Raw genomic sequence first — 72,089 nt, 5'->3', positions numbered from 1 at the left:
TACAAATGGCAGCTTCCTAATTCACCAGCAGAAATGGCTCTGACTCTTTTGGGAGGTCTGGCTATGGAGCATTTAAATGGGGTCAGTGAGCATCATGTTACAAATTGCTTAATGGTGACACAGACCCACTGCAACCCTGCATCCAGGGTGGAGAGAATGTCTCTCAGAGGCAACAAACATGCCTCTGCCATGTTGGACTGAGTGAAGCAAGCAAGACCGTGGAGTTGGTCCTAGTCTTGCTCACTTAGCATTAAAAAAAAAATTCCTGCTCAAAAAATAATTGCAGATACATAAGCAATAAAGACAAATCCAGATGGAAAAGACCTCTAAATAGGTCACAGTGTTAGCTAAATGCACACAGGCTTGGGAAAGAGAAGAAAAAGAATATAGAGTGTTATAAAAGGAAATAAATGGTTATTAAAAAAACAAAGTCTTTAAAGAGTATATAAAGAAAATCATAGATTAAAGGAGTACAGAAAAATAAGCCGCATAAAGATGGAAAATACACAGAGTGTCTGAATTATGTATATTATTGTGTTTTCTTTCAATTTTTTGACTGTGAATGAGCTAAGTACAGAGAGATATTTCATTGTATGGACTGCTAAGCTAAACCAACATATATATTAAAGGTATCTTCAAATTTGGGCCTAAGGATATGTTGCTTTCAAGAAGAGGTTTTTCTTTTGTTTCCACAGATGATGAGAACCTGTGGATTCCTTCCAGACTAATGTGATTTTAGAGAACCAGATCCCCTTAAAATTGCCTGATAGGAACAGATGGCCCAGATGATCCAACATTTCAGAGGACCTCTGTTGGTATTTTCTCGGACTTCTACATGCAGAACAGCCTCAAGACTGCTGGTTGAGATGATCAAGTCTCACAGAATATTCCATTCAGGACTTGACCATAATCCTAAATTTTCCTTAGGTTCCCATAAGATTATCAACTCCCACAATCATCAGAAAGTAGCCCAGAAAACTACATTCCCAAAAGATGGATTGTGGCTGTTTGTCTTTGTTTAGAGTGTTGGTTAAAAGTTGTTATGGATAACAATAAGGAAAAAAGCTAATCTCTAAAAGAGATTTAATTCAGACTTCTAGTTTTGAAGAGAAAGAAAGGGGGATAGTGCTGTGGGACAATGGTCTTCTATCCTGTAAAGATTTGTCACTTGTACTGGTTTAATAGAATGCTGATTGGCTGATAGCCAGGCAGGAAGTATAGGCAGGGTGACCAGACTAGGAGAATTCTGGGAAGAGAAAAGACTCACTCTGCAGCTGACACCCAGATGCAGAAGATGCAAGATGAGAATGCCTCACTGATAAAAGAAACCAAGCCACATGGTTAACACAGACAAGAATTGTGGATTAATGTAAGATGTAAGAGCTAATTAATAAGATACCTGAGCTAATAGGCCAACCAGTTTATAATTAATGTAGGGCTCTATGTGCTTCTTTGGAACTGAACAGCTGTGGAACCAGGCAGGACAGAAAACTCTGTCAACACCACAGGCCATTCAGATGCCTGTGGTCTGTGCTGCAGCCTGAAGCTGTGCTCAGGCTGTGCTGCTGTGGGTGGCCTGTGCTGTCAAGTGAGACCATGATGATGTCTGTAGTCCAGGCAGACTCCAAGTCCTTGTCTGGGTCTGCAAGCTTTCTTCAGTAGAGTCTCATGTTCGTGGTCTGTGCTATCGCCAGAAACCAAGTGGAGACCCATGATCAGAGCTCCCACTGACTGCAAAAGGCAAGGAGACTACTTTTGCCATGATGATGCCAATGACTGCAGACACACAGTTGAGGAAAGACATGGAAGGCCCATGAGACAATTCCTAACTCCACCCCAACCCAGTCCCCTAAAAAAAAAAAAAAAGTATCAGCCTACACAGGAACCACCAAAGAAAACCCTTAAAAAATGTGGCCAGGATGCTGAGGAGCAGCTCTCTATGACAGAGGCTTCTGTTGGAGGTGTGGGAGAGGAACTACTGAGTTCTTCCTCAAGGGGCAGACCACTTAGAATTTGACCATGCTCCAGAAAGTATATAGATGACACAAAGTAGACTCTATTTTATGTTTTACTTCTTTTAGTGCAGCGGTCACAAGAAGGGGCAGACATGAAAGGAATGGATAGGAATTGTGATCAGGGTACATAATATGAAACTCCCAGAAAATCAGTAAAAATATTATGTTTGGGGGAAGAAAGGAAGGAAGGAAGGAAGGAAGGAAGGAAGGAAGGAAGGAAGGAAGGAAGGAAGGAAGGAAGGAAGGAAGGAAGGAGGAGAAAAGAAGAAATTAGGTTGAGCAAGCCATGGAGAGCAACCCCATGAGCATCACTCTTCATAGCCTCTGCATTAGCTCCTGCCTCCAGGCTCCTGTCCTTTTCGAGTTCCTATCCTGACTGGTTTTGATAATGAATAGTGATGTGGAAGTATAAGCCATAGAAATCATTTTCTCCCCAAACTGATTTGGTGTTGTATCATAGCAATAGTGAACCTAACTAATACATATTGATGTGGGATTCCCCTGTGCATGCTATGAATATGTTTTATTACCATTAGTTAATAAAGAAGCCGATTTGGTTTATGGCAAGGTAGAATATTGCTATGCAGGAAAACTAAACTGTATGCATGGAGAAAGAAGGCAGAGTCAGGAAGACATGATGTAGTCACCAAGAAGTGAGAGGTGCGATAACAAACCACAAGTTATAGAATGAGTTAGCCATTCTAACTAGAATAGAATAAATTAGTTTAAGATGTAAGAGCTAACTAGGAATACACCTAGCTAGGAATATGCCAGTGATGTAATTAATATAGCTTTGTGTAATTATTCATGTCTGGGTGGCCAGCAAATGAAATCACAGTCTCCATTTACAGACATATGATATAAAATTGGCATTCTAGTTATTGAAAATAAAACACACTAAATTATATATTTTAAAAAAAAATTATTGAAATTTCTATGAAAATATATCAAAATTATAAGCATTTATTTATATATTCAATAAAAAGAACCTCACATATCTTGTTTAGATAATTTATATTTTGTTGTAGAGTGAATGGAAATCTCAGTAAGGAGTTTTGTTCTACTGCCTACACAGAAGTTAATTCTGCAGATGTGATCTTCTGCCTATACAGAAGTTAATTCTGCATATGTGTTCAAAAAATATTTTCACTTTTAAATCATTTGTTGCAGCACAAAGACAACTAAAGAGTTTTTAACTTATTATTTTTAGACTGTATAATGAGATCATTATTTCCAGAGAATAATTCCTCTTTCCAATTGCCTGAAAACACTACCATAACAATTTGATTTAGATTGGGGGGTAAAAACAATCATGGTCTCTTTTCAATTAAAAAACATATTTCATTTCCAACACCTTCATTCTTTTCATTGTTTTCTCAAACTCATTACAAACTGAACAATATCAGTTAGCACAAGCAACTTTTATAAAAAAAAAAAAAGCCATTAGGAGTTACCCTGTCATTGTGATGCACTAATGTTTTCTAAGTTTGGGGAAATGTTTTTATGAGCAGATACATACTCAGCTTTTCTAAATATTTTCTTAGAGAATATCTTCATTCACATGATATAGCATGCCAAAATATTTTTATAAGACTCAAATATATAAATAAATGCTGTGGTTTTTGTTATATGTCTGATTCTTAGTCAGCGTTATATTGCTGTGAAGAGACACTATGACCACAGCAACTCTTATAAAGCAAAACGTTTAACTGGGTATGGCTTACAATTCAGAAGTCCATGATTGTCATGTCAGGAAACATGGCAGCAGCAGGTAGACCTGGTGCTGGTGAAGGAGCTAAGACTTCTGCATCTTGATACACAGGTAGCAGAATGAGACTGTGTGCCACACTGGGCGTAGCTTGAATATAGGATACCTCAACACCTGCCTCCAACAAGGCCATGCCTATTCTAACAGGATTCCTAACAATGCTGCTCCCTATGGGCCAAGCATTCAAATACATTAGTCTATGGGAGCCATTCCTATTCAAACCACCACAGTTGAATAAAGAAGGCAAATGACACTTAAATGACTACTTGCCAATAAATAGCTTGTAACGGCAGCAAAATCAAAGCTCATCCTTCCAAGTGTATTTTCCAATTGAAACTATAATTTCAGAAGAAATCTGAAATGTTTTTCTTTTGAAATTTACTAGTCAAGAATTTTGTAGTAAAGTTTATATTCTAAAATAATTTGTTGAAATACAGATTTGATGAAGAAAACAAAAGTTAATTCAATGATAATTTTCAATTCTATGAATTTCATCTAACTATATATATATATATATATATATATATATATATATATAGTTACTTCTTTTACTCTTTAAACTTTTCAACAATCCAGAAAAGTTACCATTGCCTGTGTTCTATAGATGAAGGCTCAGAGGCAGAAAAGGACAAGTATTTGCCCAAGATTACACCACAGGTCATGGGAAGCATAAGAATGCTAAACCAGATGTCAATCAACAAACCTTCTTTCCTTGAAATGGAAATTCTTTACCTCCTTTGTTACAATTTCCTCTGCTCAATCACATTAATGTCAGCTTTTGCAAGGATGTAGGAAAAAGACTCAAATATATCAATAAATGCTATAATATTATAGACTTAAATGTTTTAGAGAGCCTATCAACCGAAACCTATCTTAGCTAAAAATTATCACTCCCTTTTAGGAATGCTATAAAAAAGATTGCTTAATTGTTTTAGGTAAACATCCAAGGTAATGGGTTTTACCAGTACATCTTTAAACACCTGCGTTATTGTACTTATTCTGACTTTTTCCCTCTCTCACAGCTCTCCCTTCAGCTCCTTCCTAACTCCAGCTCCTTCTCTTGTCTCCGACAATCAGCCCTATCTTCTGTGTTCTCATTACACAATTTTCATTACCTGATTTTCTACTCTCTTAAGATCTCTTCTTACCTTGTAGTAAGCCTCTTCCTGGTTGTATAACACACAGACACACACACAGACACACACTTACACACTTTTAAAAATCAAGTTTCTGTATATAACAGAAAATGCATGGTCTTTCTGAGTCCAACATTACTGAACATAATTTCTATTTACACCCACTTTCCTGAATATGTCATGATTTCATTTTTCTTTGTCCCTGTATAAAATCTCATTATACTCTGCTCTCTATCCATTTATCTGTGGTAGATATCTAGACTAGTTTTTGTTCCTGATTGTTGTGATCAGTACAGCAGCAAACACAGATGTGCAAGTACCTCCATTCCCTGTGTGTATAGCAAGATTGGTATGAAAGAGTCATTTCAGTCACTCTGTCTTCATGTTTCTGAGAGACATCCATAGTTGTTTCTGTAGTAGTTAGACTATTTTGCAAGCCTACCAGCAATGAATAAGGTTTTCTTTTTCTCTACATCCTTGTCAGCTTTTGTCGTCTTTTGTTTTCTTTTATTGCTTTGAGAATTTCATTCATGCATATGTGTGTTGATCAAATAGCCCCTTTGCCTCCTACCAAACTCTCTCCTGTCCTTGTCCACCAGAACTACTATTCCCTCTCAGTTGTGTGTGTTGGTTTTCCAAACCAAGGAGTGCACTTAGTACATGCATGGGTAGCCTTTCAGTACTCCTGAAGAAGACTGACTCTGCATTTCTCAGCAGTCTTCAACTGCCAGTACTCTCAGATAGTGATGGGATTCTGGCTTCTTCACCCTTGTATTCTTGGATTTTATTTTCCTTGATCTTATGTAAATCTTGCACATGCAGTCACAGCCACTGTGAGTTTACATGGGCAACTGCCCTGCTGTGTTTAAAAGGAAAAGTAGAACTTCTTCCTTTCCAACTTGTATAACCTTGATCTCTAGATGGAGCTTCAAGTATATATAAAATCGATGTGGAGAGAGTGGAAAGCCTTGCCTTGTTTCTGATTTTAATGGAATTGTTTTGGGTTTTTCTCCATTAAATTTTATATTAGCTATAGGATTGCTGTAAATTGCCTTTATTATGTTGAAGTATGTGCCTTATATCCTTCATTTCTCCAAGATGTGTATCATGAAATGGTGTTGGATTTTACCAAAGGCTTTTTCAACATCTAATGAGATTATCATCCGGGTATTTTTTCTTTCTGTTTGTTCATATGGTGGATTACATTGACAGATTTTTGTACATTAAACTGTTGTGGGAGTCCCCTCTCAGCTGTGATTACCATTAATGAGTAAAGAAACTGCTTTGGACCTACAGCAAGGCAGAACTTAGGTAGGCGGAGAAAGCTAGGTTGAATGCTGGGAGGAAGAAGGGTGGAGGCAGGGGATGCCATGGAGCCACTGCCAGAGATAAATGTGCTGTAGCTTTGCTGGTAGGCCACGACCTTGTGGTGATGCACAGATTACTAGAAATAGGTTTAGTTAAGATGTAAAGGTTAGTCAATAAGAAGTTAGAGCTAATGGGCCAAGCAGTGATTTAATTAATATAGTTTCTGTGTGATTATTTTGGGGGTAAGCTATCTGGGTGTCCAGGATGAACAAGCAACTCCCTTCTACATTAAACCATGACCATGGTGGATAATCTTTTTAATGTGTTCTAGAATTCAGTTTGTGGCTATTTTATTGAGTTCATTTTTATTTTTTGTATCAATATTCATAAGTGAAATTGGTCTGTAATACTTTTTCTTTTTTGAATCTTCATGTAGTTTGGATATCAGGGTGACTGTGGCCTCATAGAAAGAATTTAGCAATGTTCTTACTGTTTATATTTTGTGGAGTAATTTGAGAAGGACTGGTACTCATTCTTTTTGTAAGTCTGGTAGAATTCTATGATAAACCTGTGAGGACCTGGGCTTTCTCGGGTTAGGAGATTTTTAATGACTGCTTCTATTTCAGTAAGGATTATAGTCTATTTAAATTGTTTATCTGATCTTGATTTAACTTTGGAAAGTGGTATTTATCAAGAAAATCATCTGTTTCTTTTAATTTTTCCAGTTTTGTGGAAGTCTTAGTTGGGGTTTCTATTGCTGCGAAGAGACACCATGACTACTGCAACTGTTACAAAGGAAAATATTTCATTGTGAGGTATCAATGCCTAATGGTTATTAATTTCTGTTGCTATGGTGGTGGTGGTGGTGGTGGTGTGTGTGTGTGTGTGTGTTTCCTTCCTTAGGTTTTGTTAGTAGTTATGAAATTATTTATTGTTTGTATTTTGGGGGGTGTAGTTAACCTTCTAGTAACTTCTGTAGGGCAAGATTTGCAGATAGATGCTGTTTAAATTTGACTTTTCATGAAATATCTTGTTTACTCCATTTGTGGTAATTGGAAGTTTTACTGTGTATAGAAATTTGGGCTAGCATGTTTCCTTTCTTAGACAAGAGGTCTGTCCAAGACCTTTTGGCTTTCAGAGTTTCCATTGAGAAATTGGATGTAATTCTAATAGCTCTGCCTTTATCTGTTACTTGGCCTTTTTCCTTTGTAAATTTTGCCATTCTTTCTTTGTTTTCTGTTTAATGGTTTGATTATTATGTAAGGAGACTTTCTTTTCAAATCCAATCTATTTTTTCTGTAAGCTTCTATGATTTTGTTTAAAATATTTTCTACAACTTTCAGATGGGATTCTTTTCCTTCTATGCTTATTATTCTTAGGTTTGGTCTTTTTATGTTGTCTCAGATTTTCTGGATGTTTTATGTCATGAATTTTTTAGATTTAATATTATCTTTGACTCATGTACCTATTTCTTCTATGGTATCTTCAACATCTAAGTTTCTCTCTTATATTTCTTGTATTCTTGGTGATACTTGCATCTTTAATTCCTGTTCTCTTACCCAGGTTTTTCATTTCCAGAATTCCCTTCATTTGTATTTTCTTTATTGCATCTACTTTCATTTTGGGGTCTTGAAGAGTTTTATTTGTTTCCTCTATTTTGTTGTTGTTGTTTGTTTGTTTTTCTTTGCTTTCTTTAAGAGATTTATTCATTTTTCTCCAATTATTTCTTTGCTGTTTCCTCAATTTCTTTAAGAGATTTATTCATTTCCTCCTTAAGGAACTCTATCATCTTCATGAAGTTGGTTTTAAGGTACATTTTCTTGTGCTTGAGCTGTATTGGAATATTCATGGCTTGCTGAAGTAGGATAGCTGGGTTCTGGTGGTGACATATTACCCTAGCTGTTGTTGATTGTGTTCTTATGTTGCTGCCTAGGCATCTGGATTGGAGTGATTAAAGGTCTAGGTGTCCATTTCTGAGTTTGGTGTTTTGTTCCTCAGCTTCTGTTTCCACACTGGTCTTCTGGCCAGATTTAACTGTGGTTGAATACAGAGTTTGCCTGTGTTGATGGCTGGGGTGGCCTCTGGTCAATCAGAGGTTTTCTGTCAGAGTTGGAGGCTGGAGTTATGCAGTTGACATTGTCCCTGGTCTAGCTGGGGGTGCTCTGGAGTTCTGGGTGCTTGTATGACCTGTAATGGATCAGAGGTTAGGGATCTGGGTACCTGGGTGACCCGTGGTGGAGCAAGGGACTTCTGCTGGAGGTATAGACCTGCATTGCAATTGCAATCATTCTAATTGGGTAAAATGGAATTTTAAAACAGCTCTAGTTTGCATTTCTCTCATAGCTCAAAGTGCAGAACTATTTTTCAAGTATTTATGGCCATTTGCAATTTTTTTCTTTTAAGACTTGTCCATTTAGCCCATTTGTTTATTGGATTTTTGATGCTTAATTTTTATATTTCTTTATATAACTTCAATAAGAATTGCCTGTCTGATATGTGGTTGACAACGATTTTCTTTTTTATTATATTTCATATAATTTCATTTGTTGGTTCTTGGGATTAGTTTTTGTACTAGGAGTCCTAGTCAATACACCTATATTGTAGTTCTTGCCTACACCTATATCTTGAAGTGTTTGCCATATGTTTTGCTTGAATGTTAAAAAATTCTTACTGTACATAATTATTTCATTGGATCATGTAAGCTCCAAAGCTAGGAAAGGACGAGGATCATATGATTCTAAAGAAGATGCAAGGAGTCACAGGCAGATAAGAGGTACTTAGTTCATTCTAGATGAAGGATGCCAGTCAGACAGCTAGGCAGGCAGTTGCTGTCAGGTACCCAGGCACACACAGGTCACACATAGGGAACCTAAGGCACATATGTAGACTAGAACACAGACCACATGGAATTAGTCACACAGGCCTACAGAAAGACACACATAGACAAAGTAGCAATAATACAGGCAAAGACTCTGACCTCTGACCTCAAAGTCATGTTTATACAGAACCTACACAAAAGTGACATTCCACCAGAAATAGTTATGTAACAGATTTCATCACTGCTTACATTTGGATTACCTAGATATCCAGTGTCAGCCATTTTGGGCTTCTTGAGAGCTGCCATCTTTATCAGATGTCCAGCATTACTCATCTGGCCCATGATGGATATCCATGTCAGCACTGTCATTACTCATTGGGCCCATGCTGGATATTCATATCATCACTATCATTATTAATCAGGCCCATGATAGATATCCATGTCAGCACTGTCATCTGAACATAAATTGGCCCATAAAGACCCAACAAGATATTATTCAAGATTGCAACAAAATACATGAGAACTACCTGTGGCTGTTCCAATACAATAAACTGTGTCACATCATAATAAAAAGCATGGTGCAGTTTCATAGAAAGGTCCCTACAATGTGTCTGTAAGAGTAACAGCAAACCAGATGTTGAAAATGACATGATCTCTTTTCTGTGGCTTAATTAAAAATACAAATAAGATAAATAAGAAAAGAATGATAGAAGGGAGCGAGCCCAGGAACACCCTCTTCTGCTTCCCTTGGTACTGTAAATAGGCCCTACAAAAAGACAAGGTGGGAGACAAAGAAGTGGGAAAGAAGAGAAGAAGGAAGGCAAGAAGGGAGAAAAGACGCGAGGGAGAGAAGGAAGGAAGGAGGGAAGGGATTCTCCTATCTTCCAGTGCTAGTTTTATTTTGATTTTTGTAAGCATGACTTTTGTATTAACTCATAGAATACCAAACTATGTTACAGACGAATGGACAAGATTTAATATTTCTGTGACTTTCTCATGGGTCCATAAGAGCTCCAGTATGGAAGCTTCCAAGGCCACAGCAGTCACAGAGCACATGTGGTGCCACTGTCAAGTTCGTACACCGGAGACACCTAAACTTACCTCGCTGGGACCACAGCTGGCTACTCTGGGCAGCCCAGCTATAACCGCCGCTCTACTCCACAACTGATTCCAGGACGAAATCAACCTCATCAACTGATGCTCTGATAGGATCCAGACTCTCGCGAGTATTCGAATCATTCTAGCTACACCTAGTTTTTCTTAATGCCCTTGTTTAGCAGGTCAAGATCTGGAGTCAGTGGAGCTGGTAGCCCAGGAACAGCAACAGCCACAAGTGCAACTTGAGAGTCAAGATGAAGGGCAGACACAGAGTGCTCTGTGAGCGCTTCCGGCTGATTTCAGATGCTGGTCGAGAAGGAAGCAGGGGTTACCCAAGCATGTGGCCACTTCTCCCTCAGTCCCAGGGTGTGCTTGCTAAGGTGCAAAACTTTCCTCTATGTTCCCATGATGAGACTTTTGGAAGACAGGGCAATTGTAGACTGGAAGACTGTTGAGAAGTGTAGATTGAAGCAACAATAATATAATGTATTATATGTGTGTGTGTGTATAACTATAATCATATAGTTCAGTAGTCATACTGGATGTTTGGTTTACAAGATTAATACATTTTACTTTATTGTCCAATTGATATTTTTACTTTTAAGGCAAAATTAATTCAGCAAACTTTTCAGAAGAAATTCAAATCAACAACTTACACAGCAATTTTAAAAGTCAAACATTTACGGTACCATTCTCAAAAGAAAACACTATATACCATTTTGATACTTCATGTTGAAAAATATAGGAAAATACAGAAAATCTTTGTTTTCTGAAATTAAAACTGTTATGTTTCTTTTTTATTTTGCATACCCACCAAAGTTTCCCTTCCATAATCTCCTTCAGTTCCCTCACGCATCTCCTTTCTATCCTCCCCTCATCCACTCCATAGGGAGGGTAAGGCCTCCCATGGGAGTGAAAGCATGGCGTATGAAGTTGAGGCAGGATCAAGCTCCTCCCCACTGCATCAAAGCTGGGCAGGGCATTCCACCACAGAGAATAGATTCCAAAAAGTCAGCTCATGCACCAGGGACAGATCCTGGTCCCACTGCTAGGGGCCCCACAAACAGATCAACCTGCATAACTGTCACCCACATGCAGAGGGCCTAGGTCAGTCCCATGCAGATACCTTAGTTGTCGATCTAGAGTCCATGAGCTCCCAGGCGCTCAGGTCAGCTGTCTCTGTGGGTTTCTCCCTCATGATCTTGACCCCTTCTCCTCCCTCTCTTTGACAGGGCTACCAGAGCTTGGCCTGGTACTTGGCTATGGCTCTCTGCCCAGTTGATTTCTTTTAGAGCAGCTTATATTTTTTAGTTAGGAAAAGAAAAATTTACTAAATTTTGCCACTAGGTGGCTCTTCTTATATTCTATCATATGAAACAGCTCAAGAAAATTTCTGCCATAGAGAATATATTATTCCTTTGAAGTTCTTTTAAAATAAATACAATACTTGTTATTTTAAATAAACAAATGGGAATAAATAAGTAGATACTTCCACTATGAATGAAGTCAGTTAAGAAAAATGGGGGAACACTAAGGTATGTGTTTGTAAGAGAAGGAGGATCTTACAACTTACCTCTTAGAAGATGGCTGTGTTCTGACGAAAATAGAATTATTACAGAAAGGGAAGCAGTCAACAGGGGAAAGAGGAGAGATGACTAGAAAAGGAAGATAAACAAGAAAAGAGGATGGAAATTCCATCAGAAACCCAATTACTTTACATGCTAATTTAAGAAGACTAATCAACAGGAAAGGGACTTCCACACACCTGAGTAACTAACACAAAGAACAGGACTGCAGTGAAGCCACCTAGAACAAGGTCTCTCACCACTTCCTGGAAAGGCAGGATCTCTCCTCCAGTTTCATAAGAGCACACCCTCCATTCAGGGTCTGGAGTAGGACATCATTTGAAATTATTCATTCAAAAAACAGCTTTGCAAGACTGCTCATACCCTCCCCCTGGTTTCCATACTGGGGCCAACAGATATGGCAGCTTTATGGGAGGCAAGGTTGGTCTTAGCAACCCCAGGTAAGATGCTACCTACTGCCCAGAAAATCTCACTAAACCTGTCCAACAATTCCACCCCACCTTCATAACTTGGTCTACAACTTCAGAAGAAGACTTCCACTTTAACCCGAGGCAAATCCTCTAAAATCAAAATCAAGACAAATTTGTCCACTCTCTCCATACCTATTCAATATAGAACTTGAAGTTCTAGCAGGAGCAACAAGACAACTAAAGGAAATCAATGGGATACAAATTGGAAAGGAAGATATGAAAGTATCATGAAAATGATACAAAATGAACAAAAAATTGTTCCAGAGAACTCCTACAGCTGATAAACAGCTTTAGTCAAGTGACTGAATACAAGAATAACTTTAAGAGAATCAGTAGCCCTCCTACATACAAATGATAAATGGGCTGAGAAAGAAATCAGAGAATCAACACCCTTTACAATTGCCTCAAGTAATATAAAACATGTTGAGATAACTCTAACCAAATAAGTGAAAGGCTTGTACGACAAAAACTTCAAGTCTTTGAAGAAAGAAATTGGAGAAGATATCAGAAGATAGAAAGATCTCCCATGCTCATGGATAGGTAGGATTAAGAGTAAAAATGGCCATTTTACCAAAAGCAATCTACAAATTCATTCAATTCCCATTAAAATTTCAACATAATTATTTATAGACCTTGAAAGAACAATACTCAACTTCATATGGAGAAACAAAACACCAGGATATCTAGAACAATCCTGTACAATAAAAGAGCAGCTAGAGATATCGCCATCCCTGATCTCAAGCTCTACTGCAGAGCTATAGTAACAAAAAGGTATGACCTTGGCATAAAAACAGACACATTGACCAGTGGAGTCGAGTTGAAGACCCAGACATAAATCCACACACCTATGAACACTTGATTTTTGACGAAGAAGCCAAAATTATACAATGAAAAAAAGAAAGCATCTTCAACAAATGTTGATAGTCTAACTGTATGTAGAATAATGCAAATAAAACCATATCTATCACCCTACATAATACTCAAGTCCAAGCAGATAAAAGACCTCAACATAAATCCAGATACACTGAACTTATTAGAAGAGAAAGTGGGAAATAACCTCATACACATTGGTACAGGATACAGCTTTCTGAATTCTTACCAATAGCCCAACTACAAAGATCAACAATTCATAAATGGGACCTCATGAAACAGAAAAGTTTTTTAAAGGAAAAGGACATTGTCAATAAGAGAAAATGGCAACCTATGGCATTCACCAATCCCACATCTAACAGAGGATTGATTTCCAAAATATATAAAGAGTTCAAGAAACAAGATATCAATAAGCCAAATGATTCAATTAAGAAATGAGGTACAGTTCGAGACCAGCCTGGTCTACAAGAGCTAGTTCCAGGACAGGCTCCAAAACCACAGAGAAACCCTGTCTCGAAAAACCAAAAAAAAAAAAGAAGAATCTCAAAGGCCAAAGCCAGTAAAGGAGTCAAAGACAATCCCTGTTCCTACTGCTGGGACTCTCACAAGAGGACCAAGCTACACACCTGTAACATATGTGATGAAGTTTGTGATGAAGTTCTAGGCCAGTCCCATGCAGGTTCCCATGAGCCCAGGTTAGCTGATTCTGTGAGTTTTCTTGTGGTGTCCTTGACTACTCTGACTCCTACAATCCTTTTTTACTTTCTTCTGCAGGATTCTCTTATCTCTACCTAATGTTTGACTGTAGGTCTGCATCTGTTTTTATCAGTTGCTGGATGAAGCCTCTCTAATAACAGTTGATCTAAGCACCAGTTTGGTCACAGCAGATGGTTATTTCAGGCTATTGTTAGCAGTCTTAGCTAAAGTCATGCTTGGAGTGCCTAGGATTCCCTTGGCACTGACTCTGAAATCCCCCCCCCTTTCCAGTGATCTTTCAGTGCTCTCAACCTCTGCTCCCACACTCCCAACCTGATCCCTCATGTTCGCATCTCCACCTTCCCTCAGTCCACTCAAGAAATCCCTTGTATTTCCCTTTCCCAGGAAGATCTGGGCATCTTCCCACGAAACTTCTTTACTACCTAGTCTCTCTGGGTTTGTGGATTGTAGCATAGTTAGCTCTTATTTTATAGCTAATAACCAATTATGACTGAGTACATACCATATTTGTCTTTCGGGATCTTAGTTACCTCACTCAGGAAGATTTTTTTCTAGTTACATCCATTTGCCTTCAAATTTACTGATGTCCTTTTTTTCATAACCAAATCATAATTCATTTTGCAAATCTACCACATGTTCTATACCCATTCTTTTTTCAAGGTGCATCTAGTCTTTTTCCAGGTTCCAGCTATTACAAATAAAACTGCTATGATCAACATAGTTGTGTAAGGGTCCTTGTGATAGAATTGAGCATCCTTTGGGTGTATGCCCAAGAGAGGTATGTAGTATGGAGGAGTGGGCTGCGTCGCGCTGACTGGCTAGCTTAACCCCTGAAATAACCACACCAAAATTATATTAATTAAATTACTGCCTGGCCCATTATATCTAGCCTCTTATTGGCTAACTCTCACATCCTGACATAACCCATTTCTAATAATCTGTATCACCACTTTATTGTGGCTTACTGGCATGAGTCTAACCAGTGTCCGTCTCAGGCAGGAGAACCATAGTGTCTGCCACACTGCCCTTCTTCCCAGAATTTAGTTTGGTCTACTCCACCTACCTAAGCTGCTGCCCTATCAAATGCCCAAGGCAGTTTCTTTACTCAACCAATGAAAGCAACACAAATACAGTAGGACCTCCTACCAGAGGCATAGCTGAATCTTGTGGTAGACAGATTCCCAGTTTTCTGAGAAACTGCTACTCTGATTTTCAAAGTGTTTCTACAAGTTTGCACTCTCACCAGCAATGGAGGAGTGTTTCCTTCACTCAGCAACCTCTCCAGTATGAATTGTTGCTTGTGTTTTGTTTTTAGCCATTCTGACAGGTGTAAAACGAAATGTCAGAGTTGTTTTGTATTTTATTTGCCTGATGGCTAAGGATATTGGAATATATATATATATATATGTATATATATATATATATATAGTCTAATTCTCTTTTCTTCGGATATTGGGTGGTCATGTGAGGTATGCCTGATGAATAGCGCAGAAAGCCATCAAGGGTAGGACGGAACTTCAAGCCATCCTCCTTGTCCCTTACACATGGAGTCCAATTATTTCTTTTATGGTGACACAAGGAAAAGTCTGTAGTTGCTCTGCCAACAAGACTCAGCTAAGGTTCCAAGAATGCCACATGAGCATCAATATATAGACACGCTCATGAAGGAGCCAATGGAGATACAAGGCCATAATCTGCAAGGCATCCCAGCCATGCCTATGGAAAACAGAGCAGAGTTGAGTCTACCAGGAAAGATACAAGACCAAAATGCTTCTTATTGTCAACTTTGTGTATGATTAGTCACACACAAATAAATAACCTGAATAAACACCACAAGCCCCAAATAAAAGAACCACTTAAAGAACAGTGTAGCCTTCTACAAAGTGGAGTGTTATCTACTGAGAAAGGACAGCCTTTGAGTCTGGAGATCAAAGCACTAGTCCTCTATGCTGCTTTCAAACACACCTACTATTTAGTTTCTACATTCAGAATTTCTAGCATATTGGTTTGAAAGATACCCAAATTTGAAGATGCTAGAGTCCCTAATATAAAACTACATAGTAAAATGGGCCTGGCTCAGTGGTGGGGTGCTATATCTCAGGTTTAATCCCTAGTATCACGCAGAAGATAATAATAGCAAATATTTCAACTGCACATAATGTATGAAATTCTTGTGTGGACTTTAAATTGTCTATAGATTACTTATGTCTAATAAACAGTTGTTACACTAAAATGCTTAGGAAATAAATAACAAGGGAGAAAACCAGCTCAGAATGGCTTCGATGGTTTTGTTTTTAGTATATTTTATCTAAGGTTGGTTGAATATGTGGATAGAAAAGGCACGTAGACCCTGAAGACTGGCTGTAACTCCCCTCACAAGCCATCTCTCTGCCTTCAGTCTCACCTCCTTTGATTTCCTCTGACACAGCCTGTTGCAATGAGAGGTTCACACTGCTTTTCTTCCCTTGTTTTCCTTTTCTTGGTGGTGTTTTGGGCTTCCATTTGGGTTTCTTCTGGGTCTCATGACAATGTGACTGACTCGCCACAGAGGATTTAATAATATTAACAAACACTTGACACACTGAGCTACAACTCCAATCTCCTCTGCCTGTCTTCTTATCACCCATCAGTAGTTCATGTCTAAGATCAACTGTGGTCATGCTAAGCCATTTGCCCTTGCTTTCAGAGCCCTGATGACCTTGTCCTCCTTTGCCTTTTACTATATCCTCAGCCTCCATCTTCAGTAGATAAGCTGTGGGGTTGGCTCTGTCAACTTTTTCTGCTTCGTCTTACATTTTCTTCTAAAATTCAAGCAATTGCCAGGACCCCTAAGAATTCAGTATCTGCTGCTATCCCAACCACAGTTCAGGAGCCTGTCTCTGATGTTTGACTGGATAGAGTAGGTCTGAAAGCAGGATTTTGATAGATAGTAGTAGAATGGTATATAATTATTGTGGAAGCTTCCTAAGCATCTCCATCTAATGCTCCTCTTCCCAAGGGTCTCCCATCCTAAGCAGCTCACAAAAGGTCTGGGTTTTGCTCTCTGTCCAGGGATCCTTGGGTACAAGGATCCCAATCAGACCTGAAGGTCAAGTTCATTTACTTTAGAATGGTCTAGAGGAGACAAACAAGCACCAGATTCAGACCCAGGACATCAACATGTTATCAAAAGGAAAGCACACAGAGAATTTCCTCAGAAAGATGCTATCCACTCTGTTTCTGTTGCTGAGAGGGGAAAAAGGAGGGAGGAATGGAGTGAAGGAAGGGCGGAGATCCACTGAATACTAGTTTATGTAAAAGTCCTGCTCAACTAAATGAACCTTTGTTCTTGAAAGTTGGGCTGGAGAGGTGGCTCAGAGGTTTAGAGCACTGGGTGCTCTTCCAGAGGACCTGAGTTCAGTTCCCAGCAACCACATAGTGGCTCACAACCATCTATGATAAGATCTGGTGTGCTCCTCTGGTGTGTGTATACATAATAAATAATAAAAAATCTTTTATTTAAAAAAAGAAGAAAGTTAAGGGTATGTAGAAAATTATATGTATTTTTGTATTCATAATGTGTTGTAGGAAACTATATATGCCTCTAAAGTGCATGCTTCTACCATACTAGTTTTCATTCCATGACTGGGAAATACTACACACACACACACACACACACACACAAACACACATGGGATCCCTTACCCTCATCCTTAAGGTTGACTGTAGATGTCATTTTCTTCTAGAATCTTCTGCTGCCTCTGCACTCCACAGCCTGAGTTGGCACCCCTCCTCTGTGTGAGGTGCCCGGAGTTTACAAATTATGGTTGGCGCCTGCTTAGTCTGTCTCCTCCCATCCCTACTATGTGTAGAATGAAGGTCACAAGTAATCATATTTAGGTGTCCACTATTTCATTTATAGTACAGCAACAATTTGTAGGTAAGTACTGCTGATGGTGAGAAAATGAGCAGGATAACATATGCTAAAAGACAAGCCCTGAGCCTGACACAACCCCCAACACCATGTAAAATAGTTTCTCTCTTCTTTCCCCCATCGTGTATTTTATGGCAGTATCCATACCAGTATCCAGAATGCTCTCTTATTTATTAATTTAAATGTCTGTCTCTACCTAACTGCTGACTGAAGACAACAAGTATAAAGTATTCATTTCAATGGAGCTAGAGCCGTGTGCACACATGCAAAGTATTCAAGAAGTGTAGGCTGATGAATGAATGGGGAGGCAAACAGGAAACAATTTCAATAAGTGTGATAAAGGCCAAAAACACACAAAGGACAAACAGAAGCATTGAAGAAGAAATGTCAGAGAAGCTACAAAAAATGTTATTAAAGAGAAAATGAGGGGGATTTTAATGTGAACATTACAAATATAATATGGATTCACTCATGAGTGGCTTTTAGTCATAAAGCAAAAAAAAAAAAAAAAAAAAAAAACCAGCCTACAATCCACAACCTTAGAGAAGCTAGACAACAAAGAGGACCTTAAGAGAGAGATACATGGAACTACATAGGAAGTAAATTGGGAGTGTGGGGGCCACGGGAGAGAATATAAAGGGAGAGGGGAGGGAAGAAAGGGAACAGATGAAAATGTGTAGCTCAATACAAACAATTTAATAAATACAGAAAAAAAGTATGAGCATTAGGTCAGCAAGATGATTCAATGAGCAAAAAACCCTTGCAATACAAGTCTGGACCTTGGGTTCTTCAAAGATCACATAAAGGTGGAAGAAGATAATCAACTTCACAAAATTATTCAATGATCTCTACATGAGCACTATGACACATAGTCATGGACACACACACAATTAAAATTTTTCAAACCTTAAAAATACAAATAGAGGGGCTGGAGAGATGGCTCAGTGGTTAAGAGCATTGCCTGCTCTTTCAAAGGTCCTGAGTTCAATTCCCAGCAACCATATGGTGGCTCACAACCATCTGTAATAAGGTCTGGTGCCCTCTTCTGGCCTGCAGGAATACATGTAGACAAAATATTGTATACATAATAAATAAATAAATGTTTAAAAAAATACAAATAGAATAAAATACGAGCACCATGAATGGATTTTTTTTTCAAAACAAAAAGAAGTAACAGCATGGATCCAGCAAAGAGTAATATTACATGTATAGTAAATGATTCATCTGGATCCTGGAGTAAGGAAAGAATAATAGAAATTAGAAGTAATGAGGCTGGAAAGGGAAGCAAGATCATATCACCAAGTTCAGGGTGTAAATGTCTTCCATCTTACCTTGTAACATAAATAATAGTGAATTTTGATAACATGAATTATAACATGGGTAGATGCTCACTCTATCAGCAAAGGGAGGTGGGATGCACAGTGTCAAGAACTGGGTGCTTCATGCCTTTAATCCCAGCACTCAGGCAATAGAGGCAGGTGGCTCTCCATGACTTTGAGAGCAGCCTGGGCTACAGAGCAGTTCCAGGCCAGTCAGCACTGTTACACACAGAAACCCTGTCTTGTTCTTATTGTTGTTTTGTTTTTCAAGACAGAGTTTCTCTATGTAGCCCTGGTTGTCCTGGAAATAGCTGCTATAAACCAGGCTGGCCTCGAACTCACAGGGATCCACCTACCTCTGCTTCCAAGTACAAGGATTAAAGATGTGTGCTATGATCACCTGGAGAAATTTTGTCTTAAAGAAAAAAAAAACAGAAGAAGAAGAGGAGGAAGAAGAAGAAAAGAGTGTGAGTGACGAGGGACAATATTTATATTGAAATAGTAGAGAAGGCCTCATGGAAGGTATTTTGTAAATAATTGACAGAGATTGCTTCTGACAAGAAGCAAGGAATGGAAGAAGAAATCCCAGTTTTTTATTGTGAGTGACCAGTAGGCAGCAACATTATACCTGACCAAAAAAGAAAGAAAGAAGGAAGGAAGGAAGGAAGGAAGGAAGGAAGGAAGGAAGGAAGGAAGGAAGGAAGGAAGGAAGGAAGGAAGGAAGGATACACACATAAGGAAAAACAAAAGTGTGTGAAGAATTGGTGGCTTTAAAACAGGAATCGCCATGCAAGTCCAGCCTTTGGACATAAGCCTAGGCGTGCCTTTCCTTCTTCTCCATAGAGCACAACTTTTTCTGAGTAAGAGAAGACCATGGGTGAGGCCAGCTTCACCATTTCTCCAGCTGGGCTGCTTTCTGCAGGCAGGGGCTCTTCATCACTAAGAACACGATGCTGTCAGCACCTCTACTAGTAGATGCAGGAGGGACAAACCTGTCCTCAGCATATTCTAGATACCCCTCCCCTGACTTCCTATATACAAATGAGCACAGCCTCAATGAAAATTTAAAAAAAAGACAAATCTTCAAAGTTATCCCAAGTTCTAGACACTGCATATCTCTACCTATTGCCCGGAGCACTTTCCTGTCTTCTACCCCTTATCTCAGATCCAAATGGTTCCCCCATAATTGATCACCCTTATGATGTCACTGTCCCTCCTTATGGTGATATTTTATTAATCATGTAACAAATAAAGCTTCCTGAAGACCAGAGTGCAAAGCTAGCCACACTAGTCATCCATAGAGACTGGACAGTGGTAGTACACACCTTTAATCCTAGCACCAGAGAGGGATATAAGGTGGGATGAGACTGGAACTCGCTATCTTTTCAATCTGAAGATTTCATAGAGGTAAGAGCTCTCTAGTGGTTGGCTGCTTTGCTTCTCTGATCTTTCAGCTTGAATCCCAATATCTGTCTCTGGGTTTTTATTAGTCATGCTATACCTCCTTGCAGAAGACATCTGTGGTCTGTGTCCCCTCTTAATAGCTTTCATATTTTAGTTTAGGCATCCTTCTACATGCCCATGAAAGTGGAGGTTTGAAAGAAAATGGACACCCAAGGGATTGGCACTATTGGAAAATATGGCCTTACTGGAATTGGTATCATCTAGTTAGAGGAAGTATGTCACTGTGGAGGAAGGCTTAGAGGTCTCACATACGTTCAAACCACACCCACTGTTTCAGTTCACTTCCTGTTGCCTTTGAATCAAGATATAAGGACTCTAAGCTCCAGCACTATGCCTGCCTGTATGCTGCCTAGCCTTGATGATAATGGAATAAACCTCTGAACTGTAAGCAAGTTACCCCAATTAAGTGTTTTCCTTTATAAGAGTTATCGTGGTCATGTTGTTTCTTCACAGCAATAGAAACCCTATCTAAGACGCCATGCAATATGGGATAAAGTTGGCTCAAAGTCTCTAAACTTGACGATAGACCCTGAAGGACATAATAAAGCAAACATATTCTGTCTGACACAGTCACGAGGGTATTATTGAATATAAGACAAACTGTTCAACCAAGATAAACATGGGGATTCTAAGTTGGAACATTCTGGTAGAATTTCATTGATACTAGACTATACAGGGAAATGCAACATCAACATAATCCCAGTAGCCATCGTAGGATGGTTACACATCCACACAGCCAATCAGATGAATGTCACGAGTGCAACAGAACTACTAAGGTTCATCAAACTCACCCATTCCTAAAACCTCTCCTTTGTCTGTATTTTCAGGTAATTGATTTTCTTATTTACGTTTAAGCAACAATTTAATATTTTCCCAACACTCTCTGTTTCAGAACCTGGGATTAGTTTATAAAATGACCTAAGAGCAGCACAGATAAGGCAATATCTCGGGCTAAGTAGGTGGCAATCTACAGCATAAAAGTGGAATGATGTTGGTTAAACTATTGGCTGCAGTGGGAAAGAACTAGCTTAAGGAATGAGCCGTCCTCTCTCTTCAGGCCTTTTCTAATAGAACCTGAGTGGGCTTGGTAATTAGGGCAGTCCTCTGAATTATCACCCCTCAAATAAGGATTTTAGGGGGAACTGGAGGCCAAGAAGGTGGCTCAGCAGATAAAGATACTTGATGCCAAGCCTGGCAATCTAAGTTTCATTTTCTGGAATAAAACAGTAGAAAGAAAAACAATCAATTACCACAAGTTGTAGTTTGACCTCTGTATACTTATCAGGGAACACCAGCATACATGTGCACACACACACACACAGTAGGTAACTATATGAATGAATGAATGAATGAATGAATGAATGAATAAATAAATAAATAAATAAATAAATTTTTAAAAAATAAATGTTAAAAATTATTTCCAGGAGTATTACTGGATTAAACTGCTTACATACCATACCCAAAAGACATACATGTGATAATTAATGTTAACTGTCAACATGACCAAATCTAAAATATAGAATCACCTTTGGACATGCCTCTGGGGTTTTCTTGATTGACTGACTTAGGAAGACGTGCCCACTGTGAGTGGCACCTTTTGTCTGGCTTGCACCCTGGACTGTGCATGGAAAAAGAAAACTGAGAAGAGGCATTCATCACTCTCATCTGGATGAATATGACCAGTTGCTTCAGGCTCCTGCTGTTTTGACATCCCCACCATGAGGAATGTGTAATTGTTGCAGGCTTATTGCTGCTGCCTGTTGTGCAATCCCATTTCCCAGGGAAGCTGGGGATGAGAAGATGTGGAGGCAATGACACAGACTCCAAGAGATTCAAATGTAAAGGTTCTTTATTGTAAAAGGGTCAGGGGCTTTATGGGGCTAGGGAAATTAAGTTGCTGCATGAAGGTTTTTGGTTGGTCCCTTTGAAACTGACACTTGCTGCTGGTGTGTTGTGATTGGTTAGGAGTGTATGTCATTAGTTACCATGCTTTGGCCCACTGACAGACTGTTTTGGCTAATTTTGCTTATTCATTGTGAGTCTGCATGTGCTTGTGCTATTGCCCTACCTCATTTCACTCTTTTTATTTTATTTTTATTGGGCGACCTACTAGGAGTTACAGAATTTTATAACCCCTACCTCAAGAACCCCCCAGCATTTGGGGCTGTGCCTGTCTTAGGTTGGTCTGCCAGACAGACTCTTACCTTTCTTTGACTATTAGTACATAAAGGGTTGGCTCCTCAGAAGGTCCCAAAAAGTCAGGAGCAAGAGGAGACTTTTAGGAGAACTAGGGCTTTAAATGGCCTCCTGTATTTGCATTAACCAAGCATGAACCACCTCCCTTGGAGGTTTTGGTCCAGCACATTCCATAGTCATTAACACCTAGAATGTTGCCTTGTTCACCCGGTGTTGTCAAGATCCTAGCTGTAGGAGACACTTACTTAAGCAGAAATATTAGAGCCACCACCACCCCTCCCATAAGGCACTATGCCACACGTTTAGAGGGGTCTATCAAGGATTATGTGATCACATACTTGACCAAAGAATGTGGTAGACAAATCCAATGGCTTGACTTGTGTCAAGTTAAGTTGCATAGGTCCTGATTAAATGTTTACAGCTAAGCAAAGGTAAACCAGGTAAAAGCTTGTGCAAATTTTGAGGGGACAAATGAAATTGCCGATGGAAGAGCTTAGCCTGTTCCAGCAAAGGCAAGGGCACTGTCGTAGTCATAATTAGACAGTCTACTCTGCGGTTGTCTATATGAGATCTGATATGGGGTAGGTGCCGGGGCTGCATTCTGGACTACAATAAGTCTTGAATAATTTGCATGGTTTTGGAGAAGGAATCCTTTTGGAACTTTAACTTTGCAAAAGATAGTATTTTGCACGTTTGTGTGGCATAGCAACTATCTGAGAAAATATTTGTTGGTTCTGATTGGGTCACTTCTAATACCTTAAGGACCACCCATAACTTCCATTGTTGTACCGATCCAGGATTTGGTTGGTTATAGGCCCTTTCCTTATGAATAACTCCCATTATTATTAACCCAAAGTAAGTTTTATTGGCATCTGTAAAGGGCTTAGTGGCCTGGGGAATGGCATTTTTTGATGGTATGGTATAATTTTTTATCTTTAATTTTAAAAGGGGGAAGACTTGTATGACAAGAACTTTAAATCTTTGAAGAAAGAAATTGGAGAAGACACCAGAAAGTAGAAAAATATTCCATGCTCTTGGACAAGTAGAATTAGCATAGTAAAAGTGGCAATCTTACCAAAAGCAATCTACAGATTCAATGCAATGCCCAGCAAAATTCTTCACAGACCTCAAAAGAACAGTACTCAACTTCATATGGAAAAGCAAAAACCCCAGGATAGTCAAAACAATCCTGTAAAATAAAAGAACTTCAAACTCTACTATAGAACTACAATACAGAAAACAGCCTGGTATTGACAAAAGAACAGACAGGAGGACCAATGGAACTGAATAGAAGACCCGAATATTAATCCACACTCCTTTAAGTACCTGATTTTTTACAAAGAAGCAAAATATATTCATTGGAAAAAAGAAAGCATATTTAACAAATGGTGCTAGAATAACTGGATATCAACATATATAAGAATGAAAATAGATCCATATCTATCACCATGAACAAAACTCACGTCCAAATGGATCAAAGACCTCAACATAAAGCCAGGCACACTGAATCTTATAGAAGAGAAAGTGAGAAATACACTTGAACACATTGGCACAGAAGATCACTTCCTAAATATAACCCCAACAGCACAGACACTGAGAGAAACAATTAATAAATGGGAACTCCTGAAACCGAAAAGCTTCTGTAAATCAAAGGACATGGTCAACAAGATAAAACAAAAGCCTACAGAATGGCAACAGATCTTCACTAACCCCACATCGGTCTGATATCCAAAATATACAAAGAACTCAAGAAATGGGTCCTCAAAAGAACAAATAATCCAATTTTAAAAGTGGAGTACAGACCTAAACAGAGAACTCTCAACAGAGTGATCTAAAATGGCTGAAAGACACTTAAGGAAATATTCGATATCCTTAGTCATCAGAGAAATGCAAATCAAAACAACTCTGAGATTCCATCTTATACCTGTAAGAATGGCCAAGATCAAAAATACAGATGACAACTTAGGCTGGAGAGGTTGTGGTAAAAAGGGAAAACTTCTGCATTGCTTGTGGGAATGCAAGCTGGTACAGCCCCTTTAGATGTCAGTAGGGTGATTTCTCAGAAAATTAGAAAACAACCTTCCTCAAGACCCAGCAATACCACTTTTGGGTATATATCCAAAGGATGCTCAATCGCGCCACAAGAACATGTGCTCAGCTATGTTCATAGCAGCATTGTTTGTCATAATCAGAACCTGGAAACAACCCAAATGCCCCTTGAGTGAAGAATGGATGGGAAAATGTGGTACATTTACGCAATGGAGTACTACACAGCAGAAAAAAATAACATCTCGAATTTTGCAGGAAAATGGATGGAGCTAGAAAACATTATTTTGAGTGAGGTAATCCAGACACAGAAAAATAATTATCACATTTACTCATGCATAGGGGGTTTTTAAACATAAAACAAAGAAAACCAACCTGCAAACCACAATCCCAGAGAATTTAGACAACAATGAGGACACTAACAGAGACTTGCATGAATCTAATCTACATAGGAATTAGAAAAAGACAAGATCTCCTGAGAAAATTGGGAGCATGGGGACTTTGTGGGAGGGTTGAAGAAGAGAGGGGAGAGGCAGGGAGGGGAGCAGATAAAATGTAGAGCTCAATAAAAATCAATGTTTAAAAAAAAGAGAAAAATGGGGGGATAAGGCAGAAAGTCGTCTATCCTGAGAGAAATGATTATCCAGCATCCCCACACTGGACCTGGCAACCGCATTAAAACAGACTTCCATTCTCAGTGGTTTGCTGTTTTTCCTGGCTCTGCTTATGACAATGCCTCTGCAGTATATATCTATAACTGTAACTCCTGGATCAGGGAGTACACCAAGTACCACGAGCGGCTGCTGACTGGCCTGAAGGGCAGCAAATGACTTATTTTCATAGACTGTATTGGGAAGTTGGCTGAGCACACAGAGCGTGAACAACAGAAACTCCCTGCTGCCTCCTGGGCTCTGGAAAGGACAGAAAGCTGTTCCACAATGCTCTCAACCTAGCTCACAAAGACACCAAAATCTCTACTAAGGTTGGTTCTACTGTTGTTCAAGTAACCTTAGCAGAGAAAAAAAGTATTGGAGCAACCCATCTTTTTAAATGACATCAACTATGCTTCTGAAATTGAAAAGATCTGCCTAGTGGATGAGAACCAGTTCACCTTAACCATTGCAAACCAAGGCACACCACTTACCTTCATGCAGCATGAATATAAAACCGTTATCCAGTCTATCATTTATAACAGGACCCACTGGGAGCTTCTACAGTCTCGTGCCCAATGGTAGCCCTTTTGGCATTTAGGACATTAGGTCTTTGGAAGAGCCCTGGGACAATTCCTACATAAGTGGCCAGAATGTCTGGTGGGGCGGATTTATCGTCCTTGTCAAGTTTGGCATTGACCAAGGCATTGATGGGATCCGTAAGGGTAGAAATGAGCCCATTCTGTATGTCAATATCATGGGCAGCCAAGACCCACTTATGAATATTTTCATTTCTAACAGTTGTGATGGCATTACAGGTGATGGTGTTGAGCCCCTCCCAGGTTAGCTGTTTTATAAGGATATCCTTGGTAGGCAGATGGGATGCGCTTTTCAACAGCCTTCATGACACAGATCACAAGTTCAAGGAATGGTTCCACAGCCTGCTAGACAAGACTGTGGAAATAGCCTACAATGTCCTGGTGCATATAAAGTTTGAGGGCCTTATTGGAAATAGGCATGTAGGCCAATCATGGATTGTGAGACAGGATCAGTTTATTGTCCATGGCCAGTAAGCATAATGAGGGTAATAGTAAGTCCAAATTGCAAATTTGTGTGGGCTTGTATCTCTGCTGCATCATCATAAGCAGAGCGCCATTGGAGGAAAAATGAGGCGTCAAGAACAGCCTTCAACATGGAGTACCTATCGTAATGGGTTTGAAGCTGCATGGCTCATTGTCTGAGTACCCGCTCAAAATAAGGAGAATCGGGGTAGCACTGGTCACCCTCACACACCCCTGCATGGCTCCTAGTCTGTTCTCAACCTTGCTGCCATTGGGAGAGCACATAGCTGACAAGGACAATATCACCGAGCCTCCAGATTCCACAGGGATGGGATGCACTCGGAAGTGCTCAAGCCTATCGAAAATGGACTGGAACCACAGATGTTAGACCCAGAACTGACCCGCCTCATTCAATGACAAATGCAGGTGCTAGGCCTTGCCCTGGAAGTTGAAAGTGAGGACATATTCATTATGTCTTGTCTCACCATGGGATGCCAGGAAGATACAGGGGAGCCAGTGCCTTCTTCCAGCACTAACTGGGCAGGCTTGAGTGGAGAGAGCATGCCATGGAACCAAGGATATCTGAGAGGGGCTGATTTTGCTCAGTGCCCTCTGAATCCCCCAGAACAGGAAGGACCCTGTGACTGCTTCTGGAGTATCCAGGGGAAGGTAGGGGGTTGAGAGGGAATAAACTGTCCTTGTTGTGAGCCGCTCCTCAGTGGAATGTGAGGGGGACGCAGTTCCTTCGAGTCAAAGCGAGAGGCCGCAATGGAAGCAAAACTAGGGGAGAAGGATGCTGACCGCCGGTCAGAAAGGCTCCCATTAGCCCCCTGTGACCGGTGGTCATTATTTTCACTGCGTCCCAGCAGCAGATCCTGGCTAGGCAGACTCTCCAAATGATTCAGGCGGGGCAACTCTAGACTGTCTGTGTTATCCTCTGTGATGACGGAGGTCCCAGGGACCTGGGGACGGATCATGGGATGGGGGCTGATAGCAGGGCAGAGTCCTGGGCTTAGGCACTCCTGGATGTCAGACACCCAGGTCTTCACATGAAGTGCATCAGTTGTCTCCAGAATGTACTCTGAGGACCTTCTACCTTAACCACAAACGTATTCTCCCTGTCAGGCATCTCTAGGGCCATGGCTGTGTGGACATCAGTGATAGCAGAACGGGAATGCTGAGTCGAGACAGGGAAGCCTTGGTTGGTACAAAGAACTCCAAGCGACCTCCTCCTCCTCCTCCTCCTCCTCCTTCTCCTCCAACACTTCTGTCTCTGAGTCTGCCCTCCTCCCACTGAAGTCAGCCCAGCCACCCCTCCTCCATGATCCACTCCTGCTGGGTCAGGGGCAGCTTTTTCAGCCCCCTTAAAACTAAGCAGCTCGCCGGGCTGTGGTGGCGCACGCCTTTAATCCCAGCACTTGGGAGGCAGAGGCAGGTGAATCTCTGTGAGTTCGAGACCAGCCTGGTCTACAAGAGCTAGTTCCAGGACAGGCTCCAAAACCAGAGAGAAACCCTGTCTCAAAAAAAAAAAAAAAGAAAGAAAAAAAAAAAAAACTAAGCAGCTCTTCTCTCTGTAGCATTCCTGCTCCATCTTTCAAGGTTCCCCCTCTACAACTCAGTCTCAGCCTCTCAAAGTGGTGAGCTCATCTGCGCCCCGGGGATGTAACATCGTTGGTCAACTCCCTGCCAACCATCCCAGCACCCCCAGAGGAATTGGAGTTGGTGTTTCCATCTGGGACTGGAGGGCCGGATGTGGTCTCCAGAGGCCCAGCTGGGGAGGAAGTGCCAACGGCTTCTCGCTCCTGCAGGACACCTCGTTCAGAATCTCTGACTGAGCGACCCACTGAACGGAGGATAAAGCATTTCTTGAACTTCAACTTTGACGACATTTCTTGAGCTTCGGCTTTGAGGACATTGTAGAGGAGGAAGAGACTGAGGATGGAAGGGGTCCAGCCAGGTCCTCAGAAGAGAGAGATGGGCGCAACGCAGCCAGGGGCCCACCTACCCTGCAGCTGTCAAGGGACAAGTCATGTGGTGATGCAATCTCCACACCAGGGCTCAATGGGGCCAAGACAGTTGGGGAGAGTGAGCCCAAGGCCTGGGTCACCTCAGCTTCAAAGTGCTGCAGAAATAGCTCAGCAAAATGGCAAGAAAAAGCAGCATCTGCTCCAGGGTCTACACATTTTGGGTGGGAGGACAGATAGAGGCGAAAATGGCTGGCAAGATCCAGGGCACCCAGCCCTCGTATAGAACTCATAGAACTCTTGCCAACTTTGGGGAGAGGGTGATGATAGCGCTGGCAGAAAAGGGAAGGCCCCATCTTCCAGATAAGGGGGCGCCAACCATGATGGGCCCCAGGAGGAGCCTGGAGGAGGGCCAGCAAAGAAGAAAGCAGCCAGAAGACATGGGTTGAGCGGCAACAATTGCATCTCGGTCTCGACACTCTACTCCGGAATCAAGCTAGTGGAAATAGCCACCTTCTGAGGAAAACGTTCCAGTCCCAGAAGGAAAAGGGGATTCAGCCACAGTCAAACAGCCAAAGCCTTCCCGTGAATTAAGAGACTGGCCACCGCCCTAATGGTCTTTAACAGGGACTCACATAACCAGGTTAGTTGGGGAGACTAGGAAAGGAAGTCCAACAGTCCACACTCCAAAGAGCAGTCAGGACTCCTCATAAAGCAAAAGAGCCTTCAGACAACCCCGGAGAGTGGACTCAGGCAAAAGTTGTCCAGTTGCTCACAGGCCTCAAGGGAGTCCACACTAGGACAAGGATGGAAGTGAAAGAGAAATCAGTGTTCACAGATCGAAAGTGCTGCTTATGGTGAGGGACTTCCGCGGTTTGTTAGGCTGCAGTCGTAGGCTCACACAGTATCTCCCGGTGAAAAGGACCAGAGGTGGTCAGCCCTTATGCGAAGGTACCGAATGAACCGAGTCACGATGTAGAGTTCCTAACTAGGAAGACAAACGGGAAAGAGAAGAAAATGTAGGACTAGGAAAGAAAGTCCCAAATCACCAAGACCTTAGAAAATGAAAATAGGGGTCAACTCACTGAGAACAGGCGAAGGGGGCGAACTCAAGACCACGACAGAGAGTTGGGATGGGGACAGCAGAGGAGGCAGCAAGAAAGAAAGAAAAACGCCCGAAAGATGGTAAAGAGGACCCAAAAAACGAACAAAAGGAAAAGGTCCATCCACACTGGGTGCCAGTTTGTAGTTGCTGCAGACTTGTTACTGCTGCCTGCTGTGCAGATCCCCGTTTCCTGGGGGCAAGAAGACACAGAGACAACAGGCATAGACGCTGAGAGATTCCAGCGTAAAGGCTCTATATTGTAAAAGGGTCGGGGTTATGGGGGAAGGGGGGAGGGGAATTAAACTGCCACAGGATTTAAAACTGGCAGTCGTTGCTGGTGCATTGTGATTGGCTAGGAGTGTGTGTCATTAATTGTAATGCTTTTGGCCCGCTGACAGGTTGTTTTGGACAATTTTGCTTATTTATTATGAGTTTGCAAGCACTAGCTTGTGCTTGCGGTATTGCCCTGCCTCGGTACAGAACTATACTCTGGAACTGTGAGCTAGAATAAACATTTTCTTCTTTAAGTTGCTTTTTAAAATATTTATTTGCAATTACAGCATGCACTAATGCACGTGCATGTGTTACATGAGTATCACAGCATGTGTTTGGAAGACCTTTCTTTCTATCATGTCCATCCTGGGCCATTTTCCTAGTCCTAGCTGCACATTTTTATGTCTAGGTCTATGCCTATAACCATTTCTATAGCCAGAATAATACGAATGTCTATATGTATCTCCATATATAGGCCTCTATACCAAGCTGAAGTTATCTTTCTCTGCATGTGTCAACAAAGAGTATGCACATTCAGATACATAGATAATACTTTTATTATGTTTCTTGTAATGATAGAGAGTCATTAATACATTAGTGTTCAATAAATATTTGTTGAATGACTGTAAAGAAATCCCTATAATGTTTTATGTTCTGGCAAAGACTAGGTGTTATGTTCTGTATTTATTGTTATAAAGCTAATATGAACAGAAAATCCAGCATTAAATTTGCTTATCACTATGGAATGCCTTATCTCAGGAAATTTCAAGTTCAGCAGCAGAGGTGACGTGAGGCTCGATGTTGTCATCCAAAGGCTTGCTTCTTCACATCACTACGAGGCAAGCACTGCCCAATTTAAGAAAAATGACGTCATTATAAAGATACAAACTAGTTCACATAAAATCTAGAATGCTTGGGACAGTATAGCCAGAAGCAATCCTTAAGGCAAACCTCAAAACTCCTCGGCATTAATCCCTGTATCTCAGATACCTATGAAGCAGGCATCCTCAGTGGCTCAACTAATCAAAAGTGCTCATAAGGCCTGAGAAGCCAAGAGCATGTGGGATGTTCAGCAATGTGCTCAGACCTCTTGTGAGTCATAGGGCTCCAACGCCTTAGACACAAAGAGATTCAGAGAGTGGGAATCCAGTTCAGCCCACCACAAGGCTGTTAAGAGTCCTTTTCCACAAGAGCCGCCCACGTGGCCTGCAGCTCCCTGGGAAACAAAGCTGAAAAGGTTGACTCACCACTCTGGAATGCTTTCCTACCCCAGCTGAAGAGAAAGAAGCCACTTCAGGACAATTATCAGCTGTCCACTGCTCCATGAATATCCCTCATCGGAGGAGTCAGGTACCACTGCTGGCAGAGTTTCAGCTTGCAGCTGTATGAGCTTGAAGTCAAGAGACACTGCACATCTAATTTCTGATAGGACAAAGACCGCTGTAGAGCTGTCAAGGCAAGCATGACTCAGCCAGCAGCAAATGATGACAGTAGCTCATCTAACAACAGTGGAAGCAATAACCAGAACAGGTTCCCTGGAGCATTGAATTGCACCCCCAGGGGTGCTGAAAATACTCTAGAGAGGGGAAATGTACAAGCCTCGAGGATTCCTTAACAACCAACCAAGGGGAGATTTAGAAGCAGCAGGTGTTAATTTAAAAAGACGAGAGGGGGGGGGAGGGAGGGAGGGGGGGGAGGGAGGGAGGGAGGGAGGGAGGGAGGGAGGGAGGGAGGGAGGAGGAAGGAAGGAAGGAAGGAAGGAAGGAAGGAAGGAAGGAAGGAAGGAAGGAAGGAAGGAAGGAAGGAAGGAAGGAAGACACAAACATGTCTGGGGGGCATGTGTGTAGACCACATTTGTGATTAGAGAAACACCTGTCACCTTTCCTGAAAAGGAAAAGACACTCAGAAGGAAAAGAGGCTTTGCTAATTAGCTTGCTTCCTTTCTTCTCCCAGAACGCATGAGACTGCTTTCCTGAAGACCTGACCTCCAGATTTTTGCAAGACTGTTCTCCTACAGACTTGAAGTCTCAACAATTCAGGACATTTTTCCCCCAGAAAAGTTGGCAGTACAACAGAGAACTGTTTCGCTTCCTCTGTCTCAGCCACTTAAACTATATTACTGTTTTACCATCTTCAAAGAATATGTCTAGCTAAATTCTTAAAACTTATTTCATAAATCTATTGACTACCCCTGCCCACATATTCACAAGAATGTGATTTCCATGAGCACAAGGCCCTTGTATATCATGTTAGTGGATCCCTCAAGGCTTAGAGCAATAATGCTGCATATGGCATGCGTTCAACAAATATTGTTAGAACTATTTGATGTGCTCAGACGAAAACTCAGGCCTAGTGACGATGTCTATAATCCAAGCACACAGAAAATTAAGGAAGAATAATATGGAGTATGAGGTTAGCCTGGGCTCCAGAGCAAGACTTCATCACATACATACACATCAAATATCAGGTCTCCAAGCCTTTATTTGAACTGTAGCACATTTTAAGGAATTTCTGCAAAATGACCTTTGTCCAGTCTGCAGGGGATAGCTCTCTACCTAACTCCATCCCTATACTCTACTTCAGAAACACTTTTCACTTAGTCAGCTGCTTCCCCAATGTTCCAGTTCTCCTGGTTCATTCAGTCTTTCAACAAGGAAAAGGAAAAAATCGCCATTAGAAAAACGCCAGAGAATAAGTCAAGATAAAAACAAAAGTCTGGTTTTAGCCATTCTGACAGGTGTAAGATGGTATCTCAAAATTGTTTTAATTTGCATTTCCCTGATCGCTAAGGAGGTTGAGCATGACCTTAAGTGTCTTTTGGCCATTTGAATTTCTTCCTTTGAGAATTCTCTGTTCAGTTCAGTGCCCCATTTTTTAATTGGGTTAATTAGCATTTTAAAGTCTAGTTTCTTGAGTTCTTTATATATTTTGGAGATCAGACCTTTGTCTGTTGCAGGGTTGGTGAAGATCTTCTCCCAGTCAGTAGGCTGCCTTTTTGTCTTAGTGACAGTGTCCTTTGCTTTACAGAAGCTTCTCAGTTTCAGGAGGTCCCATTTATTCAATGTTGCCCTTAATGTCTGTGCTGCTGGGGTTATACATAGGAAGCGATCTCCTGTACCCATGTGTTGTAGAGTACTTCCCACTTCCTCTTTTATCAGGTTCAGTGTGTTCAGATTGATATTGACATCTTTGATCCATTTGGACTTGAGTTTTGTTCATGGTGATAGATATGGATCTATTTTCATTTTTTCTACAGGTTGACATCCAGTTATGCCAGCACCATTTATTGAAGATGCGTTCTTTCTTCCATTGTAAACTTTTAGCTCCTTTATCGAAAATGAGGTGTTCATAGGATTGAGGGTTAAAATCCGGGTCTTCTACTCAATTCCATTGGTCGACTTCTCTGTTTTTATGCCAATACCAAGCTGTTTTCAATACTGTAGCTCTGTAATAGAGTTTGAAGTCAGGAATGGTAATGCCTCCAGAAGTTTCTTTATTGTATAAGATTGTTTTGAGATACTATCTTACACCTGTCAGAATGGCTAAAATCAAAAACACCAATGACAGCCTTTGCTGGACAGGTTGTGGAGTAAGGGGTAGACTCATCCATTGCTGGTGGGAATGCAAACTTGTGCAACCACTTTGGAAATCAGTGTGGCGGTTTCTCAAGAAATTCGGGATCAACCTACCCCAAGACCCAGCAATACCACTCTTGGGAATATACCCAAGAGATGCCCTATCATATGACAAAAGCATTTGTTCAATTATGTTCATAGCAGCATTATTTGTAATAGCCAGAACCTGGAAACAACCTAGATGTCCTTCAATGGAAGAATGGATGAAGAAAGTGTGGAATATATACAATTTAGAGTACTACTCAGCGGTAAAAAACAATGACGTCGTGAATTTTGCATGCAAATGGATGGAAATAGAAAACACTATCCTGAGTGAGGTAACCCAGACCCAAAAAGATGAACATGGGATGTACTCACACATAACTGGTTTCTAGCCATAAATAAAGGACATTGAGTCTATTATTTGTGATCCTAGAGAAGCTAAATAAGAAGGTGAACCCAAAGAAAAACATATAGTCATCCGCCTGGAGAGGGGAAGTAGACAAGATTGCAGGGCAAAACCTGGGAACTTGGGGGTGGGGTGGGATGGGGGTAAGGAGAAATGGGAAGAGAAAAGTGAGAAGGGGAGGATGGGGGAGCTTGGGGGAATGGAATGGTTGGGATAAAGGAAGGGTGGATATGGGAGCAGGGAGGTATATATCCTAATTAAGGGAGCCATCTTAGGGTTGGCAAGCGACTTGACTCTAGAGGGGCTCCCAGGTGTCCAGGGAGATGTCCCCAGCTAGTTGCTTGGGCAACTGAGGATAGGGAACCTGAAATGACCCTATCCTATAGCCATACTGATGAATTTCTTGCATATCATCATAGAACCTTCATCTGGTGATGGATGGAGATAGAGACAGAGACCCACATTGGAGCACCAGACTGAGCTCCCAAGTTCCAAATTAGATGCAGAAGGAGGGAAAACATGAGCAAGCAAGTCAGGACCGCGAGGGTTGCACCCACCCACTGTGACAGTGGGGCTGATCTATTGAGAGCTCACCAAAGCCAGCTGAACTGGGACTGAATAAACATGGGATAAAACCGAACTCTCTGAACATGGTGGACAATGAGGGCTGATGAGAAGCCAAGGACAATGGCACTGGGTTTTGATCCTACTGCATGAACTGGCTTTGTGGGAGCCTAGCCTGTTTGGATGCTCACCTTCCTGGACCTGGATGGAGGGGGGAGGACCTTGGACTTCCCACAGGGCAGGGAATCCGGACTGCTCTTCAGACTGGAGAGGGAGGGGGAATAGAGTGGGAGGAGGGGGAGAGGAGTGGGGAGGGGGAGAGGAGTGGGAAGAGGGGGTGGGACATGGGAGGCGAGGAGGAAGCAGAAATTTTTTCAATAAAAAAAATATAAATAAATTAATTAATTAAAAAAAAGTCTAGGTCTGGAGAGATGGCTCAGAGGTTAAGAGCACTGATTGCTCTTTTAGAGGTCCTGAGTTCAATTCCCAGCAACCACATGGTGGCTCACAATCACCTGTAATGAGATCTGGTGCCCTGTTCTGGCGTGCAAGCATAAATGCAGACAAAACACTGTATACATGATAAATAAACATTTATAAATAAATAGACAGGTGATAGATGAGAGAGAGAGACAGAGACAGAGACAGAGAGAGAGAGAGAGAGAGAGAGAGAGAGAGAGCTAAAAGCAAATGGCTGAGGACAGAGCACTCACTGAGGAATTGTAGTGGGGTGTAGAGACAAATATTTTAGGGGCCTGGCTAAGATGGTAAATTAGGTTAGAACTAGGTAGTGGTTCATGAGAAAAAAAGAGAGGCAAAATCAGCTTTCCCTACATATTATGTAAATTATACAATTAGACAAGTCCTGTATATAAGTTGAGTTAATTTTCAACCAATGCCTGGACAGTGTATGAAAGTCAGGTCCCAATCCCAACTCCTGCAGTGATTTGAAAAGCATAGTAAAGTGGGAATCTGAGAATGCAGGATGGAGACAAAACTAGGTGTGAAAGCCAACATACCAACAGGCTCACCTTTCAGAATGTGAAATGCACACACGTAGAGGTCTGTAAAGTACCATCTACAATAACAGTGGTGCCTAAGAAATATTTGTGAGAATAGGGAAATTAATACATTATGTTCACTACCTTTGTTGAGGCAAGTAGTTCCTAATACATACAAATCATCACACTGTATACTTTAAATTTATAGTCTATCATCTTTATCTCAATAAAGCAAAAAGACGGGACGGCGGAAGTAACTAGAAGTCAATGGAGACTAAAACACAGAGAAAACACAAATAATTACTGTACATGAAGCCAATACATCAGTTCTCTGTAGAGGTGCCCAATAGCCATTCATTCGCCATATGTCTAAGTACATTATTACCGCTCCTGTTCACACATTTGAAAAGTAACTGCCTTGATGCTCCAGAAATTGTCGTAGAAGCTACTGTTCCTTCTGTCAGTATTAAGCCCTCCAAAAGCACGACCAATAAATAACTGTGTGGAGGACCAATTCTGCACCACAGTGGATGGGAAAGATCCTAACACAAGATGCCCTGGAAGGTATCAGACTCCCCTAGGAGATAAGCAAGAAGGACAGTGTTGACAGACAGGAGTCAGACTGCCCTTCTACGTCTTAGCTTTTTAACAGGAAGAATTTTTTAATCCCCTTTTAGGAAGACTGTTTAACAAACTAAGATGTTGAAAATGCTGACACTGTGTGGAAATTAGAGATTTCATTATTTAGTCGTATGCCAGAAGCATTTCTCAAACCATCTTAAGAAAAATCCATAAAAGTACAACAGTCTGATTCATTGGTCTGGTTAAGAGGTTAAATTCAGAAGTTTGATTCCCAGTTTTATTTATTTATTTATTTATTTGCTCTCCTGGGGCTTTAATGGACATTAAAGCTGCTAACTAGACTATGGTATTTGTTTTCAGGTAGAGTTCTAACTACAAGTAACATAAACTCAAAGTGTCAGATCTGAAGAAAACCATAGAGGTCTGCTACCCAAACCAGTAGCTTACAATTAATTACCCTCAGTAACTAACAGTACTCATTCCTCTTGACACAGTAACTAACAGTACTCATTCCCCTCGACACAGTAACTAACAGTACTCATTCCACTTGACCACAGTAACTAACAGTACTCATTCCACTTGACCATAGTAACTAACAGTACTCATCCTCCTTGACCACAGTAACTAACAGCACTCATTCCACTTGACCACAGTAACTAACAGCACTCATTCCACTTGACCATAGTAACTAACAGTACTCATTCCCCTCGACACAGTAACTAACAGTACTCATTCCCCTCGACACAGTAACTAACAGTACTCATTCCCCTCGACACAGTAACTAACAGTACTCATTCCACTTGACCACAGTAACTAACAGTACTCATTCCACTTGACCATAGTAACTAACAGTACTCATCCTCCTTGACCACAGTAACTAACAGCACTCATTCCACTTGACCACAGTAACTAACAGCACTCATTCCACTTGACCATAGTAACTAACAGTACTCATTCCACTTGACCACAGTAACTAACAGTACTCATTCCCCTCGACACAGTAACTAACAGTAATCCTCCTTGACCACAGTAACTAACAGTACTCATTCCCCTCAACACAGTAACTAACAGTACTCATTCCCCTCGACACAGTAACTAACAGTAATCCTCCTTGACCACAGTAACTAACAGTACTCATTCCCCTCAACACAGTAACTAACAGTACTCATTCCCCTCGACACAGTAACTAACAGCACTCATTCCACTTGACCATAGTAACTAACAGTACTCATTCTCCTTGACCACAGTAACTAACGTTCCCCTTGACCACAGTAACTAACAGTACTCATCCTCCTTGACCACAGTAACTAACGTTCCCCTTGACCACAGTAACTAACAGTACTCATTCCCCTCGACACAGTAACTAACAGTACTCATTCCCCTCGACACAGTAACTAACCGTACTCATTCTCCTTGCCCACAGTAACTAATAGTACTCATCCTCCTTGACCACAGTAACTAACAGTACTCATTCCCCTTGACACAGTAACTAACAGTACTCATTCCCCTTGACACAGTAACTAACAGTACTCATTCCCCTTGACATAGTAGCTAATAGTACTCATTCTTCTTAACCAAAACTGCTCTGATGTTGTTCTTATAGCTTCCATATGTTTCTTCAAAACAAAATTCCACTGAAAAGCTGTGTGTTACAATCCCTAATCAGAAGAAAAGAGAATATATAAACTTCATTTTGCCTCTTTACATTTATTTATTTGTTCAACTTAGTCCTACAGAACTTAACTGGAGTTTCTGTCAACCAATGGAGAAGAAAATCCACTGTCTTGTCCTCAAGGTATTTACAGTCTGATCCAAGAGGCTGACAAAGAGATTATCTGATTGAGATGGAGTAAAGCCACACAGGGCTTTGTCAAAAGAAATGTGGGCACTGGTGTAAAGTGACTGACCTAAGGCTCTGACCCTTAAATAGGGTGCAGGACACAGGAAAACCAGGGGCCAAAGCATCAGGAACTCATATAAGGAGAAAAAGATAAGAGCTCAGAGTGGCAAATAGTTGGTACAGCTGGCCTTTGAGGTGCATTTCCTATGACAGGTTTCCAATAAGCAGCTGATTGATTGATTGATTAAATAACTGGCTGATTTTTCTCAGCTAATATAAACTTCATGAAGGAGCTCATAGGTCTCTGAAAAGTATTGACTGAGGTTTTCTGTCCCACCCGGTCCTTGTGCTGCCTGGTTTCCGCAATCGTTAAGTCCCAAAGAAATCACACAGAAGTCTACATTAACTATAAACTGATTGGCCCATTAACTCAGGCTTCTTATTAAATCTTATAACTTATATTAGCCCATTATTCTTGTCTATGTTAGCCACATGGCTCGGTTCCTTTTTCAGCGAGGCAGTCACATCTTGCTTCTTCTATGGCAGGCTTACAACTGCAGAAGAAACTTCCTTCTTCCCAGAATTCTCCTGCTCTCATTGACCCACCTCTATTTCCTGTCTGGTCGTCCCACCTATACTTCCTGCCTGGCTGCTGGCCAATCAGCATTTATTTAAAATATAATTGACAGAATACAGTCCCACACTCCTCCCCCTCTTTTTTTTTTTAAACAAAGGAAAATATCCATAATCTACTTTTTGGGAATGTGGGCATAGTTTTCCAGGCTACTTCCTACTGGTTGGGGGTGCTGATAATCTCATGGGGACCTAGAGAAAATTTAGAATTATGATCAAGCCTCACAGGATACTCCAGTCAGGACTTGATCATAATTCTGAAAACCAGGAGCCAAAGCATCGGGAACTCATAAAAGGAGAAAAAGATGAGAGCAAGAGTGACAAATAGTTGGTACAGCTGGCCTTTGAGGTGCATTTCCTATGACAAGTTTCCAATAAGCAGCTGATTGATTGATTGATTGATTGATTGATTGATTGAATAACTGGCTGATTTTTCTCGGATAATATAAACTTCATGACGGAGCTCATAGGTCTTTGAAAAGTATGTGAATTTTGTTTTGCAAATTAGAGCTAAAAAGTACAAATATCTATAATGATGTTGTGAAACTGTGAATGCATAAAAACAGGCCAGGTATTAAAGAATGTAACCATGGGGGAAATGCCTTATCTGGTGTTAAGGTTCAGGGGGCAGATAGATCTCACATGCAATCCAGTCCCCAAGGCTGAAGAAAGGACTTAAGATATAACATGGTGTCAGTCTGCACTCATGGACCAAGGACAATAGGGTTATAGAAGGTGGCTTCCTGAATTCCATCTCGGGTGGGCAGTCACACTTGAAGTAGTCTGAAGGACAATCAGAAGCCCATCTCTATGTCCAGTGACACTGTACAAACATCTTTCAGTTCTGTCAGGCTGTCCCTAACCCTCCCACAACATCCCACACTTGGTGCTGATCCTCTCCCTTTCACTGAGTAGAGGCAATACCCTCCCTTCTTTAACAACTCTGCTAACCCCAAAAGGTCCAATGCAGACATTCCTCACACATAAAATCCATGGAAACCCCCCAAGTGTCAGATCGTAGTTGAAAATGTAGCAGCCACTAACCACCGGAAAGTCAGAGACACCTAAGATAGAGCGTAGCTGCGCTGGAGAGAAGGAGGAAGTGTGACTCTGGTGGCATCTGAGCTCAAGTGGCCAGGATTCTTCTCAGTCAAACAGAGGTGTTTCTTCACAGATAACACTCATGCTAAGATTATGAATCTCATTTTGAGGAAAACTTTGTATCACTTTAATATGTTCCCAGTAGGATTTACACACAGCATGAAAAATAACCCATGGCCAAGGTCATTTCTGTGCCATTACGGGTATCAAATGACTGTCGCTGTGAATGTAAGAAATTGGAGAGGTTACAGGTTTGCGGAGCTAGATTCGGGTGTCATGGCCCCACGCTGCTGCTTTGATGACCTCCCAGTGCTCCTGGTTCTTTCTCTAGATTCACAATGTCCTGACAGTGATAAGAGAGAGCAGCGGAATACAAATTCTAAATAGCAAGCTTACAGGGATGCCACCCATGGAGAAGAAGCACGAACCAAGAAATTTATTTTTAAAAAACTTAATAGGGTTTATTTAATGGAATTTTTGGGTGTAAATTACTGAGTTGTTTTCCTACATTATAAACATCAGCTTGCTGTATAGAGGAATTGAAGGTATGCACAATAATGTTCCGTTATGAAGTGTCTCACTTTATTTTCTAACCTTGCATTCAAATTATTATCTACATATGTTTGTGTGTGATTTGTATGTTTGCATGTGTGTTTGCACATGCATGGGCACATGAAGATGTTTGTACATGTGTACGCAGATCAGGAATGTATTATCCTTCATTCTTGTTTGCTTTTTCCGTTTACTGAGGCATGATCTGTCACTGAAATTGGAACTAATTCAGATAGTCTAGGAGACCTGTTTGCTCCAGAGATTTCCCCATGTCCACCACCCAGAAGTGGAATGAAATATGCACGCACTCTCCTTGTTGTTTATGTGGTACTGGGGATCTGAACTTTGGTCCTCACACTTGTCCAGCAAGGACTTTATCACTGAGCCATCTCTTGAGCCAATTTAAATATTTATAACACTTTTATCAGTATCTACTATTCATTTCCTGTTTGCCTGTCTTACTTGCATTTTGGGTTTTACACTAAAGAACTAACTTTAACCAGATTTCAGCAAAAAGCTAACATGCTGAAAAAACCCATTGGGTTATTTCATAGACTTCAAGGAAAAGTCAAGAAGGGGGATTTTAGAGATAAATTTTAGAGAAATTAGCAGTGAGACTTGGAGAGACTTCCCACCACAGATACTCCTTTCAAATTAGTTCCTGTGATGTCAACCTTATGGCTTTCCTCAACCCCACCTCCATTTCAGTTCTTTGAAAGGAGCTCCTATTGGACAAAAAGTTAGATCAAATATTCTACTGGAAAAAAAAGTTTAATAATAATGTGTATTAATGGGAATTTAAACCTAGCCACTGGAGAAGCCAAAAGTACAAAAAATAGAGAAATTTCTTAGAAGGGGGAAACCTGGTTAACTAATAAATCACTTCAAAAGATACATTTCCATTTCAAGTACCTCTTTTCTGCTGTAGTTTTTAACCTCTCCTTTCCTCCCTCTGTGCACTCTTATTTCTTGAAAGTTTTGATTTCTTCAGCCCCTGTAGCCCTGTCCATACTGAGAAAAATATTCCAAGGCTCATTTTTCTTTGCTTTGCTTTTTTCCTTCCCCTTATTCAATGGCATTAGTATCAGACAAAACTTCCAATTTCATCCTGAAAAATACCTTCCTGTTTTTAAATAATCTATTTCATTTATACTTAAAGAGTAGTATTTCCCCAGTTAAAAACTATGATTATGTGAAAAATCATATAATCATTTTGAAATTATTACTATCAATTTGCCCCTTCTTGGTGTTAGGTTTCAGCCCTGCCACAAACAGCGGAAGTGCCTGTTGCAATGGCTGCTCTTGGCGACACCTTCTGCTGGAAGTCTACATAAGGACAATGGAAGGCTGTGTTCTTCACCTGCCTGCCCTCACCTCCATCACCACATCCATTCCTTCTTTGAGATCCCAGAAGTGAAACCTCATGGAACTGAGCCACTACTAAATTCTGGGACTTTCCATTTATGACTAGCTGTTGTTGGACTGAAGCCTGTAAGTTATTCCAGTAACTCCCCCCCCACACACACACACACTCACACTCACACACACACGTATATATATATACAGGTGTATGTCCAACAACATTCTCAACATATTCATCTTTCTTCACATCGTGTGTGTGTGTGTGTGTGTGTGTGTGTGTGTGTGTGTGTGGAGAGAGAGAGAGAGAGAGAGAGAGAGAGAGAGAGAGACAGATTCATTCTGTAAGTTTTGTGACTCTACAGAAACCTGACCAATAGCGCTCTGTTCAGCATCAAAGCAGACCTGGTCACCAGCTTCTCCCAGCATCCCTCAGTCCTTATCTGTTACAGGATACTCCTGGCTGGCATACTTGGCCCCCTAGCCTGAACTCACCAATCAAGGGTACTGGGCTGTTCTTCCCTATATAATCCAGACATTTTGATTACCTGCCCTTTTTTGTACTTTTGGCTTCCTGGTTACTGCACCAGGTCCCCTCTCTCCCCTCTTCCTTCTCCTCCCCCTCTTCCCACAGCGCACAGCTAAGTCTGGTCATGACCAAATGAGCCTCCCCCGGACATCCAGGGTCTGCCTCTACCTATGCTCGACCACATTCAACAATAAACCTTCTCTTCCACCATACCTAAGAGCATTCATGTTTCCTTTTCTTTTCCTTTTTATTTCTTTTTTTATTCTCTTGATATTGCTTCAAAGACCTAGAATCATGAAAAGGTCTTTAAATAAGACTGCACGATCCTACTGGTAAATGGTCCTGTAAACTTTGATCTATAGCCATCAAGCAATAGTTACTGAAACATTATAGGACCTTAGCAGCCCAGTATTGCTATCACTTGGGATAAATTACTAAGATATTCGGGAATCTTTGCCAGATAAAAATTCTAAATTACATGGGACTAATACACAATAAAATAATGTTCTACGTGCCTATTTTTCAAATCAGTTTTCATACATCAAAGAGCTGCTAATTATGGAAAATGACTAATAACCTTTTAGCCCCCAAACTAGTGATAACTACAAGTCCCATAATGCAAAGCTCGAGCCTGAACCTAGGTTACCCACAGTGCCTCCTGGGAAATGAAGTCTTTTCGTCACCTACTTGGCAAACCAGATACTGTAACCCCACTTCTCAGAAAGTCGCTTTTAATAATAAAGCCTGTGACAAACCATCGATTCCCTGGGAGGAGATTGGATTTGTTCTGGCTTCTGCAGAGACAGGGACCAACAACTCTAGTGAGAGCCTCCGGGGGCGGCACCATGCTGTAACGTCACTTCCTGGAGCCGCAGCCCGGGCCATCCTCCCTCCCTCCGGTTCGCGGGAACCGGGCTGGGCTGCTGAGCACGGGCACCGAGCAGCTGCCTTCGGGTGAAGGTCACGTGCGTCATCCCGGGGAGGAGGCGACCAGCCGCTGTCGAAGAGGAGACGCCTTCCTTAACCCGAAAGCGGGGGCCGCAGAGCGCGCCGAGGTAGGACGCGGGGACACCTGCCGCCTCGACGGCTGGCGGAGGGTGCGGGGCCGCTGCGGGACCCCACGTCAGCCCTGACCTTCAGTCACCCTGGGGGGCTGGAAGCGCCGAGCGGAGACCACACCGCCCTGCCATGTCCCCCGGGCCTGCTGTCAGGTAGCATTGGCGCATCCTCATGGGGGACAAACGTCAGGCGTCCCCAAGAATGCGCGCGACACGCCCTCCGCTCGGCTGCTCCGGCCGGTGGAATTCCGGGGTGCACGCGTAGGCCGTCTTTGGCAGGCCGGGGCCTCAGGTGGCAGATGTCAACCGCTGGCGCTGAGAACTCTGAGAAGTCATGCCCAGTTATCCTTTCTTTCTTCTTCTTCTTTATTTTTTATTTTTTGGTGGGGGGTGCGTCAGGAAGAACTCAAGAGGTGAATCAGCAGCTGGGGGTTCTTATAAGGAAGGTTCACTGGCCACACGAGATTAAAAACCCTGTTTCAGCATCTTACCAAAGGCGGTAGAGTTGAGCAAATGAAGCTGGGCTGGTAGGTGCCCTGTTGTTGTGTATAGACCTGTCATTTCTAGAAGTCAGCACTTCAGATTTTAGAGTTTGTTACTTAGTGATGGGATGATAAATCATTACCTTTTTAAAGTACAAAATGACTCTGACACAAAATACAAACATCTTTTGGGCCCTAGATTGAGAATAGAAACTAAAACAATGTCGTAATTCTTTAATCTTGTTGATTATACATCCTGATTAAATTTTGATCAAAATTTATTAACTTGATCAAATTTATTTTTAAATCTATTTGATGCTAAGTTTTATAAAATGTTGTCTTCAGAACAGTTGTTGCTGGCTTGGTGGTTCAGGTGCGCATCCCTGCGCTCAAGGCTGAAGCAAGAAGATCAGGAGTTCAATTCTATCTGGACTTCTTAGCGAGTTCACAGGGAGCACCTTGGTAAGTCAGCAAGACCCTGTAAAGCCCAGTGTGTGCTCTTCGTGCTACAGTACGGTCCACTAGCCGGGAACTACGCTGGAGATTTAAAAACATACACAGACACGGGGACAGGGGTCATCCTTGAAACAAGAATGCCCCCTTTACTGTGTTCAGGGGCAGCTTATATAGGGCTCTGGCCACGCCCCAGCTCTTTCAGCTACAGACCCATCAGAACCCACTCCCCTGCCATCAGGGTCGTGCTTAGAGCAGCAGGCTTCAGAGCAGAGGAAAACAATTTTTTACAGGAAATTCAAGACCCCATCTAAAAATTAAAAACATTTTTGAGAGGGGTAGAGTATTTGCCTATCATACCAAAATAAAAGAGTACTTCTTTTTTTTTTTTTTTTTTTTTTTTTTGGTTTTTCGAGACAGGGTTTCTCTGTAGCTTTGGAGCCTGTCCTGGAACTAGCTCTTGTAGACCAGGCTGGCCTCGAACTCCCAGAGATCCGCCTGCCTCTGCCTCGCAGTGCTGGGATTAAAGGCGTGCGCCACCACTGCCCGGCTTTAAAGAGTACTTGTCAATACATAGTACTAAGTTTGTGACTGACCGTGGTCAGCATGCTTACGTCCTTGGCATATAAAGAGGCGATGTGAATGATTTCCCTTCTGTTGCTGTGCTGTTCTTGTAGTATTGTCAGGATGACAGAAATCTCTTACTTTTCCTCGCCTGGGAGGGTGTGTTTGTATGTGTGTAATATTTGAAATGAATATTACAAAAATGGAGGAATGCAAGTAGTCAGAAAAAAGAATTCCACATATTATGAGGGTTAAGAAAAGAGAAATTGAGTAAGTTTGTTCTCTTTACCTTGCAAACAAGAGTCCACAGAAGTAACTCAAATTAAAGATATGAGAAGTATGTCTTCATAAAATAATTGAGTGCCACAAATTTAAAAAAAAAATGTTTCCTTTTTGAGTATATTTTAGGTAGAACACTAACCCTTCATTATTTCCTTCTCATTGTAGATAGTGAATTCCTAAGAAGAGAGTAATGAACTGCATAGTGGTTGTCCTGTAAGGGTTCGAGTCAAAGGTGTACACGTTTGTTGCCAAGGCCAAAGAAGATGGCAACCCCTTATGTCCCAGTTCCCATGCCAATAGGAAACTCGGCTTCTGGTTTTACAGCCAGCAGAAATCAACGGAGTTCTTCTTTCGGTAGTGGCTCCACAAGCTCAAACTCTTCGAGAGGCCACTTAGAAGACCCAAACATGGGTAATTTTAAGCAGACGAATGTTCAGGACCGGATGGATAGTACATCTTCAGTCTGTGGCAGTCCTCTCATCAGGACCAAATTTACAGGTGTAGATTCATCCATTGAATACTCTGCTAGACCCAGAGACACTGAAGAGCAGCATCCTGACTCAGTGAACTGGGAAGAGAGACCTTCTACACCGACCATTCTGGGTTATGAAGTTATGGAAGAGCGAGCCAAGTTTACTGTAAGTGTTGCTTCTGCTGCACACAGTGACAAGTCAGAGAGATTGGTGTCCTTGAGCGTGTGCTCCTTAAGGCAGTCCCATTCTTCACATTCTTGACCGTAAAGTTCTATGACTTTTACTCAGCAGACATACGTCGGTAACTAGCACATAGATAAAGGAAAAGAACGTGGTCTGCATACCTAGAGCACCTCATGCTCCATGACAGCCAGTACCCACTCACCCGCTGCTTTTCTGGTAGTCTCAGTTAATTTTGCCCCATTTTGTCCTTGACACAATGTGGCTGTTGAGCGTATACTCTTTAGGATTCAGCGTTGTTTCAGCATTATGCTTGTAGGAGTCACCCCGAAGCTTACATAAGTTAGGTAGCTCATTTTTAGTGTTGGCAATACTTGTTTCTTAGGTTCTTTCAGACACTACTGCTGTGATATTAGTGTTGGTCAGTTGGGAAGCACACGTACACATTTCCATTTGCAGTACACTTAAGAGGAAAGTGCTAGTTCAGAGCCCAGCCGTGAAAGAGACTGGTGAGCCATGCTCTGTAGGGGTCGCTCCACTGCAGTGTGTGGGATTTCCACTCCTTCCACACCTAACTAGTGTGTCACCTTTTCTCTTCCTTCTTAATTTGTGTATTCCAGTTTAGATAAGATGTGAGTTTTCTTACCTAGCTAAAGTGGAGGCACATGCCTTTAATACCAGCACTTTGGAGATTGCAGGTGGATCTGTAGGTTCAAGGCCAGCCTGGTCTACAGAGGGAGTTCCAGGACGGCCAGGGCTATACTGAGAAACCCAGTCTCGAACCCCCCCCCCCAAAAAAAAACCGCCCAACAAACACCCTCTGTAGCTATTGGATATTCTCTTACACATCTCCTTTGCCATTCTCTGAGTTCTATACGCAAGTCCTTTTTCAGATGTGTGCGTTGTGACTGTTCTTTCTTTTCCTTGGGTCGTGTGATAGATACAGCCGTAACGAGCGCCAGTGTGCTGTTCTCTTTCCTTACTAATTCCCGTCCCTCGTTTCTTCTGAAGATGATGTCTCGCTGTGTGACCCGGGCTCTCTGACATGCCCTTCTGCTGCCATTGCTTCTCAGATGCTAGGATTAGGCCATGTTACGAAGTATGACTCTGCCTAGCACTTTTTTATAATTTTTGCCTCCTCTAATGTTTTTGTCCAACTTTTTTTGTTAGATCTTCCACGTTTTACATCAGCAGACCATCCAGGCACGATTCTTATGTCCATATTATGATGAAAGGCTAAACCATTTCTATTTTTCTGGGAAATCTCTTAATCAGACCTTTATTTAAAAGCGCTTTTTCCCAGTGTTGCCTATGACATAGTTCATAAAGGTGAGTCCCCTTCTATGCTTCATTTTTCTGTCTTACCAGTTCCACAACCCTGATTAGTACAGCATTTAATACCCAGTGTTTGCAACACTCAAGCTGTTTCTCGGGATGACCTCTGCTGTGTCTGCCCTGTACACTGGTTTTCTTAGGTCTGCAGATCAGCTGGACAGAACCTTCATCTTCACCGCACTCTCTTCACCTAGCTGATAAACCATTGACTTTAAGTCTTTAATAGTGTTTTGTATTTGCCGATGCAGGTCTTGTGGTCAGATTTGTCTGGTATAGCTGTTTGATACTCTTAGAGAAGATCTATATTTATTTGTTTTCTGTTTTTTAACTACTTTTTTTTAAAAAAAAATCTGCCCAGTTCTAATATTTTGGGGTATTGATTCATTTGTTTCTTTTATAGTACTTTCATACAGGGTTTCCCTATGTAGCCCTGGCTCTCTCTAAAACTCACTGTATAGACCAGGCTGGTCTTGCACTCATATAAATCTGCCAGTCTCCACCTCCCAAGTGCTGTAGTTATAGACATGGGCCACCACACCCAGCCTAGTTTATATACTTTAATATTGTGTGTTTATGAGTATTGGGCTGTATGTGTTTTTCATTAACCCTGCTATACATTACATCAAAGAGTTTGTTTTTGGATTTTTTTGAAGTAAAGTTTTTGTGTTTATGCTGATAGTTCATGCTGTTAACTTATGCCTAGAGGAGAGGACCTCCAAGAGTAACTGTTAAAATTTTTGAAGAAACAATCTAGTATAGGATGCAGTTGTCATACCACTGGGATATGTGTGAAAGCATCATTCATAATGTTTCACCAATTATGACCTGATGGCTGTTTTTAGTTTGACCCACCCATCTTATGTAAGAATGTGTACTCATTGAGAGTTTGCTAGGGGGCTGGAGAGATGGCTCAGTGGTCCTGGTTTCACTTCCCAACACTCACATGATAGCTAACAAATGTCTGTAACTCCAAGATCTGAAACCCTCACACAGATATGCATGCAGGCAAGGCTCCAATGCACATGAAATAAAAACAAAAAACAAAAAAGTCTGCTAGGGGTGAGTGTTTGGTCCACTTAGATTCTTGTGTTGAAGCCTAACCTCCACAATGGTGCCGCTAATAAGTAGAAGCAAGCTGGGGAGACAGCTCCGTGAGTGAAAGCGCGCACCACCAAGCTGATGGCCTTCGCTCATCCCCGACTCTCATGGTAGAGAGAAAGAACGGTTCCAGATGTTGCTGTCTGACCTCCACACATGTGCTATGCATTTTATCTTAGTCGTAGTTTTAAAAATTATTTTGGTGTCTCCATCTCCATGTATTTGATTATCTAAATGATTTCATATTTCTTGCGTAAAAAGTACTTGATATATCAAGTAAAGTTTTCTAGAAATATTTGACCTCTTTCTTTGTCTTCCCTCTCTCCTTCTCCCTTCTCTCAATATCGTTTTCTCTGTATCTCTCCCTTTCTCTCTTCCTAGGTATATAAAATACTAGTAAAGAAAACCCCAGAAGAAAGCTGGGTGGTTTTCAGAAGATACACTGACTTCTCTAGGCTTAATGACAAAGTAAGTAGTCAGTAAATCCCAAGCTGCCTCTCAGTTGTGAGTTATGAATCTGTTCACTGTGTCTTTGTGGGTTCATAAGAAAATCATAGACTTCATTTCACTGTAATAATCTTCTGTGTCATCTGCACAGTTAGCTGCTTATTTATGAAAAATTGTTCTGCTATAAATAGTAAATTTTTAATGTTTCCTGTATGATTATATAACCTCAAAAGTTTGAGAAAAATCTACGTAACATCACTTATAATTAAAGGGAAATAAACAAAAATTTGTAATGTTAGTATTAGTTCTGTTACTGCTGACGCTGTTAAAACTCTCCCTAAAGTGGCTTGCAATGAGGTGCGGGTACTTTTTAGGCCCAGACAAGCTCACAGCCAGTCGTGGGCCAGGCTGGACTCTTTATCTGGCATCTCTGGGGAAGAATCAGCTTCCATGCTCATTCAGGCTTTGGTCAGAGTTTAGTTACTGACGTTGTAGGGACAAGTCACTTGTTGGATTGCTGCTGTCTTAGGGCATAGATCCATCCGTATTTGTGAGTTCTCTGCTTCAGAGTTGCAGCCCAACATTGTATGAGTTGGTCAGTGACTGCTCCGAAGCTGAAGAGAAGATATGCAGATAGCTAGTTATATCGTATTTACAGTATGTATGGAATCAGAAATGCAGGTGAATCCACTCCTTATCCACAGGGATGACTAATGAAAGTAGAGAATCCCATGTGCAGGCCCTGGAGCAACTGGAATGCCTGCAGCACACTTGGGAGGCACCAAGAAGCAAATGCAGAAAAAGCCTTAGTTGGTTTCATTATCTTAAGCTTGTTTAGTGAATAATTTTATTTAGTTAATGGTTTAGAACAGTACTCAATTTATGTCATTGAGTTTAATGTTTCTCTCTCTCTCTCTCTCTCTCCAGTTGAAAGAGATGTTTCCAGGCTTTCGATTAGCACTTCCTCCAAAACGCTGGTTTAAAGATAATTACAATGCGGACTTTTTAGAAGATAGACAATTAGGATTGCAAGCATTTCTTCAAAACTTAGTAGCTCACAAGGACATTGCTAACTGGTATGTAACAAACTGAAATAAGAGATTATAAAATCATTTCAAAAGCCAATTTAAACTGAAGAATAATTTAGGACCAACTTCATATAAGCACATAATGGAGGGTGGGGATTTAATTATTTCTCTCAGGTCTCTACATGGAATTTTCTTGCTTTCTTTCAATGGAGGAATTTATTTGTCATTTCATTTGTATTGAAGGGAAACTCTATTTTTGTATCCTGCATATTAGACAAATCCTGCATTTAAACAAAAATGTATATAGTATTCAACTTTTTGTTAATGTAACAATAATTTTTTTTTTTTTGGTTTTTTTTTGTTGTTGTTGTTGTTTTCGAGACAGGGTTTCTCTGTAGCTTTGGTGCCTGTCCCGGAACTAGCTCTTGTAGACCAGGCTGGCCTCGAACTCACAGAGATCCGCCTGCCTCTGCCTCCCAAGTGCTGGGATTAAAGGCGTGCGCCACCACCGCCCGGCATGTAACAATAATTTTAAGGCTAATATTTTTATGGTAATATAAAAATAGTAATAATACTTATAGTAATATAAAAAATATCCAAAGTAATATAAAAATTAAGAAGTTAGATTAATACATGTAGTAAAGTGAAATTTCTGGAAACATTGAACAGCGGATCAAGATTATTTTTTTTTTACTTCTTAATATAAGAAAATCCCTTAATGAATTATCTTGTTTGACGTGTTTACATTAGTAAAAAAATTAGGACTGTTTTACAAAAGCTACAGAGAACAGTTACAGTGAACAGTAGCATGTGGTGCATGTCTATGGCTGTTTTCATTGTTCAGATCATGATGGAAAATAACCAAGCCCTGTGCCTCTTCTTCCCTTTGTTCTACTCCGTCTTTGCCTGTCACCTCCAACCTTGCACACTGGGCATGAGCACCTGCTCGTCAGGGTGTGCGGCCTGAGAACGGTCTTCAGACGCGTTGGTGTCTACCCAGACCTGCCAGTCATCTTTCACACAGCCCTGGCGACTTCAGTCTCTCCTCGTGTTTAGGGCCCACTCACACGTGTCTGCTTTTCCTGTGGTCTCTGCCATCTCCATCCTCCGTCTCCGCCTTAGTTGCTGTCATCTTCCCTGCCTGCCTTCCCCTCATTCACTCTTCCTTCTGTAGTTCACTACAGCCTCTCATGCTTTTGTGATGCAGCTTGATGAGGTCATTCTGGTCCCAGCCTACTTGACTGTCTTTCCATCATGGAATCCTTATTTCTCCATTCTCTGTACATCTGCCGTATCCATCTCCTTACCTAACATTATCATGCTCCTTGGTCTTCAAGTGTGTTTCCTAGAAAGGCAGTGTTTCAGACTTCTCCTCTCCGGTAACTCCTATACATCCTAAAACTTTCAACACAGATTCACTTCATTAGGTAACTGGCTTTCTTGACTAGATCCTTGTCTCTCCCGCACAAAAAACAAGGTTTCTCCTTCCTCATAGTATTTGTAGGAGGCCATCAGTGGTTTTAAAGTTCTCTCCTAGTGCTTTTAGACAGCTGTGGTATGTAGTGAACTTCTGTTTTTCTAGGTAGCTTTGTACCAAGCTTAAGAATTGAGAAGATAGCACTTTAGCCATTACCAGTGTAATTTTCATGGCGTGCCCATTAAGAAAGGCTGGTTGTTTCTTGACTTTTACCGTATTTTGGTTTGCATAATATTTTTTGATTATTTGGTTCTGTTTCTTTCACCAGATTGTAAGGTTTAGTTGTGTGGTTCTTTCATTATTGTGCAATGTGCCATGCTAGCACAGTGCAGACTCGGTCAGCTCTCACAATCTCTTGAATAAGTGAATGCCAAACCTATTGTTAGCTCTATTAGAAAAGAGAAGTTTGTGCAAATGAGACAAAATACTTGTGTGTGTATATGCACAGAAATATACATATTTACATTTCTCAAAATACAAAAGAAGAAAAGTTATCATTAATGCCAGAACAAAAAAAAGTAACAATAACTATTAAGTACTCAAATCATAGAAAAGGTCCTTGAAATTTATCTTACACTATACCATAAAGGAACTGTAATATAAGAAATGTATACATGCTTGCTCTTTTCTCTTGTCCCATATTCAGTAAACCTTTGTACTGAAAATGTGCTAAATTACACTCTGTGAACCACTTTAAGTAACTTTGCTTACAATTTGCTTTTTAAGTAGCAAAATGTAACTTATTCAGATGCATAGATTTCAAAATTACCAGGACTAGATTTCAGTCATTAAAAGTTAGGCATTGCAGCCAAATGTGGTACCGAAGCCTGGGGTACCAGCTCTTGGGAGGTAAAGGCCAGATGACTGTGAGTTTGAGGCCAGCCTGGAATGCGTGCAAAGGTCATATCAAAAAATAAAATAGATGAAAATAAAGTAGATAAAATTTACTTATCAGGAAAAAGAAAAATATGTAGGTCAGTAAAGAACATATGCCTTGTATACACGGGACTTTAAACCTTAGAACTGCAAATAGATGTAAACTAGATGGGATAGAGCATGACTTTAAACCCAGCACTTGAGGCAGGCAGATCTCTGTGAGTTCCAGAGAGAGAGAGAGAGAGTTAGTTCCTCTTGCACAGAGGGCCTGCCGTCAGTTTCCAGCCATCTATTAAGATGGCACAAGTCCCTCTTCTGACCTCCATGGGCAGCAGGCACATAGCTTACTTACATGCAGACAAATCACTTAAATACAAAAAATAAATCTCAAAACATTTTTTGAAAGATTACTGAGACAGCACATCTCTGATCATTGGTAGTTGCTTTTCTTAATTTACAAATGTGCATTTCAGGAAAATTAAAGTTTCTTAGCCAAGTAAGATGGTGAAAGTATTTGTTTTCTTGGCATCTTAGAGGATTAAAATTTACGAAGTATCTAGTGCACTTCAACATTTATTTGTCCAAGCCTATTACTGCTTTTGTTTTACATCATCAGGATTCACAGAATCCAGTTAAGAACTTATACTGATTGAAAATGAAATACTTTTGTTTTATGACAAAGTACACATTAATTTTTCTGGGTATTATGTAACATGTAGCTTGAAGAGGTTTCTTTAATTGTGACACATACGAAGGTGAAGAGAAGGATTATTTATCTGTCATAAGGGTTAACCCCATAGCTCCTCGGTCTCATGTCTGTAGAGAAATCGGGCTTCTGTTTGAGTAAAGGAAGGAAATTTGTAAATTACAGCTCTGTCTGATGGAGATTTTTAAAGTAGAGGCACTGGAAGGGAGGAGCAGCACTGGAAGGGAAGGAGGAGCAGCACTGGAAAGGAGGGAGGAGCAGTATTGGAAGGGAGGGAGGAGCAGCACTGGAAAGGAGGGAGGAGCAGTATTGGAAGGGAGGGAGGAGCAGCACTGGAAGGGAGGGAGGAGCAGCACTGGAAGGGAGGGAGGAGCAGCACTGGAAAGGAGGGAGGAGCAGTATTGGAAGGGAGGGAGGAGCAGCACTGGAAGGGAGGGAGGAGCAGCACTGGAAAGGAGGGAGGAGCAGCACTGGAAGGGAGGGAGCAGCACTGGAAGGGAGGGAGGAGCAGCACTGAGAGGGAGGGAGGAGCAGTACTGGAAGTAGGATCTGTATGTTTGGAAGGTAAGGTTGAGTTTGGGGGTTGGAAAAAAATGTATAAATCAAAAAGGAAGAATTCAAAGATGTGTAGTGAGCCTGAGGCTGCCAAAGATCTATTTTGAAATTCAAGGTCAGCTTCTTAAAACTGACATGGTAGCTGCCTGCTTTGTGTTTGCACCTTCCAGGACTGGCTCCTCTATAAACATAATGCCTGCTTCTCAGCCTGTCTGAGGCTGAATTCCTTGCAGCAATTCTGCCATCCGGGGCAGTGTTCCTGTTGTGTTCCATGTACAGGACTCCACAGTCTGTCCCGTGTCAACTTGCGTAGAGAGGGAAGAAGTCGCTGTTCAAAGTCTTCATTGTACTTAAAAGTGTAGGAGAGAAGAATCTTTCCCTTTTGCTGTGCTGAAAAGAGAACAGAAATTTCTTCCCGAGGGATAAAAGAACAGACAAAATTTATACATTTACAAAGAAATGTATGGTGGTGTACCATACACTCAAGCACACAGAGAATGAGGGAGGAACATCTCAGTTTCCGGACCAGCCTGGCCTACACAAGGGCCTACACTGCCTGTCTGTCTGGGATGCTGGAGCATTGGCTCAGGGTTAACAGGGCTGACTGTTGTTCCTTTGGAAGAGTTCCACATTCCAGTGCCCACAGGGCAGCTAATAACCATGTGTAACTCTGGCTTCCAGAGGATCTCCCAGGTCTGCTCTTCTCCGAGAGCATGGTGTGCACGTAGTGCAGACAGACACACGGGCAAGCTCCCGTACACAGCAAAATATCAAAAAGTTAAGCATAGGTGTATCTTCATTATTATATATAAATAATTGTCTGAGTGTTCAGTCTCCACTGTCCCTTTGGGTGAGCATGTGCACTGAACTCTCCGGTAGCCAGAGCGCCATACCACGCAGCTATTGTCACTGCTCAGCTGGCAGCGCTCAGTGCTTTAGGATTGCTCCAGCTGCGACAGGCGAAAGCGGAGGAAACCGGAAAGGAAATTAAAACTCCTAGTTTAAAGTGCTCAGACTATTGTTTCCAGGTCTAGTTACAAAACACTATTTCCATTATAGTGGGATGTATTAGAATTTTTACCCATTCAAGAATTTTTTATTTAGAGCGTATTGTGTGAAAGTACAGCTTCACTAAGATGAAGTAGATGTCGGTCCTGTATTAAATCTAAGTGAGAACATGTGCCCCCAGAAGTGAGAGTGGAAGGAAGTATATCTTTTAGCTGAGGAAATGTCAGAACTTATGACAGGATGACATTTGGACTAGTCTCTAAAGAAGTAATGGTATTTGTACCATGTTGGAGAGAGTGAAGAAGCGTTCGCCAGATGAAAGGGAACTTTCTAATCAAACTGCAGCAGTAAAGCCTAGGGTCATATGTTGGGAACAGTATAGTATTTGGTTTGTCAGAGTGAAGTACAGTTATTTGCAGTCTCCGAGTTTAAAAGCGGCTGTTTCCTGCCGTCTCCCACACTGGCGTCAGCTCACCATTATGCACCATAACAGTGTTTCGCTGTTCTCGCGAGTATGCCACGTCCTCTTTGCACTGTCTTCTCCTTTTAAACTCTTAAATCTACCAGTTAAACCGTAAGAAGTCCTGTGGAAAGAAGCTTTCAGACCCTAACAGCAAACCTGTCGGAGGAGGGAGAGGTAGGTAATGAGAAGCTTCTACAGATAGTGCTAGACCAGCTGAACCATGAAGCCCAGAAGGCCGGTCAGGGTGGGCTGCTGAGCCAGGGCAGCAGCGTGCATGAGTGGAGGCAGGTGGGCTGAGACACAGCTGCAGGTCAGGATGTAGGCTGCTGCAGTCGTGGAGGAAGAGTCACACTAGTGCAGGTCACAAAGGACCACCTGATTAGTAGAGGCTCTAGTGGGTAGAAGTATCCCGGGGAAAGTGGTCAGAATCTAAGCCCCCTTACCACCCTTTCTCACTGTTGAGAAGCCTCACAGCCTCCCACTGTTCTCCACTCTGATTGTCTCTCCAGCCTTGATTCCTCAGTCTTCACCTTTAAGGTGTATTCAATAGATTGGTGTGTATGTTTTCATCTGAAATCCCTCATTGTTGTATGATACTTTGATTGCATTCTAACAATAGAGTTTGTTTTGAATGAGAGAGTGGAGCCACTATTAACCACAGAGGTTTTGGAGGACTGAGGAAGTAGTAAGGCGGGGCTTAGAGAGGATCTCCTTCCTTTTGGAGGAGGGAACGGAAGAGGAAGGGAGGTCACTGGTGGCTTCTCTGCAGCTTCTCTGATCCTTCAGGTTCTTACCCTGATATCTGACTCCCGAATTTTTATTGATAAAGAATAATTAGTTAAACGTGTCACCTCTTAAAACTTTTATGTAATGGCTTCTGTGTCAAATTTGGTATTTCTGTTTTAGTATACTTTCATTTAATTTTTTTTTTAAGAGGCAAGGTCCTGCTTTATAAGCCAGACTGGCCTGTAGCTTATAATTCTCCTGCCAGAGCCTCCCGAACACAGGCTTGTGCCACTGCACTAGGCTCTTTAATTGATTCTTATTTGACCTTTTAATGAGTTTAGGCCTTAGTTTTATGGGTTCTTTTTCTTTTAGAATGCAAAGTGAATTGTAAAAAAAAAAAAAGCCTATTTAGCTACTAAACTACTAATTTTTCAAAAATAGTCAAAGTCTAAGGAAATAAATTATCTATGAAAGGAAATAAGCAACAAGAAATTGTAAATATCAGGTGAACATTTAATAACGGGGTAGTTTATTGGGAGCACAGTTTAAAGGTACAGTCGGACTCTTAGAGAACACTCGTTTATTAGGAGCACAGTTTAAAGGTACAGTCGGACTCTTAGGGAACACTTGTTTAAGAGAATAAAAGAAAGATTCAAGTTAGAGCACAGATTTTCCTGGATGTAAAGATGGGGCTGAACTGCATGCAGCAAACTGCTCTCTCTTGAGTTTTAAACTGATTTTCCCAACATGCTAACAGATGGTCTGCCATGGGACAGGGGTCAAGTCTTCCCTTGCTTTTTGGTTCCTGGTTTTCAGATTTTCTTGTCTGTCTCCATCCAGAGTGTCCTGGTGAACCCATGAGCAGTCGTTCCTGTAGCTCTCTTGTGTCTGGCTGTAGGTGTTTCACAGAAAGAGTGGCTGGGTGGGAGGAGCTGTAACTCCCCCACCAGAGGCCGGCAGTCCTGCTCTCCCTGTGCTCCTAAACCAGGGGCAGTGTTCTAAGCGCCAGAACGTGATAGTCATACATGCAGATTGAGTGTGTTCAGAGAAAAGTGTCCTCCAAAGAAGTATTTGGCTTTACCAAAACATAAGACAAAATAATTTTCAGGTAGAAAGGGACGCAGATTTAAGGTCCATCTCTACCTTCTGCCTAGACTTTGACACCCTTCCTGAGATAGGGAGATGTCCTGCCCGACAGGGCTGCTGTGCATTTGAAGCGGTGCATTGCAGTCAGTGTCAATGCATTGGTGCTGCTCCTAGGAGACGTTCAGGAAGCATTCGGGAGACGGAGTATGGTCCTTAATGCTTGCTGTCCAGTTACCCTGAATGGTCCAAGAATGAGTGAAGACTCAGAAGTAGAAGCCTGGGGCAGACAAATAAAGGAAATAACTGGTTCCCCACAGGGTGGCTTCTATAAACACACACACACACACACACAAACGTAGAACATCACTTGTGGTTGCCTGAAGCTTGAAAGGGACAAAAACGTAGCAGGTGGTTCTACATCACTGTCAGTCTTCCGTGCTCATGGACATTTGTCTTTTCTCAACCTCCCTGGACATGTGTCCTTCTTCCAATATTATAAAACTTTAACAGTCTAGAATTTGCTTGCCATCGGCTCCTTCTCTCTGTTTTCGGACTTCATGTTATTAACACTGCTTTTTTGTATTCCTATTTTTCTTTTTGGAGAGCTCTCACTTAATACCCAACTTACCTCTTCATGATTATAATGACACGGCTTTGTCATTGGAAACGTCTCGGGACTAAAGCGACCCCAAGTCCCATTCTCTTCAGTGCAGGGTGGCATCTCCTTTATGTAGGGTGGCAGTTAGTCATGTTCCTTTCCTTTAAAAAAAAAAAACTGTAAGCTGCATGTATATGCCAAGTTAGCTCTCAGGCCCAGCATTACTGTTAGAAAGAGGAGGGCATTTTATTGTGGGGAGTTGATGATCCACCTTTTTAAACCACTGCTGATAGAAAATAATATACTTCATTATATAAAACATTTAGTAATTAATGATTTTTTCTTTTAATATCTGGGAGAAATATGTATATAAATAATAAACATAGCAAGGGCAGTCTTTACAGTGTTTCAGAGTAAAGGCTTTTCAGACTTTGGAAGCATTCTGTGGTGAAGAGTGTAAGTTAAGAACTGCTTTCCTTCATAGTCAGGTGACAGGTGTTCAGTGCTGGACTGATGCTTCTGAAAGGCAGAGTGACGGTGGCTGCCCAGGCTGCTGCCCTCTGCGTTATTCTGAACTGTGTGTATTGTGTAACAGGAAACTTGTGATTCTTATTTACATTTGTAGGTCCTATGACTAGCATAATGCCTTTGTGTCTTTCATAGTTTGATATTTGCATGTGGCTACTTTCGTGAAGACACATACATGAATCGCTTTTTTATTTATTGTCTACAAATTGTCTGCCTCACACACTGTATAGCTTCAATGTAACTTTTGCTTTCTGCTGTCTTTTGTAAACTTATTTGTATGCCAGCTAATTTTTTTTACCTTTGAAAAGCCTTGCAGTGAGAGAATTTCTTTGTCTGGATGATCCACCAGGTCCATTTGATAGCCTAGAAGAAAGCAGGGTAAGTGCTGTATTATATGTCACATGAAATAGGAATAAATAATACAGTACAGTTACTACATTGTTTCTTGGATGGATTAGCAAACAGCAAAATATTATCATTTCAAACTACAGTGGATTTTATACAGACAGGTTTTAATGTTTAGTCAAAGGTTACTTTCATGGAAATACTTGGTCCTAGTTTAGTGAAAAGATAAAACTTCGTACGTGGCATGTAGTGATAAAAATCTAAAATCCTTTCTGCTGTATTTTTACTACAAAAAGATTAATGAAATGCTACAGGAATTTGCTTGAATTGGCTTGTGATTTTATGATGGTCATTTCTTTCCTAAGGCCCCAAGTGAGGAACCTGCTCTTAGACTCCCCTTGAGTTGCTCTTCAACAGTAGACAGGGTTGTCTTGTTAGCAATTCAGCTCATGTTTGATGGTACTCAAATTGCAATAATTGACACATTAAAGTGGCCCATTTCTTGAAGCAATAGGCTAGATTCACTAAACAGATTTGGCTATAATAGATTAGCTGGAATTTTATGCGAGTTTACCCCCAAATGTTTAATGGCATTTAAATGAAACAGATTTAATTGGTAGGCTTGCAGTTTTGTTCAGCTAAACTGTAGCACTTCTTTGTGTTGGAGTAAACGCTGTAGCTGTTTAAACAGCTTGATTAAAGGAAAATTTCAAAAGCTTTGCTCATTTGTTGTTTGTCATTTTGTTGTTAAATATCCAGCTTAGTAGTTTTTAGTATTCATACAGCTGCGGCACCATCGCCAAAATCCAGTTTTAGAGGATGCACATCACCTCAAACATTTTAGTCTGCACCTCAGCCCAAGACAATCCGTAATCTGCTTCCATTCCCTACAAATGTGCCGCTTCTGTTTGTTTTGTATATATAGGTTCATGCAATAATGTGGGCATGTCTGTATCTGTAATGCACATGCAGTATACATAATCATTTGTATATATGATGTGCATGATAGAGTTTACATATTTTAATCTTTTCTACCTTCACTTAGCATGTTTACAGGGTATTCCATTTTATAGCTTCTATCATGAGTTTTTATGCTTCTATCCTTTTATGACGTGTGCACCAACTTACATTTCCCCCATCACCAGCTGAATGATACTTAGTGTATGCAGTTTTATACCAGGTCACACTATGGACAACTTCTACACACTGGTACATGCATGCTCTCCTTTCTCTTCAGTGGTTTGCTGGCATCCTGACATCTAACTTTAAAGAAACTTTTCTGAACAAATGGACTATTTCACCTGTGTAGTTTCCACTGGTAGTTGGGAGAACTTCTGTTTCTCCATTCCCTCACAAACATTTAACAGTAGACACTTCCTTTTCCCCCAGGTTGCTTTTCTTCCAGCCCCTTGGATGGGTCTTTTCATCACCTTCTCTGTCCATCTAAATGAAAAGTTAGCCTTTAGTTTTATTGTCGTTCCCATTATGTGATGGATACTTTGCTCTGTCTCTGACTTTAATAACCTGATTGTAATGAATCCCCAGGAGGCCTAAGTTCATCTCTGCCCTTCACTGAGCTTCCCGGGCCTGGAGGCTACTGCTTTACCTCAGCTGTGAAGGTTTCCTAAGAAGTTGTTTTCAATCCCATACTCCCTTCTCCTGTGTCTCCCTGTAATTTTCATTTTGTTGCATAACTCTGAAGTGTTGTTGATTTTTCTCAATTTTACTCAAGTCATTTTTTCTTTGTTTTCAAGATTGGATTATTTCTGTTGATTTGTTTTTGAATTCGGGGATCCACAGTTCTATCTTGTCAGGTCTACCATTGAGTATTTCTTACTGATTTTGTTTTAATTCCAAAACTTTAATTTGCTTCTATTTGTCACTCTTTTTTATTAAGATTCACTATTTAGTGAGAATAAATACACCTTTAATTTTTTTCTGGCTTTAGTGCATCTAATGCACAAGCTGCTTGAAAAATCATTTATTTTGTATACCATTATTTGAGGTCATTTAGAGATAGTTTCTATTAACTGTTGTTTTTCCCGGGAGTGCTTGGGGTTTTTTGGTTTTTGTCTGTCTGTTTCCTATTGTTTTATTAAATACTAGATACTTCAGGAGATGCATTTAGCAGCCTTGATCTGGTTTCTGCTCCCTAGATTGTTATTGGTCTCCTGATGTAATAGCTGTGGTATTAGTCTCTGCAGCTTGTGTAGTCAGTGGATCTGGGCTTGTTTTCTTATTTTGACCTAGAACGTGTTCGAAAAGTTAAAGTTCCATTTTAGTTAGACACAAAACAGTTGGCATTACTACTTTTTCTGTTCATGAGGAGAGCTCATGATTTCTCTTCCTTTCAGATAGAGTGTTCTGCCTTCCTCCAACACAGTTCTTCAACATTTTTAATTTTTACATTTTTCCTTTTTACAAAAATATCTTTTAAATATTTTAATTCAAAATATGCACTGACTAAGTTGAGAAAGAATGGAGTTGATTTGACTTGAGATTTTTGAAACTCTAAACTATTGCATAGGGACTGGCTAATTCTTTGGCAGGGAGAACTGATGAATACCTTGCCAATTTTGTTGGAAAAACTAATGGAATAAATCACCAAAGCTATATTTAGCCTGTACATTCAACACGGCAACGTAGACTGTAGCTCTTGGAATTTTTCTGTGAAATGAATGTAGGGTGTTAAGACTGCATTAGAAAATGAGTATTTGCAGTCACAGAAGATCGCATGCCTCACATCCGTCATCCAAGGCAGTTTGGGTCTGGCTGTTTCCTAAGAGCATAAAGTGTTTTGCGGTCTCATTAATAGGAGAATAGTCCCATCAGCACACTTTCCTAGTGATTACTAGGAAAAGGTGTCTCTAGGGACACCTTTCCTAAGAGAGCGCTCCCTTGTGGTGATGTAGGGTGGAGTGTCTGTCAGTTGACACATCGGCCCTGTGTTTTCCCAGTGCTCCTGTCCTCATTCACCTCCAGTATTAGCCTTTTGATTCTAGGCTGATTTTCTTGGTTTCCAGCTGGCTGTTCTATGTTAATGCCTAGATAGGGCTCTGATACAGTTGGCCCATTACCGTACTTCATCATATTTCTTGTGCTTTTTATTTAACTACCCTCCAGTACGCAAATGTAATCTTTAAATTATGTTCTGATAGTAAAACTTGCTTTTCTGTATGGGTAAACACTCATCCCAATACCACTTATAAAGTAAGCGTCACTAGTCAAGTCTTCCTGTCTCATGAGTCATTCATCTGGCCTGTTCGAAGCCAGTCATTCCAGCTTCAGTTAGCTATCTCCTCCTGCCAGTTCTGTACAGGCAATTATAGTAGCTTTAGAAGCTTAGAGTCTGAAGAGCAAAGGTTCTCGCCCATGTTTGTTTGTTTTCAAAGTTGGCCATTTATTCTTCCATGTGAATTTGATAATCAGCTCATGAATTCCTTGAAAATCCTATTGCATTTTACTTGGGAATATTCTTCAATAAAGGTTTTATTACTTTTCTCCTTTAACTTCCAAGACATCATTAATTTCAATAATTCTGTTAGTAGTTGCTGTTTTATAATTTAAATTTTTGTTATTGAATTGTTGGATTTTGTATGTTTATTTCACATCCCTACTGTATTTTTGTAGATCCTTTTGAATTGTCTGCATATCTCATTGTATCCTTACAATACTGATAGCCAGTTTTTCCCTACTGGTCTTTAATGTTGTGCATGGCATTTTTCTGTATTATTGTGTTTGCTAATATATCCTTAGAGATAAAGTGAAACCATCATAGCAGGCATACTTTACACTTCTTCCTAACCTTGAAGAAACTGTGACATCATGAAATGTTTTCTGTAAGCTGTTGGTAACTGTGGTTTCTTCACTTGTTACTGTCTCTTCGTAGGTTAGGAAGTTATTCCTAGTTTGCTAGGTTGTAGGGTGTATGTATTTGTATCCTGTTGATGATTTTATTACATATGTAAGGATACTTTTGTGAGCGGTCTTTAGTCAACATGAATTACATTCATAGATTTTCAAATGGTAATTATTTGCGAGAGAAAATTTCATGGCGGGGTGGAGGAGCATTCTAGGCAGGGTTTCTCTGTGTAGCTTTGTAACCTATTCTGGAACTCGCTCTGTAGCTCAGGCAGGTCTTGAATGCACAAAGATCCACTTGCCTCTGCATCCTGAGTGCTGAGATTAAAGACGTGCACCACCACCACCCGGCTGAAAATTTCATTTTTAATTGCTGAATTTAGATGATAATGATTTTGTATCAAATTCCTGAGTGTATCATTATTCTTTCTATCTATTGTTGAATCTGGTGTTAGGATTATTTCAGTTTCCTAAGGGCAGGAATCATTCCTTTCTCTGTTCTTCAGAGCTACTTGAATACTGTTAATAGCTTTTGTTATTGGAGTCTTCTTAGAACTTGTCTGAAAGACTAATTTGACTGATAATTCCTTTAGTTTATCAGATATAATAACCATTTCTATTGTTTTTAATAAATGACTATAGTTTATTCAGATTATACTTGGGAAAAGCAGTTTTGTATTTTTTATAAAAATCAACAGCTTTTATGATTTTAAAAATGAAGCCATGTAATCCTATTCTTCATTCTCTTACATGCTATTCTATTACTTTATCTGTAATTATACATCCACTCTCCCTACTGTGATCATTCTCAAGGAACAGAATTTACAAGTACCCCTGTGCATGGGAATTACAAAATAGCAGTAATCTAAAAAGATAAGCATGAAGAAGAAATTGCTTGAGTTTTTATGTGTATTTCTTTGATACCTGTATTCCTGACTCTTTAGTAATGTTTTAGAAAAGGGTACTGCTTCAGTACATAATTTTTCTTTACCTGTGTGTTCTTTATAAAGGCATTCTGTGAGACTTTAGAAGAGACTAACTACCATTTACAGAGAGAACTACTGGAAAAGCAAAAGGAGGTGGAGTCCCTGAAGAAACTGCTCGGGGAGAAGCAACTTCACATAGACACATTAGAGAGCAGAATGAGGTGGGTCATGGCACATTCCCTCCAGTTCCGCAAGGCTGACTCCTCACATTCTAGGCCCAGTTGCCTTTAGATCTGACTGTGACTTAAGAAATTTCTGATTCTCCATGCCCTGGGCTCTTGGCCTACTTTCTTGTAAACCAATTGGATGTAGGAGGCTGAACATTTCAGGATGAGAACCCTCAGGAGATAGAACTCTGACTGTTGAGAAAGTGAAATGCTTTCATGTTATCGATGGAACATGACGTACTAACTTCTAACTGCAAAAGCTGGGGTTTGCCTCCCCACTGGTATATACTAATGCATGTGGGAAAGACTCTCAGTTATTACAGCCGCTGAGTTCACTCTTGAGTCCTCATTTAGCGATTTACTAGCCGCTTGACTGTGCAGACTTAGTGGCTGGAGACTAAGAATGCTGCGTGTTTTCATGACAGCGAAGGCACACCTATCTTATTCAGAAGAAGTAACTTTGTGTTGTAATGTACTTCTAGAACATTGTCCTTAGAACCTGAAGCATCACTGTATGTGTCAGGAGCAGAAGGTCGACAGATCCTAAGGGTGGAATCCTCTGTACTTCAAGTCAATCGGGATGTCTTGGATGAAGACTCTAGGTATATAATTGTCTTAGTGTTTCTGTGGCTGTGGTGAAACACCAAAACCAAAAGCTACTTGGGGAGGAAAGAGTTTATTTGTCTTGCCTGTTCATCATTGAAGGGAGTCAAGACTCAGACATGGCAGGAACCTGGAGGCAGGAGCTGATGCAGAGGCCATGGAGAGGAGCTGCTTCTTGGCTTGCTTCCTCTGGTTTGCTCAGCCTGCTTTCTTACAGAACCCAGGACTTCCCAGAGGTGGACACTACCCTCAGTGGACTGGGCACTTCACTATGATCATCAACTAAGAAAATGCCCCACAGGCTTTCCTATAGCCCAATCTTATAGAGACATTTTCTTAATTGAGGTTTCTCCTCTCAGATGCCTTTAGTTTGTGTTAAGTGGACATCAAACTATCCAGCACAATAATGTTTAGTTTACTACAGCCTGTACATTTCAATCCAAAGAGTATTCTTCATGAACTTTATGTTACTAGATCATGAATCTGCTCATGGAGAAAAAAAGGAAAGAAAGAAAGATATTAAAGTACCCTGGTTTCTCCCTAAGAAGTGAGTTGGCTGGCTCACCAGTCTTTCCTAATTGGCGAATTGCAGGCCACTGTGAGACTTTTGTTGGGAAATCAGGCAGAGGCCAGTGAGGTGGCTCATTGAGTGTTTGCTGCCAAGCCCGACAGCTGGCATCCAGTTCCTTAGTCCCACCTCAGCGGAAGGAGAGAACCAGCTCCCTTCAGTTCTCCTCTGACTTCACACAGACAGGGGCATACGCGCACACACGTACACACACACTCTCTATGAATGAACGTAACTTTTAAGTGAATAGCATCTAAGGAATGACACCTAAAGTTCACCTATGATCACGATAAACTTGTGTATACATGTACATGTACCCATAGACACACAAATAATTTCTGGTTGAATATGTAAAGACTTCACATTAAATGTGTAAGTAGCCTTTCTATAAGAAAATAGCAATAAAGTAAACGCATGTGTCTGCCCTTGTCCACTTCACTGACGTGACCCTCTTCTTTTACAGAGCTAATAATAAGCCACACTTCAACCCTAGAGAAACCAGAAGTGCGATCGCAGACATAGAGGTCGCACAGTTGGCGTACAGTGTTGAAGATGACTAACACTGGTGACAGGGCTCTCCATCTCAGCAGGTTGCTCTGAAGAAGACTGGAACAGAAGAGAGCAGGAGTGCGCGTGTGTAAAGTTTACATAAAGTTTCCTTTTTTAAGTTATTGGAATAAGAACTATATTCATGGCTGCTTTGACTGTCTTTTCCAACGTTGTATTTACTACACTGAAAAAACTATTTAGAATTGTTATCAGGGCCCATATTCTTAAATACTTTACATAAATTATTACAGTGTCTTGCCTGTATATTGCTCCAAGCTCTACTGTGTGTGTGTGTTTGTGTGTGTGTGTGTGTGTGTTATGTGTACTTGTCTTAAATCACCAGTTATATTAAGTGAAAACTAATTGCATGTTAGAATCTGGGTAATGTTTCTATCTCGGACATGATATAGGTTTAAATCAATGGACACCATAGGGAAGATAAAGATGAACCAGTTTGAAATGTTGCCTTGTCTATCATCTCTAAATAAAAATTGCTTACTTGAAATGTTAATACTATTTAAAAAAAAAAAAGATGACTTTCTAAAGCCAAAGATAATGTGTCTTGAAGATCTGTAATTAGATAGGCAAAATGACAAAATAGCCTTGATTTAAGTGATAATTAATTAATGTCAAGATACTTACTATAAGGGTTCTGATTTATTAATATCTTATACTTGGATATTTTCTGCATAATCCAACTCAATTCTCTACCCATTGGTCCAGTGGAGTTTGCCTCATTCGGAACACTACCTCTTTGTACTAATCAAGACATATTCTTTTCAAAATAGATTACAGTTTTGAGGCAAGTGAGTTACAGAAAAAGAAAACAAAATAAATAACCGTATATACTGCAAACTCCCCAAGTAGCTTGACTCCTGGTGTTCCATTTGTATTTCTCTGTGTGTGAAGATGTTATGCTATATGATGGCTGATTTCATTTATAATGTATTTAGCCAACTGATGCACTTTATGATCATTAAACTCTTTTGTGCCAAGTTCAACTGGTGAGTTTCTTTAGTAAGTGGAGTTAGCTGTAAGAATGATGTATACCTTTACTGTTATTACAGAAGACTTCTAGGTCTGTGAGCCAGCCTTGTGAAATGTTAGTTCAGCTCTGTGTACAGTTGTAGAAATGCCTTCCTTCATCTTGATAATGTATGTTTTCTGTTTCCGCTGTTTGTATATTATTTTTAATGTGTATTATAATCACAGTAACATCTCAAAATCCCAATTGGCATTGGATTACATATGCTTTCTAAAATCTGAAAGACCCTCCTAGAGAAATGAAAACATTCTCATTTCTCCTTTATAATCTAAAGTGGTATCAGTGTCTAAAGATACATACTGAGGTGCAGTTGTTTAAAGTTCTGATCACATACATGCATGACTCTTGTTAACCTTTGATCTTACAAGGAAAATACTTTTTACCAAAATAATAAAATTAAGTCTTTGTCAGAATACACAGATATGCTCTGAATTAGAATATTTTTGTTAGAGAGGATTAAAAATGTGCTTACTTATCCTTGGAGATAGTGAGTCTGCTTATTCGTGTTAGGTTATTGTAGGCGTGGAGAAAAGCCTGAAAAGAACAATCCCTTAAATGACTCGATACCAGTTGACCACAGTGGTCTCTGCGAATGCGTTATGTTAAAGTACTGGTGTCTGCGTCAAAGGGAACTACAAACTGAGAATCCAGCTTCTCGGATTATATTTAAAGTTCTCTTTAGGTAAACTAATTTTTAGAAGCTGATTTTTTTTTTTTTTACTTTTATAATACATTTTACTCCCAAGTATCCATAAGTGAATTTTCCATTACAAGAGTAGCTGTGTTATCAGATGTTGGCTACTTTTCCTCCCCTATGCTTTCTCTGTGCTCCCTGTCCCTGCAGCTTTCACAAGTCAGACTCCATGTAAGAGCCGTTTCACGTGAATGGAGTGAGCTTAGGATTCTTTCAAGCTTATACTTGATATTCTTGGTGTTCTGTAAAGTCTTTGTGAATAGGTGTCATGCCCTTTAAAGTAAGCTGGAATGTGGCTGAAACAACAGGTACTGTGAATAATCCTTCAGCTCAAGAATCCTGCCACTCACTGATTGCAAAAAGCTAAATTGCTCTTGCCTTAGCATTATATTAGTGACTTCAGATAGCACATTTTAAATGCTAGCAATTAGTGGCCTATCAAAGGACAATGGGTTGACCACAGTCTCAAATGAGACATACATTACCTACCACTTGCATTTGTCGTTTGCGAAGATCTGTGTCATCTCTCCACAAAGTAAAAAGCAAACATCCAGGTTATGCGTGAGAAGTGAAATGGAATGCTTTGTGATAGATCCTAGTGAGGATAAATTGAATCTTTGTGATAGATCCTAGTGAGCATAAATTGAGTCTTTGTGATAGATCCTAGTGAGGATAAATTGAGTCTTTGTGATAGATCCTAGTGAGGATAAATTGAGTCTTAATACAGTGTGTGTAGCTGAAGGTAGCCGCACCTCACGTAGTGCTACACAGCCCTTTGAAAAAGTGCAGCCAAAGCCCCTCCATGGACTCCTTAGTTGGTCTTCCGTCCAAATTTCTTGTTTCTTTAGACAGCAGACACTGTCCATGAGCAAAGTCAAAGGGGAACAGAGTTTTTGCAAAGATAGGAATTGGGAAAACTAAGCGCTGTGTTTCCCAGCTCCCAAGAGGTAGATCAATGCCCTCATTGTGGCTAAAGAGACAAATAGGAAGCAACTGGTTGACTTTGGGAATGTGTTCCTGTAAGAAGGTAATCAACCACTCAGAGGCCCTTGGTCCTGCCTGAAGGCAATGTGCTAGACTGTTGGCTCTCCACGGGAAGCCTTCCCCTCTGAAGAGGGGGGGAACAGGAGGAGGGGAGGGCTCTTTGTTAAACCACTACAAATTGAGGGTTTTATTATACTGAGAAAATCTGCCTGAAATTTGGAATACAAATTATAAATGGGGGTGAAGCTGTTCAAAAAAGGCTTTTCTGTCTATAATGTCTGTCCTCCAAGTGACTGTCCTCCAAACCAAGCAACTGTCGTCTTGGGGAGTACAGTTGTGTTTCACCTGCTCCTTTGCAAAAGATACCAACAGGGCTGGTCAGCAGTTCACCCCGTCATAGAGAGGTGGAGTAAGGCATGAGATTCTCACTTGAGTACCCAGATGCTCGCCACCATCTGGCAACTCTGCACATGGCCAGTGGGAGGGTCCTATAGTGTACAGAGACCCAGGGAGGTCTTGAACTGGCCTCTACCTGTCTGGCTACTGGAGAAGCACTCATCCCTGCTGGGTAAGTCTTTTCACTTGCTTGTTAGGCTTGAGAAGTGCCCACATTACTCTAAGTAACCCCTGCTACCTAGGCTCTGTAAGGAAGTTCTGTAAATTCAGTGGTTCCCCAGAATGAATTTGGGTGGAATCCTGCCTTTGTTGTGAGGACCTCCAGAGGAATTTTAGCAACAAATGGTACTGTATATTTTGTTAACAAAGCAGAATTAGATGGATAAAATTTGTTTTCTTGAAAATGAAAGCACATTTATTGAAGAATATGAGACTCCTTATAGTAGTTTGAATGAGAATGGCCCCCACAGGCTCATACATTTGCTTAGTCACTAGGTAGTGGCACTATTTGAGCCGGATTAGGAAGTGTGTGACCTTGTTGGAAGAAGTGTGTCACTGTGGGTAGGCTTTGAGTTCAAAGACCCATGCCAAGCCCAGTCTCCCAGTCTCTCTCTCTCTCTCTCTCTCTCTCTCTCTCTCTCTCTCTCTCTCTCTCTCTCTCTCTCTCTCCCTCCCTCCCTCCCTTCTTCCCTCCCTCCCTCCCTCCCTCTCTCTCTCTCTTTCCAGACCAAGATGAAACTACTCCATGCCTGTCTGCATGCCACTATGCTCCCTGCCATGAACTAAATCTCTGAAACAGTAAGGAAGTCCCGAGTTACATTTGCCTTGGTCATGGTGTCTCTTTACAACAGTATCTAACACATAGTTGGTACCAGGGACTGGAGTATTACTGTGACAGGCCTGACCATGTTTTTTGTTGAGGAATATGGATGGTTTGGAGACTTTGGACTAGAAAAGCAGGTGGCCATCCTAGTAGGAGCACAGTGCTAAGGGGGATTTCAACTGTGAAGTCCCAGCTGAAGTGGTTCCAGAGGGGAAGAATACTAGTAAGTAACCTAGAGACTGATCATTCTTGTCGTAGAGATTTCAAGACAACCTAGTATTGACTTAGTTCTGTAGTTATTAGTAATCACTCTTATGCAAATCTATAATAAAAAGGAGCAAGATAGACAAAGAGAAATACAAAATGTATGATCTGAGGAGAAAAGCAACACCAGGAAGTATGATTGAGCTAAGTCCAGTGCTCAAGGAGATAAACACATGAAATAAAAGCCTAATAATAAATGGAATAAAGTGGGTGGTGACCTCCAAGCAAGACCCCACCCAGCTAAGCCTCCAGCTTGTGACAAGGAATTAAAGTAAGGCTTAAGCATTGGGGAAACCATCACCAACAGAAAGCTGATGTAAATGCAATTGAAAGAAGGGGTCATGTTGCAGTCTCAGCAAGCAACACGGCTTGGCAGCTTAGCTTTGGCCATGTGAGTCTGGCTTTACAGTAAAGAACACAAGTGGTGGGGGTGGAATCTCCCTCCCCAGCTAATGCCACTGGAAGCTAGGTGTGTGTCAGGTGCATGTCTGCATGAAGCGTCCAGAGAGGCCTTGGCATGAATCTTGAGGGTAAAGCCTAGATTGTGTTGCAGATGCTAAGATGCTGGAGATGCCAAAGTTGTAGAATACTTGCCAAAGAAAGCTGCAGACTGCATTTGGAACCAGCCCAAGAGAAAGAAGTGTGTTCCAGTCAACAAAGCTGAAAGGAGTTGGGGATCAATCAGGAGAGCGCTTTGACATCAGACATGGAGATGCAGAGTTTGGAGTTTGCCCTGCTGACTTTAGGTCTTACATGGGTCCAGAATTTCCTCACTATGCTGCTTTTCCTCATTTTAGAATGGAGTATTTAGTATGTGCTGTGTCAGTTTATGTTGGAAGAAATTGTAATGTCTATCCTATACCATTGTATATTGGAAGTATATGATCTGCTTTCTTATAGAGGAGCCTTTGAATTTTGGATTTTTAAACAGTGTTGAGACTGTTATAGATTATGGCAGCTTTTGAAGTTGGACTGAATGTACTTTTGTATTGTGATAGAGCTACAAGCCTGGGAAGGCCAGGGGCTGAAATGTTGCGCTTTGGCTAAGAACGGTCCCCATAGGCTCATCTATTTGAATGCTTCTTCGCCAGGGAGTGGAGCCATTTGATAGGAAGGATTAGAGGGCATGGCCTTGTTGGAGGAAGTGTGTCACTGGGGTGGGCTTTGAGGTTTCAAAAGCTCCTGCCAGGCGCACTCTCTCTCCTCTCTGCTTATGGATCACATGTACTCTCAGCTATTTCCAACAACATACTTGCCACTGTGTTCTCTGCCGTGATGATAATGGACTGACCCTCTGAACTGTGCTCGAGTGCCCAATTAGATGCCCTCTTTTTTATAAATTGCCTTGTTCATGGTGTCTCTTCAGAGCAATAAAAACCCTAAGTAAGACACTCTTATTTCTGCACAAAGTATGCATGAAATAGAACATGCATATATATCAAACTCAGACTGCTATAGTAAAAGTCACAAACTGGATGGCTTAAGCAACAAATTTATTTTCTCATAGGTCTGGAGGCAAGATGTTGAAGATTGAGGAGCTGGCAAGGTAGGATTCATGTAAGTTCACATGAGCACTTGCTTTGCTCGAGGTAGGACTCATTTATGTTCACGTGAGCACTTGCTTTGCTCAAGCACTGATCATGCATCCTGATGCCATTTTTATTTTTTGACTAGTTTGTTTTATGATTATATTCATCTCCCATTTCCCTCCGTTATCCTTCCGTTGATGGCCCCTTCTTTCCAACTTGTCAGCTCGTCTCCAGTCTAACATCTACTTTTCTGTCTTTTTTTTTTTTTCTTTTTCTTCAAGTTGCTTGTGGTCACAGTCTTTATCACCAAGATAGAAACCCAAATGTTGCCAAATGTCCTCATGCTGCCTGCCTGCTCCCCAGCCAGTCAGAGCCCAGTGCCTTCCCCACCTTGATACATCCCTGGACAATAAATAATAAAGGACCTAATCCCCTTGCTGGGGTCTCCTTCTCAAGTCTAATCTCATTATCCACCGAAAGCATCCTCACAGTGCCCCAAATTCCAAGTTTACTGTCTGCTTTTTAATCGTCTATTTCACCTGTCTTCCTCCGCAGTTGCTCCAGGAAACATTTTCCGTTTCCCTCTATTCTTTCCCCTATGCCTTGTACTTAGAAAAAGAGCTATCACACAGTGCACATTCAGTTGTTGTGGAATGACTGACATCATAAAACCTGAAACTGGGTTATTGGAGAAATTAAAAGTCAAAAGCAAGAGATGTTTGAAAAAACATTTTAGTCTGAGGCCTGATACTCTTTGGTGTCACGCTGTGCTCCTGACTGAGAGGGTGGTGGCGCCTCAGACCCACAATCCTGGCTCAGTTTAGCATGCTAGACACTGTGACGAGAATCCAGGTGAAGCGCTCTAGTAGACGGTAGATGCAGTTGTCCTAAATGAAGGGGAAGCGCCTGACTTCATGAAACTGAGATCACATTATCAGGTACTCGCCTTCTCCTCTGTGTCTCTTATGCATGCAGCCCTGTCTAGAAGGCGGTAGAGGCCCATATGGTAGCAGAACAGAAATAAAGGTCAGAAAGACAAGACTCCACACATGCCACGGTGACAGGTGTCCTGGGAATACACCTGCAGGGCCCAGGTGTCTCATCCAGTTCATTTGCTTTTCTTTCCTCAAGTTATTGGTTATCCCAGAAGATCGTGTTTTCCTTCCAAAGAAATACAATAATAGCACAGTACCACACAGTTTCATTTTTGCTTATTTTAATAAAAACATAGTGTGTAAAACAAATGGTAAGAAAAAGACATTCAAACACAGTACATTTGAGCTCATAAGTAGTCAGAAGTGCAAGATAGCCATGACCGTGGGGTTGGGTGGTTGTCAGGGGTTCTATGAAGGTGTTTTCACTGCAGTGTGTGGACATGAACCCTGCATGGCTGGTGGGACTAGACAAGATCCAACTGTCAAAGATGTTTATAGCAGTCTTTCCATGAGAAAACTGAAAGGAAATGCCTGATATGTATGGTCTCAAGACGAACAGTGCACTGTTCTCAAACATTCAACATGACGTTTCCATACGGACGGCTGTCGGCTGTCAGGTCACACAGTGCAGTGTTCTCAAACACCGCAACACAGCGTTTCTGTACGGACGGCTGTCAGGTCACTGCCGACACACAAGCCTCCCACAATGACATTTTTGGAGAAGTGACACAGCCAAAGAGAAGGAGTGGTGTTCATGGAATAGCAAGAAGCAGGCTCAAGCAGCAGAGGTTGAAAATCATCTGCTATGCGTCTCTGCACAGCAAGAATAGTGGAATGATGGCTGTACTTTTCCACGAATTAAGAATCTTTTTCTTCTTTTCGCTTGCCCATCTTTTCTCATTTTCATAAAATGGGTATATATTTTAGAAATTATGTGTATGGATTGTTTTGCCTAC

General features: G+C 41.1%; 1 protein-coding gene and 1 pseudogene across 3 annotated transcripts; one reads left to right on the top strand and one right to left on the bottom strand.

Annotated features, from left to right (window-relative positions):
• Positions 1-26,691: 26,691 nt before the first annotated feature.
• On the bottom strand, positions 26,692-28,864 carry LOC130887792 (SH2B adapter protein 1-like; annotated as a pseudogene).
• Positions 28,865-42,861: 13,997 nt separating this feature from the next.
• Snx16 (sorting nexin 16) lies at positions 42,862-65,885 on the top strand. 3 transcript variants are annotated; one of them, XM_057790960.1, is made up of 9 exons: positions 42,862-43,016; positions 43,852-43,963; positions 44,966-45,438; positions 48,268-48,354; positions 49,261-49,409; positions 57,693-57,762; positions 62,601-62,737; positions 63,226-63,345; positions 64,378-65,885. In XM_057790960.1, the coding sequence occupies exons 3-9, from the start codon at positions 45,064-45,066 to the stop codon at positions 64,472-64,474; spliced, it is 1,035 nt and encodes a 344-aa protein (XP_057646943.1). In that variant the 5' UTR covers positions 42,862-43,016; positions 43,852-43,963; positions 44,966-45,063; the 3' UTR covers positions 64,475-65,885. The 3 variants fall into 3 exon arrangements, with proteins under 3 accessions (XP_057646943.1, XP_057646940.1, XP_057646942.1); XM_057790957.1 differs by having other exon boundaries at positions 43,847-43,963; XM_057790959.1 differs by lacking the exon at positions 42,862-43,016 and adding an exon at positions 43,427-43,546 and having other exon boundaries at positions 43,847-43,963.
• The last annotated feature ends 6,204 nt before the right edge of the window (positions 65,886-72,089 follow it).

Source organism: Chionomys nivalis, chromosome 16 (genome assembly GCF_950005125.1).
Source record: "Chionomys nivalis chromosome 16, mChiNiv1.1, whole genome shotgun sequence".
Taxonomy (NCBI): domain Eukaryota; kingdom Metazoa; phylum Chordata; class Mammalia; order Rodentia; family Cricetidae; genus Chionomys; species Chionomys nivalis.
Note: the sequence above shows the minus strand (reverse complement) of the source record. Positions and strands in the feature narration are given on the sequence as shown.

Coding starts and splice junctions, on each gene's coding strand:
- Snx16 (XM_057790960.1), top strand. CDS start 45,064: ATGGCAACCCCTTATGTCCCAGTTCCCATGCCAATAGGAAACTCGGCT. Junction 48,355..49,260: donor TCTCTAGGCTTAATGACAAA/GTAAGTAGTCAG, acceptor CTCTCTCTCCAG/TTGAAAGAGATGTTTCCAGG. Junction 62,738..63,225: donor ACATTAGAGAGCAGAATGAG/GTGGGTCATGGC, acceptor ATGTACTTCTAG/AACATTGTCCTTAGAACCTG.